The 68901-nt window shown below is 54.7% G+C and overlaps 1 protein-coding gene and 3 long non-coding RNA genes across 6 annotated transcripts in view; 2 read left to right on the top strand and 2 right to left on the bottom strand.

Moving 5' to 3' along the window:
• Positions 1 to 27614: 27614 nt before the first annotated feature.
• LOC132657583 (uncharacterized) lies at positions 27615 to 31142 on the bottom strand. The gene is made up of 3 exons (XR_009595984.1): positions 30778 to 31142; positions 29541 to 29732; positions 27615 to 28426 (listed from the first exon to the last, which is right to left on the bottom strand). It is a non-coding gene; the product is annotated as an uncharacterized LOC132657583 (long non-coding RNA).
• Positions 31143 to 35103: 3961 nt separating this feature from the next.
• On the top strand, positions 35104 to 39838 carry LOC121816249 (uncharacterized). Its single transcript, XR_006055749.1, has 2 exons — positions 35104 to 39316; positions 39608 to 39838. It is a non-coding gene; the product is annotated as an uncharacterized LOC121816249 (long non-coding RNA).
• A 5643-nt stretch (positions 39839 to 45481) lies between these two features.
• Positions 45482 to 52662, bottom strand: LOC132657582 (uncharacterized). Of its 3 annotated transcripts, XM_060397091.1 has the most exons (7): positions 52540 to 52662; positions 52301 to 52410; positions 48633 to 48695; positions 47635 to 47746; positions 47315 to 47512; positions 46067 to 46099; positions 45482 to 45719 (listed from the first exon to the last, which is right to left on the bottom strand). In XM_060397091.1, the coding sequence occupies exons 2-7, from the start codon at positions 52372 to 52374 to the stop codon at positions 45618 to 45620; spliced, it is 582 nt and encodes a 193-aa protein (XP_060253074.1). In that variant the 5' UTR covers positions 52375 to 52410; positions 52540 to 52662; the 3' UTR covers positions 45482 to 45617. The 3 variants fall into 3 exon arrangements, with proteins under 3 accessions (XP_060253074.1, XP_060253073.1, XP_060253075.1); XM_060397090.1 differs by lacking the exon at positions 52301 to 52410; XM_060397092.1 differs by lacking the exons at positions 47315 to 47512; positions 47635 to 47746.
• Positions 52663 to 57992: 5330 nt separating this feature from the next.
• Positions 57993 to 68901, top strand: part of LOC114117526 (uncharacterized) — a 12691-nt gene continuing 1782 nt past the window's right edge. The window contains exon 1 of the long non-coding RNA XR_006055750.1: positions 57993 to 68901. This exon is cut by the window's right edge and continues 504 nt beyond it. This is a non-coding gene — a long non-coding RNA (uncharacterized LOC114117526).

The following is a 68901-nucleotide window of genomic DNA, read 5'->3' on the forward strand; positions in this document are numbered from 1 at the left end:
TTCCTCCTCCAGGGCATCTTCCCGATGCAGGGATCGAAACTGCATCTCCTGCATTGGTGGGCAGACTGTTTACCACTGAGCCACCTGGGAAGCTCCTGGCACACAGTAGGTGTGCCACAAAGTTTTGCTGAATCAGGGCATGAGTGGGCAGGAAGGGCCATGTCGGCCTAGATTACACCTCAGTGAACCTCACCAGGGCCAGTGAACGTGCTTTGCCCTCTTCAGCTTGTATTTGGAGACATTTTCCTGGCCAGCCTGTCAGATGGTCCCTCGACTGCCCGACTCCCCCGAGGGCCCCCTATCCAGCTCCCTGACAGCACTCACCATGAACTTGACTTGTTTTGTTTGTGTCTATATCTACTCTCAGCCCTCCTTCCCCCAGCCTCGGAGCTCTGTGACAACAGACCCACGGCTGCCTTGGTTCTCCCGCTGCTCCCCAGTGCCCAGCAAGGAGTCTGGCACCCTGTGGGATGTGTCAGGGCCTGGCTGATCCAGATTTGTGTTACAAACCCGCCAGCAGAGCCCACTGGCCAGGAAGGAGTTAAGCGGAGACACGGTGCCCGGACCTGCAAAGTCAGGGAGAGAAGGGGGCCCGCTGGGGCCTTAATTATAACACGTCTGTCCCATAATGACACGGTGTTATAAACGGCACACAAAGTGTACTAATCTGATATTATATCTGGGCTTTTTACAATAGATACAATCAACCGACTGTAGTTTGCTAACTCATTCTCGACCTATCTCCACGCTCCACCTAGATTATTATCAGCTTCCTTAATTAAGTGGAAGGCAGAGCTCTGCAGGCAATGCCCACAGCCCCAGCACCACCAAGTCCAGCCCAGCCCTCCCATAAGCCGGGATAATAGCTACTCCCACACGGGGCGAGGCTTCCACCGCCTCCTCCATCCCAAACCCTTGTCCCAGGCTTGGGCGGGACAGGCCTGTTCAAGGCCTCCTGAACCAAGTGCTAACCACCAAGGGCTCAAGCTGGTGGCCCGTGGGCCTGCTTGGCCTCGAGGCACGTTGGGTTTGGCCCTTGCAGTGCTTTTGCTGAAAGTGAAAATGAGTTGCCAACCCTGAACATTAAGGATGTTGCACAGAAACATCCACACTTCTGGCTTCCCTTGAGAAACGAGAGGATCCAGGGGCCCCGGGTTCGTAACTGCTGTGTGTTGGAGCTGAGGAATGGCTGCCGCCAAGGGCCCTACCCGGCCACAGCCGCCCCCTACCTGTTTCACTTTTGTGTCCCTCCCTGACTCTTGTGGGCAGCTGAGTTTGCGACCCAAGCTGTAGGGTTAGAGGTCAGTTACCCATTTGGAAGACACTGAGGCTCAGAAAGAGTGCGTGACTTAACTAATATTGCACGGTGAGCCCAGAACTCAGGTCGCAATCCTTTACTAAGTCTTTCCTGAGCACCTACTGTATGCCAGGCCCAGGGACACACACAGCGCGAGTGTGGTAAATATCATCCCGCCTTCTAGATGTAACACTCTCCTGCTCTCCACGGCCATAATGCCATCTTTATTGCTGGGTAATGGTATCTGTTGGAGACAGGTCCTTTCTCATCCCCTTGAAGTAGCTGGAAGTAGATTTTTCATAGCTGCTGGACTCCATCTTGGGACAGGAAGTGGAAGCAGCCATCTTGGAAGGAAACCCTTGGAAGAGTTCCCATGACAAGGCCGCCCCTACTTTCCAGTCTGGGCTCTCAGAGCGCAGGAGGGGGTGACAGGGTCGGCTGACAGGCATGGAGGGTGGGAGTGAGGGTGTGTGGTGGGGAAGTGGGCAGAGAAGGCACAGGAGAATCAGCTAGACAGAATCGGAGGGCTTGTCCATCCTGACTGAACCAAAGGTCAATCAATCAGGCTTCTCCCACTCCCTTCCAAAAGACAAAATGTGGAAGGACAAGTCACCAGAATACCCAAGTTATGCCACTTGGCGGTCCAGGAAAAAGGCGTTTGCTCAGCCAGCTTGGGAGACATCACTCCTCCCACCCCAACACCACAGCGCCAGCCCTGGTCAGGAGGAGAAACTGCAGCCAGGAACGTCTATCCCCAGCCCCTCAGACCCTGCTCGGGTCTCACTGAGCCCAGGGCCATCAAGGTTATGGCAGACCTGCTGGCCTCCCAGGAGCCACATGTGAAGAGCGTTCAGCTGCCCGCACGCTCTGTGGAGTGGTTCCTTACTGACGCGGGGCGGGGGGGATGAATAACAGTCCCAGCCATCATGTGCGTTTGCTAAAAATAAACTTGACATACTTTTGCGTTGGGAAACAATGTGGATTCCAAACATTCTCAAAGGGCAGAGAGGGGAAAAAAGGGAAGAATGGAAATCAAGTTTTTGAGCTTAGTAATTAATTAGCCTGTAAACAAATGACTCACGCTCTTTCCTGGCTATTTTTCTTTCCGTTTTGCGTGGATTTTCGTAGGGGCAGGGGGAGGGAGGCCAAGTGAACCAAACACAGAAGCAAGACTGGACCCAGATCCGTCTCCCTGGGGTGCGGGATGGCAACTGTTGGAGAAGGAGAGGCAGAGCTTCAGGTGGAGGGGACAGCTTGCTGCTCGCGGCAGCTCTGAGAACTGAAAGAGCTTGGCACATTCCAGGAGCAGGGAGAAGCCTAGTATGGCTTGAGTGGAGTAAGCAAGGGGGTAAAATCAGAGAGGTCCCGGGGCCAGATCATTTGGACCCCTATCTGTTGCATGTGCAGCGTCTAGACTCGACCCTGAAGACGGTGGGAGCCACAGAAACGTTTTGAGCCAAGAAGGAATATCATCTCATTCATACAATGACGTCGTTTAAAAATTGGGCGATCAGAATAATAAATTCGAAATGTTCTCTGTTGTTTGGATGCTTCTTGTCTTTAGATTTCCCCAACGAATACTGATCCAGTGGTTGTATTTCCTGAGGGTTCCTAGGGTTAGTGTCTGTCTCTTCTCCATAGAACACCAGCCCCGTGATATCAGAGACTTTCTCGGTCTTGTTTACTTCTGTGCCCCTAGTGCCAAGACCAAGCCTTGGCACACAGTAGGAGCCCAGCAAATGCTTGTCAAGTGACTGAGCCCTCTCTGCAAGGTCAGCAGTCTCGTTTCATTTTGTCAAAGGAGGAGCGGAGGGTAGTGAGGGCCCCACAGCCAGCCTGGGATGGTCCTGGGAAAGGCATGTTTTATTTAGTTCAAAATAAGGAGAAGTTTTAAAGGGAAAATCACTTCTGTAAGGGACTGGGCTCCCCAGTAATGGGGGCATTCAAATAGGGTGCACACCACCAGCCCCACAGTACCTGTCTCTGATTTGAGACAGACTTTGTGCCAGCTCACAGATGTCATCCGACAATGAATGAGGTTGGGGGTGTTGCCCATTGTGCTGAGAAGTCGAGACCTAGAGAGGAGGTGTGACATGTCCAAAGCCACACAGTCACAAGCAGGGGAGCCCACACTGGAATCCAGGTATGACGACGAAGGCTTTTAACTCCTTTTCTGAGCCGTCAACATTGGTTGAGTCTCAGCTCCACCACTTAGATGCTGTGTGACCTGGGGCAAGTCACTTTACCTTTCTGATCTTCTGTGTCTTGCTACGTTAAATGGGGGTGTGGATACCTGCCTTGCAGGGCTGCTGGGTGGAGTTACGGAGGTCTGAGTGGATAACAGCCACACACGGTGCTCAGAGCTCATGGACCCCTCCTCTCTCTGCTTGGGTCCTTTTGACTTTGGCCCTCCTCCTGGGCTGTGGACCCCCTCTTCGGTCAGCCACTCCCCAGAGTCTGGTATCCAGGCACCCACCGCCCACTGGGTGTTGAATCACCCATGCCATGCGCTTCTTGCCTTCTGCCTGCATTTTCTTCTTCCTCCTTTTCTTGGTAAACCTACTGCCTTGTCTGATTGCCAAAGGTCCTCTCAGGGAGTGGCGAGCGGGGCAGGGAGACCCCTTCATCCCACGAATGTTTCCGCTGCTTCCTCATCCCTCCCACCCTCACCACGCCAGCTGAGATCACTAGGCACGAGGCTTGGACCAAGAGTGCAGGTCACAGTTTGGGGTTTCATTAATTATTATGGAGCAGGTGGGGCTCTGGCTGGCCCAAGGCCCCCTGTGCAGGGTGTGGGGGTAGGCTGGGGGGGACCTGGGGTGGAGGGGGGATATCAAGGGAAAAATTCTAGGAACGATGGCACTCACAGTCATGGCAAACAACTACAGGAAAAGCCATACTGAGTCCCAGCAGGCATGCAATGATGGGGGCAAGGGGGGGAGCGGCAACTGGGTTTGGGCGTGGAGTGATGCGGGCAAGCTGGGTGGTGGTGATGGGGGCGACTGGGTTTGGAGACACTTCGTGGAGAAGGTGTGTGTTGAGCCAGGTGTTCAGAGGGGAGATGAAGGGCTGGTTCTTGGGGTCAGCTCAGCTGGGCTTGAATCTCCTTTCTGCCCCCTTTCCCAGTAGGTGAACGTGGTCAAGTTCGCGTCTGTCTCTGAGCCTCATTTAGAAAGTGAGATAATAATCATAGCATTCCACTCATCGAGGGTGGCGAGGACTAAGTGAGATTAAGCGTCTAGAGCAGGGCCAGGCACACAGCGGAAGCACAGACTTGGTAGTGCGGATGCAGGGCTCTGCAGCCCTGGGTCTGAGTCTCCGACCTGCCTCTGTGGCTTGCTGTGGGGCTTAGGACTGGAGGTGTGAGATGTCCAGTCTGGCGCTTGGCACTTAGAAGGTGCGTGGTCAGGGGGAATGAAATTAGGATCTTTGCATGCCCGATGCCCAGTGTGAGACCATCCTGACATCCTGGGTGGGAAGTGACTTCCCTTGTGAGGTGGGATGTTCCTATTGCTCTCACAGTGAGGAAACTGAGACTCAGGGACGTAAAGTTGTTAGCCAGAGATTGGACCCTCAGGCTGCTCAGCTCTGGAGCCTATCTTTTTGTAAGCGGGGGTGTCTCTGGGAGCAGGCATTACTGGTGTATGCCCCACTGGGCCCCTTAGGGCCACCATGGCTACAGATGGAACAGCCTTCAAAAGCTAAATAAAACAGTGCAAGTAGCAACTCTTGGCCCAAGATTCTGAGATCCAGCAGTGTGTTCCCAGGGTCATTGTCTCAGGCTGGGGACCAGGAAGCAGCTTTGTGTATATGAGGGCTGGCTCAGGGTCTTGGGATGGGGACAGCTCCTACCAGGTTTAGCCTGACCTTTCGCCTCCCACCCAACAAGCCTCATGGCACTCTATTTATTTATTTTGTTACTATTGGTCATTTTGGGCCACTTTTTTCAACTGTCCAGAATCTGAATCTCCTTCTAATGTTTGGAGAATTCACGGCTCTATGAGCAGATTCTACTTTCCACAAAGGATGCTGGGAATATGAAGCTAGGTTTCCAGCCTCCCTTGCAGCTAGAGCATGGACATGTGACTGGTCTCGGCCAATCAGATGCACCATCCTGGACCCAGAGGGGGTCCATTCTGCCTCTATCCAGAGACTCTAGTTCCAGGCAGGTCAAGTCTCTCTCCTGCTCAGAATCTACCATGGCTCCCCATTGCCTTGGGATAAAAGTCACAGTTATCCCAATGTCCCACAAGAACCTCACCACTCCCGAGCCATCTCCTCCTCACTTCTCCAGTTACATGGGCCTCTCTCAGCTAAGCTCAACACTTTGAGCTCATCCCTGCTTCAGGACCGTGTGCTTCCTTTTCCTTCTTTTACACAGCTGAGGGAATGGGCTGAAGGGAACTAGGCAGGGTGGAAGGGGAGTTGGGACGGAGGTTGGCCTGGCCTCTGCCTCAGTCTTGCAGGAGTCTCAACCCTTGTCCCAGAAACTTCTACCTTCAGGAAGACAAGATGGAGCCTTTCCAAGAGCTGCAACTGTGTTCGCCTCAGCTCAGCCTAACTTAACATTCTCAAGGGCAATGGGGTGGCAGTGATGGGGATGATACTGCCCCCAAGAGGATGGAAATTGATTCTTGTGGGGTGAAAATCTCTTAATGTTTTTAAGTCTAAAGCACAGATATGCATACCAAAAACAACAACAACAACAACAACAACATCCCAGATATACAATGGTAAATTAGAAGACAGGCATCAAAACTTCACAGGGAGACAGGAAAAAAAAAAACCAACTGTCTAAAGATGCTCCTTGCATGCATGAAAGCATGCTTAAGCACTCAGTCGTGTCCAACTCTTTGAGACCCCATAGACTGTAGCCTGCCAGGCTCTTCTGTCCATAGGATTTTTCAGGCAAGAATACTGGGATGGCTTGCCATTTCCTCCTCCAGGGAATCTTCATGACCCGAAGATCGAACCCGAGTCTCCTGCATTACAGGCTGATTCTTCACCCGCTGAGCCATCTGGGAAGTCGATACACATGCTGTTAGGGGCAGCAATTAAAAAGAGTTGATTAACTTTGGTTTAACTCAATTCAGTTTAAAACTCACCTAAACTTGATTTGACTGAACTCCTCAACTCAACTCAGCAAAACTCACTGCAGTCTAAACTCACACAGTTTAATTCCTCTCATCTCAATTCATTTTGACTCAACGTACATTAGCTCTGTGCTCCTCAACTCAGGTTAAAACCCACTTGAATTAGATTTAACTCAACTCATCCTAACTTAACTCCCCTTACCTCAACTCAGTTCCGTTTCTCGCAGGTCAACTCAGTTTAATTTACTTCAGTTCACCTCAGTTTCACCCACTTCAATTCACTCAAGTCAATTCAACTCAATTTAATGCTCAACTCAGCTCAGCTTCACCTCATTTCCTCAACTCACCTTGTCGAAACTTGGTTTAACTCCCCTCAGCTCAGCTTGGCTCAGGTCACCCACCTCAGTCACCTCACTCACTCACTCCACTTGCCACGCCCCCCTTCACAGATAGCCTTCCGGCCTCGAAGAAGAGAGGGGCCCCAGACTCGGTTCTGGCTGCCAGCATCCTCCCAGTCTAGCTGATATGTCCCTCGACAGGTGCTCTGATGGGAGAGCATGGGGTGCTAAGCGAGCAGCATGTGGCAGCCCCTGGGAGCCTCAGATGCCTTCCCTTAGGAGGAAGAGTTGGTTCTGGCAGAATACTGGGAGGAAGGACATTCCAGCAAAAGGCACAGTATATGCAAAGGGCCGGAGGCAGGGCATTCAGAGAACCGGAAGTTGCTCAGGCTGGGGGCATGATGGGAAGATGAGGGTGGGCTAAGCGGTGGCACGATCTGCTTGAGGTACCCTGGCCTGGGGGCAGTGGGGAGCCACAGTGGCACCGAGGAGCTCCTCTGAGGAATGTGATTTAAAGGATCCCTCCTGTCGCTGGAAGGACACAGTCTAGAGGTGAGACTGGACGTGCTGGGCAGTGACTGAGCTAAGAAATTCAGCATCGGGAAGTTGGTGGAGGGCGAAGCGGTGGGGAGCTCACTTAAAGAAGGCCTTAAGAAATGGATAATACACAATTGTTTGCTTAGTTGTGTCCGACTCTTGGTGACACTGTGGGCTCTAGCCCCCAGGCTCCTCTGTTCATGGGAGTTTTTCAGGCGAGAATACTGGAGTGGGTTGCCATTTCCTCTTTTAGGGGATCTTCCCGACCCGGGGATTGAACCCACATCTCCGGTGTCTCCTGCACTGCAGGCGGACTCTTTACCTGCTGAGCCCAATATATGATACATATTAACTGATTTAATCCTTCCAACAACTGCTATTACTATTATTAACTTTATTTTATAGGTGAGGAAACTGAGGCTCAGAGAGGTCAAGATGTTTGTCCAAGGCACACAGCTTCTTCTTCTTTTTTAAAGGACCCCTCTTGCTTCTAATGTTTATTTTTCGTTGCACTGAGTCTTCACTGCTGTGCGCTGGCTTTCTCGGGTTGGGGTGAGTGGGGGCTGCTCTTCGCTGCAGGGCATGGCCTTGTCGTTGCAGCAGCTTCTCTTGTCATGGAGCACAGGCTTTAGGCACACGGGCTCAGTAGTTGTGGCATGGGCTTCGTTGCTCTGTGGCATGTGAGATCTTCCTGGACCAGGGAGCGAACCCATGTCCCCTTCATTGTCAGGCAGATTCCTGTCCACTGAGCCCCCAGGGAAGCTGGACACACAGCTTCTCAGGGGCACAGCTGGGATCTGAATCAGGCATTGATGCTTCAGAGCCCTCAGGAGGACTGAGTGTCCCCTTCCAAGTTCTGGCAGATCCATCCTGCAGATTCTCACTCCACATAGTAGGTGCTCAGGAAACTCATGCTGTGTCAGTGTCTGGGGATTTAGATCATCCTCTTCATGTGAGTTGGTGGGGGGGAGCGGCCCATCCCCATTTCAAAGGAAGAACCTGTTATCTTTGTTTCACAGGAAACTGAGGCCTGGGGTCGCAGAGCCAAGGAGTGGTAGAGCCAAGCTTTGACTCCCCAGTGGGAAATGGTTCTACAGACGGGCAAGATGATCATCATTGGGGTCTTCAGCCATCTGGATGCTTTCTTCACAGCACGTGTGCACTGAGCAGGCCCTGCACGTTGTGTGGTGAGCTGATCCCACTCTGTCCCTCTCCGTCTTAAACTTCTCCCGCAGCTGCCCGCTGACCTGAGGATGCAATCCAGGCTCACGCTTGCATCACGGCCTGCCTGGTCCGCTCCCCACCCTGCCCGCCCCTCTGACCTCACCTCCCACCACTCTCCCCTTCTTCCTCCCTGCTCCAGCTTCCTCCAACAGGCCAGTTTCTCACCCCAGGGCCTTTACACATGCACTGCCCTCTGCTTGGAACTCTCTTCCCGTGGCAGCTCCATCTCATTCTTTGGTTTTCAGTGCTAATGTTTCACCTCTCCAGAGAAGTCCTCCTTAAGCCCTTGAGATCAGTTGTTCTCTATCACATCAGCTTAAAAAATGCCCTGCTCCTCTGATGGATCCTTACTTGTTTATCACTCATTTCCTCTAGTAGAATGCGCTCGTGTGGGCATGACCACGTCTATCTCATTTGCTGCTGTACTGACTAACATCTGTGTGCTCGTGTGCTAAGCCGCTTCAGTTGAGTCTGACCCTGCCACCCGGGGACTCTAGCCTGCCAGGCTCCTTAGCCCAGGGGATTCTCCAGGCAAGGATACTGGAGTGGGTTGCCGTGCCCTCCTTGATAAACATTTGTGAACGAATGAATGAGTGAAGAAATGGATGGACACAGTTGAGTACTCTCGGTGCTGAGAAGAGGAACAGAAGTCTCAGGGCCCAGGCTGGGGTCTGACAGCTCCATTCCCAAGGTCCCCGTGCACTGGGAGGAGCCCTGCCGAGGCAGGAGGGCAGGCATGAGGGGCAGGCAGGACTGGGCGAGGCCTCCTCGTTCCTTACTGTTTTCATCCTCTCAGTAATTATGGGCTCAGACACTCCTCGATGCCTTTCCCAGAATAATAGCTGGGCCTGTTATCAGCAGCATCACTGGGGCCTTTTCACAAACAGTCATTAATCAGGTCTCACCGCCACCCTGCCTTCCTCTCAGTGGAAACCGAGGCCCAGAGAAGCGAGGCCACTTTCACAGCATCACACAGCTGATGCGGGGGTGGGGGGTGGGGATGGGCTATTTTGCCCCCAGCTCTCTGGTGTGGGATGGGGGCTTCTTCTCTGTTTTGCTGAGTGGGGAGCCTCCGAGTCTGCCATGGCTGGGGGGCCCTGGCCCCAGCCTTCCCCGAAGCCCTGGGGGCCTTCCAAGGTGGCCTCTTAATCACTGCCGGTTAATTAAGAAGGTTAAACAGCTCAGAGGACCCACACAGGCCTGCCTGGGGAGAAGGCGGCCTGAGCATTTTGTAGCGAGGCCGCTGATACCCAGGCCCTGGCTGGCAGGGTGCTGGGCCATCTCTGCCCTCTGGGGGCCCGGGGGTCTCTGAGGAAGGTGCCCTAGGGCTCCGTCGTGGTGTGTGCCCCCTCCCCTTCTTCAGGTGTGTGTGGGAGGCACTGGCATCACTTAATGAGGCCTCCACAGCTGCCAAGCAGAGCTGGAGGAGTTGAAACAGGTTCTGGGTGAGGTGAGTTTCGTGGGCTGGGCAGAATCTGTGGCCCTCTGCCATGTGGGCGCTCCCTGGGGCGGTGGGGGGCCGGCATGGGACCCCTGCCTCCTCTCTCTGCCCCTGTGGGGTGGGGCAGAGGATGCCCAGGAAGGGACGGCAGGAATGGCAGAGGATAGTGGTCAGGACCGGAGACTCACACCCTACCTCCCTAGCAACCCCGCGAGGAGCCTGCCTGTGGGAACCACACCAAATAGGGCCAGGGCAGCAGGGTCTGGGATTCCCAAGACATGGCTCACCTGCCTGCTGACACTGTCTCGGGCCTCGGGCCTCCAATCTGAGAAATGGGGGTGCTTGGATGTGATGACCTCAGGCTCAAAGCTTTAGGAATGATCTATCCCAGACAGAGTGACCTGACTTGCTGTGTGACTTTGGGCAAGTTGCTTCCCTCCTCTGGGCCCCTGCAGATCCAGCTGTCCCCAGTGATGGCGGGGTGGACCAAGGGATGAAGATGAGTGGTTACTCACTCCTATGAGGGGCACCCAGACCCGCTTTCTCTGGGACACACAGGGAGTTAGTTATTCAGTATGTCCCTGCTGGTCCTGGGGAGACTGAGGCCCTGCAGTCAGGCCGAGGCGGCGAGGCAGGAGGTGTCTATTTGGTGCCTGGGTGCTCCTCGAGGCCAGGCTGCAGGTCCCAGTATCTGGAGAGCCAGCCTCTGTGCATTGCTGAACCCCTGGGGTCCACAGTGGAACATGCTCAGGCCTGGCTGCCTCAAGGCAGGACCCGCTGTGTTCCCAGAGCCTGTGTGGGTTGGGGCCTGGCTGGCTGTTTGTCTTCTCCAACTTTTCTTTTTTAAAGTCACCTTTTGGGAAGTATAATTCAATGAAGGTCACTTTATTAACTTACAATAGAGGTCACTCTTTTTTTGGTGCACAGCTCTGTGAATTTCGTTGCATAACCACCGCCGTGATCAAGGCACAGATTTCCATCACTCCAGAAGGTTCCTTGGTGCGCCTTTGTGGTCAGTCTCTTTCGATACCACCATGTGTGGAAAACCAGTGATCTCTCCCAGATTTTTATTTGGAAGATTTCCAGTCTTTCTAGAAATGTGCATAAACCTTACATGGAACTGCTGTAGTGCCTTTATCCAGATGCCCCAACTGTCAGCACTCAACACTTGGCCCCATGGGCATTCTTGGTCTCTCTGTGCATGATTTTTTGCTGACATGTTTGTAGGTTGCACACATCCTGACCCTTCACCCCAAATACTTCAGCAAGCACCTCTGAAGAGCCCAGAGACACAGATTCCCAGGCCCAACCCCAACGCCATGATCACATCCAAGAAAGTTAGCATTGATCTGGTCACGTTACCTAATATCCAATCTGTGTCTAAATTACTGAGGTTGCTCCAAAGTGTCCTCGACAGCTCTGTGTGTGTGTGTTTATTTTTCTTGTCTGGACTTTAGTCAAGGATCAGTCCCTGCATTTGATAGGATCTCTTTGGGCTCCTTTTATCCAGAACATTCTCTCTGCCCTGGCTTGATATATAATATACTTAAATTTTTTTTGATTGCACGGGGTCTTCCTTCCTCCACACGGGCTTTCTCTAGTCTCAGCGAGCGGGGCTGCTCCTTGTTGCGGTGCGTGGGTTTCTCACGGTGGTGGCTTCTCTCGGGTGGAGCGCAGGCGCTCGGTGCTCGGGCCTCAGGGGGTGCAGCCTGCGGGCTCAGTAGTTGCAGCCCACAGGCTTTAGTGGTTCCGCAGTGTGTGGAATCCTCCTGGACCAGGGATTGAATCTGTGTCTCCTGCATTGGCAGGCAGACTCCCCATCCTCTGGACCACCAGTGAGTGAAAGTGAAAGTCGCTCAGTCGGGTCGGACTCTTTGTGACCCCATGGACTGTCCATGGGATTCTCCAGGCCAGAACACTGGAGTGGGTAGCCTTGCCCCTCTCCAGGGGATCTTCCAAACCCAGGGATTGAACCCTGATGTCCCACATTGCAGGTGGATTCTTTACCAGCTGAGCCACAAGGAAAGCCCAAGAACACTGGAGTGGGTAGCCTATCCCTTCTCCAGGGGATCTTCCTGACCCAGGAATCAAACTGGGGTCTCCCGCATTGCAGGCGGACTCTTTACCAACTGAGTTATCAGGGAAGCCCTAATATGACTGCCAGGGACGTCCTGAAATGTACTCTTCTTAAAAGCTGTCCCCAGGATTCTTCATACCTGGGGCTCAAAGGCAAGTCCCAGGGGTACATGAGTGCTAGGTGAGGGGGATGGCGGATGTGGGAACATGGATGTTCTGAAGGCCTTTTCTTTAAAACTTTGTTTAAAAGGAGAGGAAGGGAGGGAGGGAGAGAAAGAGAGAGATAGACAGATAAGCAGATTCATTGTGTTAGAGCCCAGCAATGCTGAAAAATTCAAAGCAAAAATTAAAAATCACCCAAGTGGAACTGAGGGGGCCCTGTGGCCCAGTGACCATGGCTCTCATCTCGCTCTGCCTGCCCTGACCGTGTGACCTTGGCCAGGAGATGACCCCTCTTGGGCCTCAGTCTCCCCACCTGTGAAATGGGGTCAACATCAGCCTATCCTCCTCCCCCCACCTTTGTGAGGATTAATGAATTAACAGAGCGCGTCAACAGCAGCGACTCTGCTTGTGAACAGTTTCCTGACGGACACCTCTCTCTGCGCCTGCATGCATGGGTATATGTGAACACTGCATTAGAAAGATTGGGTCGTCTCCTTTTTCTTCCCTCAACAGTTCATCAGAAGCATTTCCCCACATCCCCAAATGTAGCACTCTTCTTTCATTTACACTTCTTAATTTTTGTTGATCGATGATGCATTTATATGGTGCCAGATTCCAGAGGTACAAGTAGTGTACAGTAAAGCCTATCTCCCGCCTGTCCCTGTTCCCTCAGCTCTTCCCCGAGATGTCTTCTTGTTTTGGTTTCCAGAAGAGTCCTATGCATAGATAAACAAAAACATACAATTTCTTTCTTCTTGTTTTCCTTATAGATATTGGAAGACCCTACACACTGTTTCTATGTCTTGTTATTTTCACCAAACAGTAGACCTTGGAGGAGGTCCACATAGGTGCATAAAGGACTGTCCTTTTTGCTTTTTTTTTTTTCTTTTAAGCCCATGTGGTAGGCCCTTATAGAAATGAACTGTTTGGTGAACCAGTTCCTTATTCAGGGATATCAAGTTGCTTGTAGGCTTTCACCACTACAAATTGCAACAGATAGGCTTATGCAAGCCTCTGTGTGCCCATGTGCAGGCCTGGAGGATGTATTCCTAGAAGTGGAACTGTGGGTCAGGTGTCATGCATGTTTTCAGCTTTGCTCTGCCCCCGTTTTCAATGGCTGCATGAATCCCGGTGTAATTTAACAGTCCCCAACTGGTGGACATTTAGGTGGTTCCAGTTTGTCTTTCCCATAAACGACGCCACAATGGACATCTTTGTGCAGCTGTCTTTGTGTGCCGCAGCAGTTGGGTTATGGGGAATTCCCAGGCATCTGAAGGCAGAGCAACAGGAAGTCCTGAGAACAGAAGTGACCCAAAGGGGCCGAGGGAGCCCCAGGGCCTGTGGCTGGGGATGGGGATCTGAGGCTGCCGATCAGATCCTCAGGTTCACAGAGGCCTCTGCACTTGTGCTGGTCGAGTGTGATCTGGGGTCCACAGTGTCAGCCGGGCCCACCCAAGAGGCTGAAAGAAATGCTGTCTTGGGCGCTGCCCCGGCCCTGCCGAATCAGGACTCATGTCGTCTTTGGCTGGTGCAGCCGAATTTGAGAAGAGCTGCCCTAAAACAAATCTAGAAACCCCAAGACCCATTACTAGAGGAAGTGGCTCGGCCTTCGGTGTGGGGCAGACCTGAGGCTTAAAGCTGGCTTCACATTGGCTGGCTGTGTGACCGGGCGTGAGCTGGGGACCCCTCTGTGTCCCGTCTTTACAACAGGAATGAGGGTAACACTCACCTCGCGGTGAGCGAGACTCCAACACGAGTTGTCACGCGTGTAGCATGTGCTTGCAGGCGGGAAGCGTCCAGTAAACGCTGCCATAGTCGGCGAGGTGCACATCCCGCAGAGGAGATGTGGGCGGCAGGCCTCGCGCCATCTGCCTCTTGGTCTCTCCTCTCTGCCTCTCTCATCCTTCTCTCTTTCTCTGTACCTGTCTCTCCATGTCCACCTATTTCTCTTTATTCTGCCTCTGTGTCCCATCTTTCATTTCTGCCTCTTTCTCCTCATTTCTTACTGTTTCTCTCTTTTTATCTTTACCCTGTGGGGGCCATACAGGCTATATAAGCAACGATGAAAATGCTAAAAACCTGGGGAAATGGGGCTACAAGACAAAGAAGAAACCCCAAACTAAAAATTAACAATATAAGGGCAAAATCATACCATTAAACAAAGTCACAAATATCAAGAGCAAAACATACATGCTTTCAGTGGGACGTGGGGCCCTTCAGCCTGCTTGGTGGTTGGGACGGGGTCTGCCAGGATGCCTGGCCCAGAGCATCGTCACCTTTCTTTCCCGTCTCTTTGGCCCCGTATGCGGCCTTGGCCCTGGGTAGAGCCGAGTGCCGAGGAGCAGAGATTCTTGTCCTACGCGGTCACGGAGCCCCTTCTCCGTGGCATTCTCACTGTGTGATCCCGGCGGGCACCATCAGTCAGGGAGGGTGGTCTCGCCCATTCACTGAGCGCCTACTGTGCCAGACCCCGGTGAGCCGCACTGAATGACAGAAACCCTGCCTTGTGGCGCTTATATCCTAGGGGCTGTGCGTGTGGCAGATAAAACAGGAGTGAGTAAATACTCAGAGCAATTTCAGATCATGTGAGTGATGGGACTAGAATAAAATAAGGGTGGACTGCTTTGCCCCGGGGCTTCCTGGGTGGCGCTAGCAGTAAAGAACCTGCCTGCCAGTGCAGGAGACGCCAGAGACGCGGGTTCTATCCTTGGGTCGGGAAGATCCCCCAGAGAAGGGAATGTCTACCCACTCCAGTATTCTCGCCTGGAGAATTCCATGGACAGAGGAGCCTGGCGGGCTACAGTCTACAGGGTCACAAAGAGTCAGACGCGACTGAAGTGACTTAGCATGCTTGTACTTTGCCCTGGTCGGGGGGAGTGGGATCTCAAAAGGCTGCTCTGAATTCATGAACCAGAATGATGAGAAGGAGCTGGGCACAGGAAGATCTAGGGAAAGGGCATTCCAGAAGCGGGAACGGCACACGTAGAGGTCATGAGGCAGGAACAAGCTTGGAGCCAGTCACGATTACAAGCTTTCAGGGGACGCCAAGGTCTCAGGAACCAGACAGTCTTTGCTGAGTGTTTTGAACGAGTCACTTGCCCACTCTGAGCCTTTGTTTCCCCCAGCGTAAAATGAGAATGATACAGACCCAGCCCTTAGGGAAGAGTGAAGGCCAGAATTCCTCTATTGGTGTGTGGGGGTCTCCGGAAATGGGGTGTGGGAGAATTTGTCTGGAAACCGTGGCACAGCAGGACCACTCTTTGTGCTTGGGTTCTCTGGGATCGCTTTTGGGGGGTGACAATGGAGATTGTTTTGGGCTGAAAGCAGTGCTCCAAACTCCCCAGGGCTCAGCCTCTGATTTCAGGAGTTAATAGCTTAAAGCACTCAGCATAATTGGTACAGGAATGGGGAGGGCATTCCAGGTGGGAGGAAAGGCGTGGAGCTGGGAATGTTTAAGGTGTGTTAGGGGAAGAGTGCAGAGACCAGCTTGGCTGGTGGGGAGGAGTGAGAGAGGAGGCTGGAAAGACAGGTTGAGGCCCAGGATGAGACCTTGAATGGCATGCAAAATGAGGGTGGGCCTCAACCTGTAGGCAGTGGGGAACCAGCGTGCCTTCCGGAGCAGCAGACGCCTTGGAAATGGTTTTTGGTTTTGGTTTGCTTTTTCAGTGCTATATTTCAGACATTCAGAAAAACATTTAAAAGATCACATAGTCAGCTTTCATGCAGCCGTCACTCGGCTTAAGAAGAAAACAGCCCAGTAGAGACGGCGCCCCTGGCCCCTGCCTCTTCCTGGTTGCACTTCTCCTCGAAGCTACTGCGGGCCTGGCTCGGTGCTCGTGATTCCACCGATGACTTTGTCCTTCTGTTGCTTGTTTGATGGAGGTATAACGTATACACAGCACAGTGTACCAATCTCAATTGTGTAATTTGATGGCCCATGGGATCACTACCTGGATCCAGTCACGGGCCACTCCGAGCCTTTGGTTTTGCCATTCTCGAACTGCGTGCAAATGGGGGCCGTTCTGTGAGTGCTCTTCTGTATCTGGCACTTCCTCTCAACCTGGTGGGATCCACCGCGTTTCTTCGGTGGCTCATTCCTTCGCACTGCTGTGTAGTAGTCCACTGGTTAAACAGACCACAGCTCATATAATCGCTGTACTGTCCGTGGAGACGTACATTTAATTTCTGGTTTCCAGTATTTCAAATAGCGCTGTTATGAACAGTCTTAGGCATATCTTTTGGCAGACCTAAGAACACAGTTCTTTTAGTGTATGTTCAAGAGTGAGGTTATGAGGCGCATATTTAGTCCTTGTAGCTATGGCCAATTTCCCAAAGTGGTTTATACACCCGCCCCCCCTTGGAGACCTGGGGTGCTGTTTTGGTTGTGGGTGTGACTCAACAGATGGTGTCACTGGTACTTTTGCTTCGGCAACTTGCCTTTTTTCCCCACTCAGTGTTCTGTTCTCAAGATCCGCTGCCATCGGTACAGCAGCTCGGGCGCATCTATTTATTTTTGGTGTAGGATCAGACCACAGCGCTCTCCTGCAAGCTCTCCGCATGGACGTTTAGCTTGCTTCTGACTGGGATTCTCTTCCGGATTTTCATAAGCATCTGCTGTGTGTTGGGAGAGGCCAGCGGGGATGGGGGCGGAGGGGCGGCTGCATCCAATCAGGTGGGAGATGAGGAGGAGGGGCCGCTGGTGCAGATGGCTCCGAGGGACGTTTCACAGACCCAGTTGAGGTAGAGGAGGAAGGAACCCAGACCTGGATTCTGGGGGCCAGAGGCCCGGGGTTGAAGCCCCCCCTCCCACTTGCTGGCTGTGTGACCTTGGGCATGTCACATTGCTGCCCAGAGCCTCAGCGTCCTCCTCGGTAATTTGGCACAATTCACTCTGCCTGGCAGGGGATGAATGAGCAGAGACATTCAGGGGTCAGGGTTCGGATCCATCCGTTAGCTGACTGACTTTGGGTAAATTGCCTCTTCTGAGCCTCTCAGTTTCCTCATCTGTAAAATGGGGACAAGAATAATACCTGCCTCCCCGTGATTTTGCAACAGTGAAATGCAATTCTGTGCATAAAGCACGTGTTGAATGCTCGATAACTGGTAGCTACTCTTCATTATCACTGTCCCTCTTGTTGACTTCTGTCTTTCCCACCAGCTGGTAGGTGCTGGGAGGGCCAGGCTGCCATCTTTCGCCCCCATTTTTCTCTGGAGGCCAGCGGAAATATTTGGAGTCCAGCTACACGTTACCGCTGCATCCTGGGGGCCCTTGGGAGGGCTCAGCCCCATCTCAGAGCCTCTGTTTTCTCTTGTAAAGTGGAGCTCCTGGCAGTGCTGGGCGCACCAGGCAGTTTCCCACCAGGCATGTGGTCTCGAAAGGAGAAAGAGCTCTAGAGCAAGTCTGATGGAGCCCCCAGGGGTCACGATTTCCTAGCAGGGCTGTGGCTGTGGCAGTCTGGGGGGGAGCTCCCAGGGGGGCTTGTCACTTCCAGTTGAGCTCCTTCAGGATGGGGATGTGAGAGGGGCAGTGAGAGGAGAGAGGGAGGGGGTCCCGGCTCTGCCGACCCTCCGAGGGTGGGTTTGAGCAGCAGGGCTGTCTAAGCCCCGGCTGCAGGGTGGGCACCCTCCGGCCACATGACTGGGAGGCTGGCATTGCAGGCTGATGCCCGGCCTCTGACACCCGTGCACTGTGTGGCCCTGGAGGGCTGGCACACCTGCTCTGTGCCCCCATCTCCTTGGCTGTGATTGTCTCGGGGAGAGGCCTTGCTTCCTTGTCTCCTGGATTTTCCGGCCCCCTGGCCCGCGTGGAGGCTGAGGCCAGGGCTCTGGGCCAGGGCCGCGCACCTTGACAACCCGCCCACGCCGGGCACAAAGGCCCATTGTCTGGGCCCACGTCGGCGGGGAAGCGGGCGGGGAGCCGCCGCCTTTCACCCAACCCGCTTGTGGTCGCGGGGACTGAGGAGCGATTCACAGAGGTTCCCGCCTCCTGACCAGGCACCCGGCCAGGCTGCCTCCCGGGCAGGCACTCGCGCCAAGCAGGGCCAGCTCCCACCTTGAGCCAGGCCTCAGTTTCCCCCGAGATCCTCGGGGCTCTGTCCTTCCATCACCCAGCCTGCCACGCTTAAGGTGGCCGTGGGCACCAGGGCTTTAGGGTTCTAGTTCTGGGTGGTTTGGGGTGCGTCTCTTCACTTCCATTAGCCTGTTTCTCTGTCAGTAAAAGGAGCCTTGGAATCCACGACTCTCGGGGTGAAAGGTACAAGGAGATGCCACGGGCAACATCCATCTGGCCGTTCGTTTACTCAGAAGTCCACGCTGCTGTGTTAGTTGCCCAGTCTTGTCTGACTCTTTGCGACTCCATGGACCGTAGCCCGCCAGGCTCCTCTGCCCATGGAATTCTCCAGGCAAGAATGCTGGAGTGGGCTGCCATTTCCTCCTCCAGGGGATCGTCTGAACCCAGGGATCAAGCCCGGGTCTTCTGCATTGCAGGCAGACTCTTTACCCTCTTTTGCACCCACACTGGGTGTCGACTATGTACGTGACTAGTCACAGGATTTGCGGGGACGGGGAGGGAGGCCCGTGCAAAATTAAGTGCAGTGCCTCTTATTCAAAAGGAAGAATTTCAAGATGGTACCAGCAAGGGAGGGTCTGAACGTGGGACCCCGTGTGACGGGCCTGGTCGCACGCCCATGAAGCCCACCCTGACTGTGTGCCAGATACCACTCCAAGCATGGGGCACAGCTGAGGAAAGAGGAAACTTCTGCCCTCCTCGGACTGACAATCTGTGGGGGAAGACCTAGGAGTCCCTCAGGGCTGCTGGGTGCCCCTGGAGGCCTGCGCCTTCGGGGCTTGCTCACCGGGCCATGCAGGGTGACCTTGGGGTGCCCAGGCTTCCCTGAGAAGCTCCAGGGTCAGTGACCCTCACGACAGTCTGGGTACCCGCAGCAGTAATGGCAGACGTTTGCTGAGTGCCGGCTCCGTGCTGGGGCTGCTCCCGGCGCAGACGTGATGGATTCAGAGCATCTCTGTACTAGCCTCGTGAGGAGGCAGGGCAATGGGGCTCTCTCCTGTACAGAAGGAGAAACTGAGGCAGGGGTTTAAACCCAGGCCGCCTGGTGCCGGAACCTTCTCCCTATCCCACCCTCTGCCAGGGGCCAGCGTCGAGCCAGGTGCCGAGTGCCTGGGGACAGAGGCCCTGCTGGGGTTCAAGGCTGAGAAGGGTGCGGGCGTGCTGGTGGCCTGCCAGCTGCCACCTGGGCTGGCCCTGCTGTGTGGCCCTGAGTCACAGCCCTGTGCCCTGGGAAGCTGTCTGTGCCCCGGGCACCCGTGGGGCCTGAGTCACAGTAGAGCACGCCCTGCCACTCTGCCCACCTCCTGCCTGGGCCTCAGGACAGACGGGCCCTCGGAGCAGGTCCCTAAGTCAGAAAGTCACATTTCTATCCACTGTCGGGGACACGGGAGAGGCATCTATCTGCAGCCCCAGATGCACATTCCTGCCTTCTCTCCTTGAGCCCAACCTCACCCTTCCAAGCCACCCCAGGATGGATTGACTGGCTAGTGAGTTACTGAGCTCCCCATGACTGGGAGCATTCAAGGCAGGAGAGCCTGTCAGGGGTGCTGAAGAGTGTTCCTGCATCAGCTGGGGCCTGGCGCTGGAGTGTGTGTTTCCAAAGCCCAAAACTTTACTCACATGCTTATGTTTGAATAGCTCCTGTGAGTGAAAGGGACAAACTCCAGAAAGTACAAAAGAATATGGAGTGAAAAATAAGTCTCTGCTCTTCCTGATCCCCAGTCTCCAACTTTCTCCCCCAAGCAGCAGCCTCTATTTACCAAATTCCCCCCGAGCTAATTTACATAATACAAACAAATTTATAAATTGTCCTTTCCTGTGTCCCTGCTACCCACACGGATGGTAGCCAATGTCTTTCATACCTCAGTCTGCCCCTTGTTTTTATTTTTGTTTTATTTAACAGCTTATCTTGGACCCTGTTCCAGATTGGCACACACAGATCTACTCTATTCTTCTTATCTTTCCACATGGTATTTCTTATTTTTTTTTTCAAATCTATAACACATTTCATTAAAGGGCTTTTCAATCTCGAATTTACCTTTTTGGAATCTTTGCTCTCCTTTTCTCTGGAATTGGTCAGAGAAAAGTTTTTCAGTTTGCCTGGAAACTATAAGCTTTTCCCATATCTGCAGGGATTTTTTGAGTCTGTTTTGATTGAAAGTATAAAAGAAATAAGAAGAGAGGGAGAGAGAGAGTGAATGAGAGAGAGAGAGAAAGAGAGGACTCCTTCCACCCACAATCCCTGCGTGCCAGGCGATGGTGATCCCTGGTGAACCCCAGAGCATCAGCTCATCTACCCGGAGTGTGGCCAAGCTGCTGAAGGAGGCACCAAATGTGGCACCAGAGAGCCCAGAAGAGAGGACTTCCGATGCGTGTGCATGCGTTCGTGCGTGCGCGCGCGCACGTGTGTGAGTATAGGGGGTCAGGGATGGCTCCTCTGAGGAGGCAATATTTAGATGGGGCCATAGGGATGCATGGGAGTTCATATGAGACAAATGGAGAAGGGCCTCCCAGGCAGAGGGAACAACGTGAAGAGAGACGCTGGCTAGATACAGAAACAACACCTAGCTTCTATTTATTGATCACCTACTACGTGTGCTCATGAGTCATTGCTGCATATAAACTCCCCCACCTCTAGGTCGTTATCACCCCTCTCTGACTGATGGAAACGGAGGTGCAGGCACCGTGACTTGCTCATGGCCACGAAGCTCCAGGTATTGAGTCTGGATTTGAATCCAAGCAGCTTGCACCCTTGGCTATTCTGCTATTCCATAGGGTGAGAGGAACAGCTGGGAGGCCCTGAATTTTCAGCTTCGACCGTCTGACCCTCCCAGCTCAGGTCTTGCCCCTCCTCGAGGCCTCCAGTGGTTCCCCATGGCCCCAGGACTCACTGTGCCGAGCCATCCTCTGTTCTTCCGGCCAGCGTGGGTGCCGTGGGCAGCACAGGGCCTTGCTGGGTCTGGCCCGGTGTGCTGGGTTCTGCAGGAGCTGCCTAACTATCAGGAAGAAGCCACGAACGCTAATTATGGAGCAAGGGAGTCGTCAGGGGGACACGTACCCTGGCCTGTTCCCACTGGTGGAGTTGAGAGGTGGGTGGAAATGGGCCTAGACCTGAAGGTCTTAGTGGCTCCAGGCCCCAGGGCTCTGTCTCAGGGGCCACACTTGGGCACAGCCTCCCTGGGCTCCCAGGAAGAAAGACAGTGAGCAGACCCTGGCCCCAGGGAACCAGCTGGGCGCCGGGCCTGGGGCTTTGTAAATTTCACTGACCCTGCAATGTGGGGATTCACCATCCCTATTTCACAAAGGAGAAAGCAGGATCAGAGCGTGCAAGTGACTTGTCTCAGGCCACACAGCAAGTCAAAGGCAGAGCCAGGATGTGAATCCAGATACTGAGTTTGACTCTTAACCACACCACATTCCTGGCCCCGTTCAAGAGGGTTTTCTAGTCTGCCCCTTGCTAGGGGCTTAATCTCTCTATCTTACCTGGTCTTCAGGGTCAATGAACCCCTTGCCCTGGGGAGCTTGAATGCTGTGCCCAGGACCTCGGGGTGGAGGGGTATCTGTGGATGGCCTGGGTGCTCCCCCACCCCAGGATTCAGGACACAGCTCCCATGTTCCCTCTGGCTTCTCCCACAAGTGAGAGAATAATAGTCGGTTCAAATGTCAGGCCAGCTCTGCTGCCTGTGGGGAGACTGGTTGAGCAGGTCTGGGGGAGGGATGGAGGGAGGAAATTATTAATAATCGCAAAGCAACCTGCCCTGCTGCAGGCCTGGAGATGTGTCTGTGTGTGTCTGTGCAGGTGTGGGGCTGGGGTGCTAATTCTAGGGAGCCCCATCCTGGAGTGGGGGACAGTTTAGGGATCAGCTGCAGCTTCCCGGGGACCTGTGTGTGGGAGGCGAGGTGATGGGGGACACAGAGTTAGCATCCCCAGGTTGAGCGACACTGTGGCCTCCCAGCTTCCCTTCAACCCCAGTTAGGAGGAGTCTGCCAGTATCAAGAGGAGGCAGGAAAAAGCCCACTCTGGGTGTTCAGGAGGCACCTCAGTCTGCGCCAGATTTAATTCTCACCGCGTCACATGAGGAGGATGGTGTTTTTATCTGCAGCTGACGCTGTTGAAGAAACGGAGGTGCAAAGGTTTAAGTGGATTTGAACTCAGCGTGCTGGGTCGCAGCCTGACTGCCCTCGCTGTGCCCTCTGCTGGGAGTAGAGGGCTCCCCCTTCCCTGGAAGAGGCCCCTATCCACTCCCTCAACATTAGCACACCCTGGCAGATGGGAGTTGGTCTGGATTGTCTCTGGACCTCAGTCTCCTCATCTGTAGAATGGGCACCAGGGTTAGGTCCTGCAATCAGGGGAGGAGGGAAGGAGACATCCTTTCTTTCCTCTCTTCTCCAGCACCCCCTGCAAAGGCTGCCTGACAGTCACAACCACAGGCGGCTCCCCACCGGGTCTTCCTTGACCCCTCAGGTGCTTAACGGCGCTGGTTCTCTAGGTGGGCTTTGGCAAAATTACTCCGACACGTGAGTGATTGGTTTACATTTTGCAGGAACGTGGCTTGAATGGTGGAATTTGAGGCTGAGTTTTGGGGAACAGACGGGGGGTATGCTGGGAGCCCAAAGTGGGCCTCCGGACATGGGACTGGCTGACACCCGGATTGCGTGCCACCAAGCCCCGGGACAGGCCGCGTCTGCGGGGACTTCTGGGGCGTCCCCTCCCTGGTCTGCCCCGATGGGCTGATAAGACCCAGCCTCGGAGGAGGCTAATTACAGGCCTCTCTGGTGGCGGGCAGGCCAGTCATGAGGTGGGGGTGACTCAGAAGATTGCTCCATGAGCAGGGCGGGGGTGGGGGCCGCCCATCTGCCCCTCACCAGGCTGGCCCGAGGAGGCCTGAGCACCCTGGGGAGGCCCTGCAGGGCTAGTGGGTGCGGCCAGGCCAGGGTCTCACCCCTGGGCTTGTGACCCAGGCCCTTGTACCACTTGACATCCCCGGGGCTTGGCATCGTATCGGGGCTGGCTGGGTTTTCCCCTTGTTTAGTCCCAGGCATTGGCTTCTGGGAAGTGGGAATCTGGCTTCAGAGGCATCAGACGCCTTGTAGACTTCCTGAACCACAGCGGCAGGGCTCCGGGAATCCCAGGGGAGTGAGAGGTAGAGCCTCAAGCATGAGTGGACTCCAAGAAGCCGCAGATGATGGTTTCTAGAAGCAAATGTTCCCAGGTTCAGGGATTCACATGTTAGCAGGTTTGTAGAATTACAGATATGTAAGGGAATTGGTTAGAATTGGTTCCAGAGAATTCATACATTCTTTGAGCAAGAGATTTAAAAAGAAAAACCCCAAACAGCTGAAGAATTTAGGGATAAATTATCTTGGTGTCTTCAACTGGCTCCCACATGGGTCAGAAAGGAAGAATAAGACAAGAAAATAAAAGTATAAATATCCATCTTTCTTGTTTTATCTAGAGAGAGGGAAGCACACGAAGCTAAAAGTCAGTGTTGAAAGCGTTAACCACTCAGTTGTGCCCGACTCTTTGTGACCCCATGGACTGTAGCCCACCAGGCTCCTCTGTTCATGGGATTCTCCAGGCAAGGATACTGGAGTGGGTTGCCATGCCCTTCTCCAGGGGATCTTCCTGACCCAGGGATTGAACCCGTGTCTCCCACATTGTGGGTGGATTCATTACCGTCTGAGCCAGGTCAATTGACTGGTGAGATTGTAGGCTTTCACGGCCCCACGTTTTCTTTTTATTTATTTATCTATTTTCTATGCGTTTAAAATTTGTCAAAATAAAAAGGTGGGCAAAAGGTAAAATAGAGATTGAAATGTAAGCATAAACTGTAGCATATTGGGTTACACAGCTTTGGGGATCGGCAGTATTATGACTTTCTAATCTACACATCCCTGATTGTCTTAAGGCAGTGATGGTATTTTTTATTTATACACTTATGCAGAGTACCTCCTGGGGGCCTGGATTTTCTAAGGGCTCCACAAATGCGAGCTATTGAGTTCTTACAACCCCGCAGTGAGGGGTGCGCTGTCATGGAGCTCATTTCATGGGCAAGGAGAGCAAGGCACGGAGCAGGGGCCGGTGTCTGCCGCGTGCCAGCTGCTGTGCTGGACCCCTGGGCAGAGCAGCAAGCAGGACAGACGCGTCCCTGCCCTGGGGGAGTTGGCAGGGCAGACAAGTGATAAACTAACGCTTGAGATGGCCCTAAGTGCGAGGAGGAAAGGAAGCTACTTTGATGGCAGGCAGGCGGTGAGGCTCCCTCCCTTGGAGGCAGAAGGAGGCCCCCCTGAGGAGGTGGTGTTTGAGCTGAGACCTGAGCAAGGAAGGAGGCTCCCCGGGCAGAATGCCCGCTGTCTGCCCAGGCTGTGCCTTCTGCCCGGAGCGCCCTTCTCTCTACTTCTCTGCGCCAAACTCCCACTCCCTGTTCCAGGTCTGGCTGGGCAGACACCTCCTCCGGGGGTGGGAGGTGGACGGGGAGGGGGGGCTTCCTCGACCTGAGCAGGAGCCTGTCCTCCAACCCCTCAGCTGTCTTCTCTCCTCCCTGTTGCCCGAGCAGACCTTAAATACAGCGGCTCCATTAGAATCAGCTGCACCACCCGCCCTCCAGAGGTGGAGGTCCAGAGAGGTGAAGAGACCTGCCCAAGGACGCTCAGCTAGCAAGTGCTGAAGTGGGGATCCACACTGGGGATTTACAGGCTGCCTGCCAGCCTCTGTTTACCTGCCCTCCTCCGCTCAGAGCCCCAGAGGTTAGCTCCGCCCTCAGAGGAAGGCAGGTGGGACCCGAGCCTCTGGGCCCCCAGAAGCACCCTGTGCCCATTGCTGCCGTCCGAGCCCCAGGGACCCCCGGGAGCTCACCTGGGGCCAGTGGCCCGCCTTCAGTGGCCCTGGGACGGGTCCAGACTCTTTGCTCCCCTAGCTGGCTCCCAGCACTGATGGGCGTAAGGCCAGGCTGCCCGCACACCTGGCTCCCAGCTTGGTCCCCGGGGCCCCACCAGGTGGCAGGGACAGCGAGGCCCTCAGGAGGCTCGGTCTGAGACAAGGAGTGTGTGTGCAGGGCGGGGCTCTGGTCGCCTCCCCCAGCTCTCTCACCAGTGGGGAGCCAAGTGGGGGGGACGGAGCCCAGGCGCTGGAGGCCCCAGGCTGAGCTCAAGGCCAGCTCTGTCCTTTTGAAGGCCCTGAAGCCTGGGACTCCTGATCTTAACTGCAAAATGGGCAAACTGTAAAGCCACCGTCTGGGAGGATGAGACAGCAGTGTGGTGACTGGCACACAGTTCAGTTCAGTTGCTCAGTCGTGTCCAGCTCTTTGCGACCCCATGGACTGCAGCATGCCAGTCCTCCCTGTCCATCACCATCTCTGGGAGCTTGTTCAAACCCATGTCCATCAAGTTGGTGATGGCATCTAACCATCTCATCTTCCCTCGTCCCCTTCTGCTCTTGCCTTCAATCTTTCGCAGCATCAGGGTCTTTTCCAAGGAGTCAGTTCTTTGCATCAGGTGGCCAAAGTATTGGCGCTTCAGTAGACGCTCACCAAATGCCGGCTCTTTGGACTGCAGACTCCGCTGCTGACGAGTTCTATGACTTGGGTTTCATTCGCTCATGCGTTCCACCAGGATGTACTGAGACCCTACTGCGCACCAGGTCCTGGGCAGGAGGTCGAGGTCTGATCCCAGAACAAACAAAACAATCCCCGCCTTTGGACAGACAGTGCGCGAGTGAGCAAACAGCATCATTTCAGACCCTGGTGCCCATTTAGGAGAAACACTGCAGGGTGGTGTGACGGAGAGTGGCCAGGGGCTTCCTGAAGTAGGGTGGTCGGAGAGTGTCTCCCGAGAAGCAGCTGTGACCTGAAAGAGGGCTATTGATGGTGAAGGAAACCCCAGAGGCCAGGGCCCTCAGGTGGGAACAAGTTAGGGGCTCCAAGTACAGGAAGGTGCGTCAGAGCGAGGGAAAGGGAGAGGGTCGGAGAAAGAGGGAGCGGGTGGGCCCTTCAGGGCCTCGGAGGCAGGAGGACTCTGAATTTCATTCCAACGGTGATTATTATAAACAAAGGCTACAGTTATGAGTGACTACAGTGTACAAAGTGCAAACTCATGGTGATTCACTTCCAGCCCGGAGCCTGGGCCCTCTGGAACTGGCACCTTAAAAAACGCACCTGCCCACCCCTCCCTGAGCGTTTCTGTTTTCGAGAAATACAAAGGGGACAGGCCATCGCAGTCTGTTAGATGGGAATGTGAGTTTGTCAGCTGGGAATGTCTCTGGACTTCGGCGCTTATTGGGAGAGTCCGGAGGAGGGGTGCTGGGAAGGGGAATGGTATCACCTGCCCCAATTTCAACAGCGCCTGTCAAATGGGGAAGGCTCGGCAGACCAGCTGGTCCACCCCCTGACTCCCCGATGAGGAACCTGAGGTCCAGACGAGGGGAAGTGAGTGGCCAAAGGTGACGCTATGAGTCAGAGGCAGACGCTGGACTTGAACCCAGGCCCCCTGACTTCCAACCCAGAACTTCTGAGAAATGGGTGTCTTGCCAGGGGCTTCCCCTTTGCTCTTTCCTCCCAGACAGTGTCAGCTGCCCTCGGGGCCAGGGGGTCGCTGGGAGCAGGGGAGGGGGATGCTGGGAGCAGAGGTCCAGAGGGGTCGGGGGTCGGAGGTCTGGGGTCGGGGCTCAGGGCCCACCCTTACTCGATCACAGAGCTTCTCATCCGCAGCACCACTGGCATTTGAAGCAGGTCATTCTGCTTCACCCATTCTCTGTCGTGGGGAACGTTCCGAGTGGAGACTTCAGACCACTTCTCAGCTGGACACAGGGTCCTGGGAGGGCCTCACAAGGTCATAGAGACTGGAAGGAGGGAGGAGAGAAAGCAGTTTAACTCGGAGTTAGTGATGACTCCTGAGGGTTCAGCCCACAGCGGCATTTGCAGAGCATTCAGGTTAAACAACAGACATAAACAGGATGAATTAACCAAAGAACTTCTCCGGGGTCAGGAGGACAGGTCCTTTGGTTTCAGGCACAATTTCCAGACAGAAAGGGTGTCACGTGGAGACGAACAGGCCGTGTTCTGGAAACATGAGTTCTGAAGCTCACAGGTTAGATAGTAAAATAGAAAAATAAAGCTTCTGGTATAGAAGACGCGTCAGTTGGGTTTGGACAAAGTCATTCCATGACCTAGACGAGTGTATAAGGGACTTCCCTGGTGGTCCAGTGGTTAAGACTCTATGATCTCAATTCAGGGGCCTGGGTTCGATCCCTGGTCGGGGTAACTACGATTGCACACACGGCAGCTAAAGATCCTGCCTGCCCCGGCTAAGATGTGGCCCAGCCAAATAAATAAACAAATATTTTTAAAAAGAATGTATAAGACAGCATATTGGAAAAAGATGCTAGTTTTTAAGGATGACTTTATTTTTTTACAACCGTTGTAGATTGAAAGAAAAATGAAAAAGATAGCACCCTGCACCTAGCCTCTCCAATGATGAACGCTTTAACATCCGTCTACCTACTAGTAACATTTGTTACAGTGAAAGTCTGCAATTCATTCAGGTTTGTAAAATCTTTTTACCCAGTGTCTTTTTTTTCCCCTCTGTTTGAGAATCCCATTTAGCAGTCCACATCACATTTTGTTGTGACGTCCTTTAGGCTCCTCACGGCTGTGACGGTTTCTCAGACGTGCTTTCTTTTCGGTGAAGTGACAGTTCTGAGGGATGGCTGTGACGTTTTTTCTGTAGGCTGCTCCGTTATTGGCAGAACTGGCCGGCTGTTTTTGTTGCAGCTAGGTGGGGGTGATGGGTTTTGAGGAGGAAGCTCTCAGCAGTAAAGTGCCATTTTTATCATATCACATCAAGAGTGCACTCTGTCAACAGGATCTTTCGCTGCTGATGTTGACCTTGATCACCGGGCTCAGGCAGTGCTCGCCAGGTTTCTCCGCTGTGATGCCACGCTTCTCCCCGCCCTGCCCTCCTCGACATCGTGCTCTTGGAGAGGAAGTAGTCCTGCTTGCTCTCAGCCAAGTCCAACTCTTTGGCCACCCCAGGGACTGTAGCCCGCCGGGCTCCGCTGTCCATGGGATTTTCCCAGGCAAGAATGCTGGAGTGGGTTACCATTTCCTCCTCCAGGGGATCTCCCCGACCCAGGGACTGCACCCGTGTTTCAGCGTCTCCGGCATTGGCAGGTGGATTCTTTAACCGCTGAGCCACCTGGGAAGAAAGGGAAGAAGGAAGTCACTCTGTTAGCCTCCACCCAAGGAGTAGGCAGTTACTCTCTGCTGTACAAGTGACTCAGAGTTCTTCTGCCCACATCTGTCTATTCTCTTTTACATATCGGTTTATTCAGTCATTTCAGCATGGACTCCTGGCTATTTATTTCATTTATACTTTGAGTTATAATTCAATACGAATTAATTTTATTATTCAAATTGTTGCAGCTTTGGCCAGTGGGAGTTCTTTGGGTTGGTTCCCTTGCTCATTGCTGTACCCCCCTCAGTGTAGGTTTTTTTTCCTTCTCTTTCTTTCTTTCTTTGAGCATTTGCTGACTTCCAGTGCCACAAATGTGCGAGGCTCGTTTTGTGTATTTCTTGCTCCAAACTTAGACTCAGTCATTTCTCCGTGGAGCCCTTGTTCCTCTCTGGAGTGTGGTGTTAGAAACTAAGATGCCACCAGGGAAGTCCCATCTGGGTGCCGTGCATGCCCGCTGCTAGTGGGTGGCATTTTTTTAGGCCTTCTCAAAAGTAACAGGAAAAAAAAAAGTATTGAGTTGGCCAAAAAGTTCGTTTGGGTTTTTCATACCAGCTTACAGGAAAATACAAATGAACTTTTTGACCAACTCAATATACGTGTGAATATGTGTCTATTTACTAATTCATGTATATGATTTTATCTACAAATATTTCTATGTGTGACCAGCTGTATCTATATTTCAGTAGACATGAGTTCATACTGATATCTCCAGAATCCAGTGTGGTTTACAATGTGATTTGAAATAGTGATGAGTCACTATATTGATAACGATAATAATCAGTGCCATTTACTTTGTGCTTTCTATGTGCGACTTACTTTCTAAGTGTTTAATGAGCATTATCTCCTTTAAGCTACTTGTCAGCCCCAGGCCCTAGTTATTCCCCTCAACCTCATTTAACCAGCGAGATATTAGAGGCACAGACAAGTCAGGATCTTGCTGAAAGTCTCCCACGTAGTAAGTGACGGACTTGGTGTCAAACCCTGGTTCAGTCGCGTCAGACATAAAGGCCATCCACATCTTCCGTTAAAGAGGGTTTATATAAAGCCAAAAAGAAAGGAAGAGACATTGTCTTACCCTTTTGACTGGTTGATATAGTATTATATTTCAAAGACATTTCACGTCAATATCATGACTTCCTTTGAAGCCAATACAGTGTTTTGGGTCTCAGACTTTTTCTGCATGAAGCTCTGCTGTCTCAGGCACATTCACCCAGTCGCCCTGCTGGGCCGTCCTCAGGGTCTTCCTCCAGCCGGCCTCATGCGAAATCTGCAAGGACACAGAGTCTTCAGGGAAGCATGTGCTAGGCGGCTCAGATCCCAGAGGGCCCAAGGAAGGTGGAGAGGGGGCGTGGTGTTCTGACCCCTAGGTGTTCCTGGTGTCAGTCTGGTCTGACCTGCTGGGCATCTTCAGAGGGGAGTCTGGGACAGGAGACTGCCCTGACCCCCAGCGTGGCCTGAGGGCAGCCCAAGCCCCTCCTGCCTCTCCGTAGGCAGGCTTCCTTCTCTCAGGGGCCCCACCCTCCTCCAGCCCAGGGCCAGGCTGATGCTGCCTTCCCTGGGAAGCCTTCTCTGCCTACTTCACCGTCAATGATGTCCCTGTTCTTGGAGATTCCGGGCCCAGACTTGGGGTCTCCAGTGAGGGGCCCTCAGACACGCTTTCTTTTGCCTGTGCAGTGCTTTTCAACATTTTGATTTGGTAGCTAGCGTTGAAGGGCAAAAGGTTTCACGGGAAAACGTGGACACCCAGGCTCTCTTACAAGGGTTGAGAGCCTGGCAGCCCTGAGCTCGCATCCCCGAGCTGGTTCAGCCCAGTGCCTGGCACAGAGCAGGTGCTCTGCCACCCCTGGAAGCATGAACGGGCCAAATGCATTTGGCTTGGAACCCTGGCTTTAGAGGCAGACGGGATTGACTTTCAGCCCATCCTTCCTGGCTATGGAACCTGGGGAAAAAAAGGTTTCTTCTCCCTCAGCCTCAGTTTTTCCTCATCTGGAGAATGGGCTTAAAATAAACCTCATAGGATGGTTGTGGTGTTGAAGTGAACTAACATATGGGGTGGGCTTAGGACGGGGTAGGCTCTCAGGGAGCCTGGATAAATACTTCCTGTTCTTCCTTCTTCCCATTTCCCAATGACTCCATGCACCACCTGTTCAATCCACAAATGCCTACTGGGTGCTGGACGCACAAACTCTGGTTGCTGCCCTCAGAGAGCTCCTCTTCCTGGCCTAGCCGAAGAGAGAGCTGTTTCATTCATGTGCACATCCATTTACTAATTCATCCACCTGTACCGCAAATGCTGTTTATTGAACACCTACAGTGTGCCAGGAGTTATTCAGAAGAGAGAGGACGCAGCAGCGAACAAAACAGAAAAAGTCCCTGCTGGCGTGGTGCTGGCATTCTGGTGGTCGCTCAGGGACCGTGAAGCAATACGGGGTCAGGCAGCAACGAGTTCTGTGAAGAATGGTAGGCACGATGGAGGCGCTGCTGTGGGCAGGGAGGTTGAGAGCCGTGTGCCTGGCTCTCTGACTCAAGAGCATTCCAGACAGAGAGAACAGCAAGTGCGAAGGCCCCGGGGCAGGCACAGGCCTGGGGTGCTTGCAGGGCAGTGAGAAGGCCAGTGTGACTAGAGGACAGAGAGGTACATATTTATGTGATATGCAAATTCCTCCTCTCTTCCTCCTTTCCTTCCCTTCCTCCTCTCTCATTTTTTTTTAAATAGTGAGTCTCTCAGTTTTGTAATCCAAATACACAATAATTTATAAAAATAGAAGTAGTATCTGGGAAGCCAATGCAGGAACAGTGACTGCTATTATTATCATGTCTTCTTCTCATTTCTGGTAGGAATGAATCACTTACTCCTGAAGTTTCCTAAAGAGGCAATGGACCCTGGAGCCCTTGTCCTGCTCTGGCATGCCTTTCTTCTTCTTTTCTCTTTCCAGCTTCATTGCGGTGTCATTGACCCATAACACCGGGTAAATTTAAGGTGAACCACGTGTCAATTCACGTGTTGATTCACCAGAGGAGCCTGGAGGGCCACAGTCCTGGGGTCGCCAAGAGTCGGACACGACTGAGTGACTTTCATGTGTTGATTGGATATACTTAGAGATCTCAAAATGGTTGCCACCAGAGGCTCAGCTCACACCTCCGGTGGAGGCCTTTCTTCTGCCTCATCATTCTTTCTGGTTGCTGTTTTCCCCTCTTCGGTTGCTTGGAGTGGCATACGGGATCTTAGTTCCCCAGGGATCAAATCCACACCTTCTGTGACGGAAGCGTGGAGTCTTAGCCACTGGACCGCCAGGCAAGTCCCTTCCCCATCATTCTTAGGGATTCTGGAAGGTGTGTGGGGTGGGCGTCCATGGGTCTGTGGTGAGGGCAGGTGCCGCTTCCTTCTCTTCCCCGCCCCCCTAACCACCCCGCTTCTTTCCATCTGCAGACTCTTCAGAAGAAGGAAGCACCCAGATTCCAAAGGTCTTGTTTCAGGGACACTGAGAAAGCGTGAGTCCTCTGGTGTGTGTGATACGGGAGGAGCAGCTCATTGCATCAGAAAAAGGGGGTTCTCAGGGCGCTTGAGGCCGAGCCCTTAAACAGCCTCCCGGTCCCCACTGCAGTCCCTCCTGCGTCACCAGGGCAGGACTACCAGGCTCCTTCCCGTCTCCTTACCTCCACAGACTCACATCCCCTCCTCTCCTGCCCTGACTGTGGTGATCGCCCCTTCCCTGGGTGCCTTGCTTCCACCCTGGGCCCCTTGGTTGGTTCTCTACCTGCAGCCAGAGGTGCCCCTTGCAACCGAGGCAGTCCGTGTCCCTGCCCTACTCAGCGCTCTCCCAGGACCCCACCTCGCTAGGAGGCTCCACCAGGTCACCTGAGGCCTGGTGTGACGGGGTCGCTTTGCCACTCTGAGCAGGCCTCCCCCACTGCCATCCCCACCTCGCCTCCTTGGGGCTCCGGGAAGAACTCCTGCTCCAGCTCTCTGACCTCTTCACCCTCCCCAAACACAGGGCTGGTTCTTGCCCTCTCTCTGGGGGCCAGCTGGCCCCCAGCCGCCTGCCCTGCCCACGGCTCCCTGTCTCCACCCTCCAAGCCCTGTATCTCAGTTTGGAGAAACACAGCCACGGATCTGCCTGTATCCCCTCAGGGTGTCCGCTCCAGGAGGGGAGCTGGGCCTGGGGGCTGTACCCCAGTGCCTGGCACGGTTTTTGGCACTCAGCATACAGTAGGGGCTCAGTGGGTGTTTGGCGAATGAGTGAGCGTTAGTGCTGCAAAATCGGACCATGCGGTCTTTGCAAGGTTCTTAAAATCTCTCCCGCAGTGGAGAGCTGGAGACCCAGAGGCACGGAGACGCAGGGGCTCTGGAGTGCACCTGCCCCCTTCCCCGAGCCTGGCTCAGTGGGCCCCTCTCTGTCTCCCTCCGCCCCTGGGTCTTCCTCTTTGTCGCTTGTCTCAGTGTCTGCCTGCCTCTGTCTCATTCCCCTCCCTCCCGCCGCCTCTCTCCTCCTCTCGGTCTCTCCCTGGTCTCATCGCCCCCTCTCTCTGTCTCTCTCTGCCCTCTGCCTCCTCTTTCCTCTCCTCCCCTCCGCTCCCTCTCTCCCGTCTTCTCTCTGTCTGTTCTGTCTCTGCCCTCTGTCTCTCTCTCGGTATCTCTGTCTGTCCTCTCTGAAGCTCCCCCTCCTCGGGCAGCAAGCCAGCTCCTGCTGCAGGTTGCTTCCCCGCTTTTCCAGCTGCCATCTGCCCCACCAAGGGCCCCCCACCCCCCGCCCCACAAGGGTGACAAGGCTGGTCTGTCCCACGGTCCTGCGAGGCGCATAGGGGAGTCAGGAAGGCTGGTGCCGGGCGGGGAAGCTCGCAGCAACCTTCTCACCAAGTGACTCGTCAAAGGCGACAACCTGGCTCTTCCCTGGGCCCTGTTCTTGTCTCTCCGAAGAGAACAATTTCAGGGACTTCTTTTACGGGTCTTCCCATCTTCTTATTTTATTGGCTTGCGGTGATGCTCAGAGAAGTTTATGGCGGGCAGATCTTTACCCGCATGGTTTCCACAGCAGAAGGAGCACTCCTTTGCCGGGAGCTGACCACATGTGGCACCAGGTTGGGTATGTTCCCTGGCTTACGCCGCTGTCTGTCCTGGGCTCAGCACGAAGGGCTGTTTCTGCCCCGCCAGGCCTCGTTTCAGGAACATGAACTCACTAGGCTGCCTCCAGTCTCTTAGCAGTTTCATCTGTTTGGGATGCTTTTCCTTCTATCCTTGGCCTAGTTAAACTACTACCTCTTCTGATTCTTTCCCAGACAACTGCCTCCTCTAGGAAGTCCTCCCTGATGACACCTCCCCCCCCACAAGCCAGGTCACCCTGTTAACCCTGTCACTTAGCACAGTTGTAATTATTTATTTGCTTTCAGCCCCCACAAGGCTCCCCACCCCACCATCTGCACTTAGATTCCTCCGTCCATCCTTCCCCATGGGAAGTTGGGAGGCCCCTGCCCATGAGTCAGCAAAATTCTTCCTCTCTTGGCACTTTCTCTGGGGAGATAGGGAGCTGGCTTCCTCCAAGGGGGGATTAAGTTCAAGGATGCATAAGTAGAGGGGAGGTGGACAGAGCCTCTCCCCAGCTGCTGGACCAGTCACTCAGCCCCAGACAGCTTTTCTCCACCATCATCTCCACGACTGGAGAAGGAAATGGCAACCCACTCCAGTGTTCTTGCCTAGAGAATCCCAGGGACAGGGAAGCCTGGTGGGCTGCCGTCTATGGGGTCGCACAGAGTCGGACACGACTGAAGTGACTTAGCAGCAGCAGCAGCAGCAACATCTCCATGACAACCCCTCCCTGCCTGAGCCACTGTTGACATGCTCTCCTGGTCTTCCTGCTCCCCCCAGAGAGGCCAGAGGGAGCTTTTCACAAGCCAGATTTAACCTCCAATCTGTCTTGCTATGAAATCTTCCATGACTCCCAGAATAAAGTCCAGCCTCCTCAGTGGGTCTACAAGCCCTCTGTGGCCTGACCTTGCTTCTTTCCCTTCACGCACCAGCAATACCCAGCCCCTTGTTGCTCCCTGTCTCCAGATCTTTGCACTTGCTGTTCCCTGCAGTTTGAACACTGTTCCCCTAAATGGATGAGAGCTGCAAGGCTCGCTCTCTCTCTGACCTGCTTCAGGCCTTTGCCCAGATGTATCTTCCCAGCGAGGCCTTTCCTGACTGCACTGTTCCCTTCCCCCTGTCCCTCCCTTTTTTCCTCCTATAATCTTGACACCTGGGACAGGGCACATAGGTCGCCAGTCCGTCTTATTTCTCATCTCTCTCCCTTGTTAGAGTGAGGGAGCTGCCAGCTCTCAGCAGGCAGGTCCTTGGTCAGTATTGTTCCCTGTTGTAACCCCAGCAAGCAGTGGGCCCAGGGCTATGTGGCTTTGGAGCCAGACAGTCCTGGTTTCAAGTTCTGGCTCAGTCACTTCTTGACTTTCTTCTTTCTGGGTCTTGGTTTTCTCACCTGAGGAATGGGAACAAAAGCTTAGAATTGGAGTGAGGGTGAAATAAAATCCTGTGTGTGAGGGGGAAAAAAAGGAGGAAAAAAAAAGAATGAAAATGAAAACTCATTGTTCATCATTTTGGAGAAATGGGTGAGACCACTCACTCATGGTCTGGCTACACCGTGGACTATTACGCAGCCGTTAAAAAGAACGACTCATGGTTTTCCCAGGTGCCTTGTGTGCTTAATCTTTTCTGTTGGTTTTTAAACATTCTTAGTTACACAGGCATTTCCCCCGCTAGGGTTTATTTTTTAACTGAAAATTTTCAAGGAAAAATACAGTGTATCCAGTATTCTTGTCATTGCTTAATCACTCAGTTGTATCCAACTTTTTGTGGCCCCGTGGACTGTAGCCTGCTAGGGTCCTCTGTCCATGGGATTCTTCAGGTAAGAATACTGGAGTGAGTTGCCAATTCCTTCTCCAGGGGGTCTTCTAGGCCCAGGGATGGAACCCACGACTCCTGCATTGGCAGGCGGATTTTTACCCCTACCTTTGTTCTCAAGAGGAGGAATATAGACATTCATAGTTTTTATAGTTAAAAAAATTACAATGAAATTCACAAAACATAAGTCATTTGGTGGTTTAGTCACTAAGTCATGTCCAGCTCTTGTGACCCCATGAACTGACTTATGAATCCCGCCATGAACCCCACCAGGCTCCTCTCCATGAGATTTTCCAGGCAAGAACACTGGAGTGGGTTGCCATTTCCTTCTCCAGGTCATTTTGCTGCTGCTGCTGCTAAGTCACTTCAGTCGTGTCCGCCTTTGTGCGGCCCCATAGACGGCAGCCCACCAGGCTCCCCCGTCCCTGGGATTCTCCTGGCAAGAACACTGGAGTGGGTTGCCATTTCCTCCTCCAGTGCATGAAAGTGAAAAGTGAAAGTGAAGTCGCTCCGTCGTGTAATCATTAGCTAACGATTTTGAGTGTGCAATGCAGTGGCGTCTCGTACCTTCACCGTGTTGAGCAACATCTTCTGTATGTAGTTGCAAGACACTTTCATCGCCCCCCAAAAGAGAGACCCTACCCGTTCAGCAGGTCACTCCTCATCCCAGCCTGCTCCCAGCCCTGGCGACCTCCGCTCTGCTTTCTGTCTCTATGGCTTAATCTATTCTGGATAATTCATACAAACGAAGTCATACAATACATGACTTTTCGTGTCTGGCTTTTCAATCAGTGTAATCTTTCTGAGGCTCCTGTAACATGCATCAGTTCTTCATGCCTTTTCGTGGCCGAATAATGCTCTGTTGTGTGGACGTACCACGGTATGTCTACCCATCCGTCTGCTGATGGACATTTAGGTGCTTTCACCTTTTGGCGATCATGAATAACACTGCTAAGAACACCCGAGTGCGAGTCCTTGTTTTGTGTCTTCCTGAATGAGAAAAGCAATAGGCCGACAAACAACGTGATCCCCATTTGTTAAAAAAAAAAAAAAAAAAAAGGACAGATAAAGAAATCCTTTGTCCGGCCGGAGCCTGCATAGGATTTTGATGCTCAGAGAAGAATACGCAGGATCCAGTTCTCAACTGTCAACATGGTGAGAGAGAGGGCTTCTGCAGAAAAGGAAAAGCAAAGCAAAAAAAAAAAAAAAAAAACGCGGCTAGATGCCAAACCAAAACAGTATACACAAAATAATTCCATTTAGGCATGTGTGACAAGTTACCCACTGAGTCATTGTGTGTGTTAGTATTAAAAACACACACAAAATAAAACACCAACCCCGCACCCCTCCAAGGATTCTGTGCAAAAAGGGTTGGACAGGGGCCTGGGAAGATGAGGAACCAAAGAGGAGGGAGTACCTCCAGGAGCCTGCTCTCCGGAGGGTGTCCCCCATTTCCCCTGCCCACCCCCGTATTGTGAGGACCCATTGGAGCCAGATTCCCTCAGTGCAGCCTGCTCTCTGACTGGGGGGTCCCAGAGGGGTCCCAGAGGCACACAGCAGTCCTGCTTGGGGGTCCCTCTGCAGTGATCCCCCATGCAGTCCCCACTTCCTGCAGGGAGGTTCAAGCCAAAGAGAAAGAGGGAAGGAGCCCAGAAGGAGTGAGCAGTGAGTGTGGACCCTCTGACCTCCGCTGACCTCAGGGTGCGCCCTCAGGACCCCGGATGGGCTGGGCTTCCTGCCTGCTGAGTTTGCTTTCTCTCTGGTGTCTCATTTTTTCTTTAGAAAATATATATCAACTGCCCAGAACTTCGTAAGAGATAGTCTAATGAGCCCCAGGCCCCGGTCACCTGGCTTCCTCACATCTCAGCACTGGGCCATGTTTATTTCATGTCTGTAACACTCAGGGGCTGGCAGGAAACAGACCCTTCTGGAATGGAGCACCCTAGGGAGGGCTTACAAAGAGACTTTTCAGGCAGGATTAAGGGAATTCGTGAGGAAAGGTGCGGTGTGGGACTGGCCGCAATGGCGAGCTGATGCTTGCTGCACTGAAAGGGTACCGGCAGGAGTGAGACCTTCCAGAAGGACAGCCTGCATGGAGGGGAGCTGTCTCCACACCGCCCTTGCCCTCCCCGCTGGGTCTCTGATGGTTCCTGCATTCTGGGAACCCCCCAGGAAGCTGAGAGTGGGGTTGGTGGCATTCACGTGCTTTCCAGACACGTATTGAGATGGGAAAGGCGCCCATCAGAAGGAATGAAAGAAGACATGTGCTGAATGCCTGGCGACACAGCGGTTAGGGCTCCATGCTTCCACTGCAGGGGGCACGGGTTTGATCCCTGTTCAGGGAACTAGGATCCTACGCGCCACGCAGCATGGCCAAAAAAATAAAAGAGGCGTGTGCATCACTTTACACCCCCACCCCCATCTGCACTAGCCCCTGCTGTTGCTCTGATTTCAGTTCTGGCCCCTGGGATGTGATGGGTGTTGTGGCTGAGGGGGCAGTCCTTACACTTAATTCCCTTTTTGCAGCTGCTACGTGCCTGCTGGTAACCTTTGTCATTTTCAAACTCTGGTTTTTTAAGCACCTGGTAGTTGAGCACTTAACCTGCTGAGGAGAGTTTTACACAGCTGATAACCTGAATCGTCTCCTCACCAAGGTGTGGAGAACAGCAGGGTTTTGTGTAAGGCCGGGCCGGAGCTGGACTTGAACTTGGAGCAGTTGTTGGGGAAATCCTAGCCCTTAGCCATGACATCCTCTGCCCCACGGTTGAGGCTTCTTCCTTCTCTACTCTGTGAGGTTCCCAGGAGAACCTCCTGCTCACAGGATGTGATGCCTGGCTCCAGCTGAGGGTCCAGGGTACCCTGCCCGCCTCCTGGGAAAGGCTCTGCCACTTTCCCCTGTGTCAACTTGGGGGACGATTTGATGCTCCAGGACTCAGTTTCTCCACCTGGAAAATGGGTGTAGTGTGAGCCTCTCCGTACAGGGAAGTTGTGAAGGTTTGGTGAAGTGACGTGCAGGAAGCCCAGGGCTCGGCACACACAGGAGGCAGCCCAGTGGGCCCTGCTGGGTTTCTGATTTCCCCAGAGACGCCTCCTGGGGGCCGGATCTCCAGGTGGAGGAAGGACGAGGCCAGGCCCTGCGAGCCTGGGGGGCCTGGTCCCAGGACAACGCAGAGCACTGAGTTCATGCCAGCCCAGGTTTGGGGTTAGAAAAATAGGAGCGTGATCTGGCCAGGACTCAGACAAAGGCCTGGGGGCTGGTCGACTAGGGGCGTCAGGTTACCCCTGCCACACAGTCGGCTCCCCTAGTAGCTCGTGGGGGTGTGTGCTTTCCCCCAAAGATTATAATTAAATGAGTGATCAGGGCCCCTGGCTGAGGCCTTGGCAGGAGGGTTTCATTACAGGAAGGACTGCAGGTCCAGGACTTCCAGGCTTGGGGGGGGCGTGTCCCTGTGACAGTAATAACATGAGCAGAGTGATCACACCAGCCTGTGGAGTGCTTCCTGCCGGCCAGGCCCCAGGTGAACAAGGCCGCGTGCCTCGTTTCTCTTGCAGCCCTGAGAGGCAGGTCCCAGGTCCCAAATAGGCAAACAGGGACTCGGAGACGCTTCGGAGCCCCCAGCTCGCCTGGGGGTCACTCCCCTCACCCCTCAGCAACGTCGGGGTGAGGGGGTGCAGAGTTGCCTCTGTGTTCTCTTCTAGAAAATGCGAATCACCTGACCTCATCGAGTTGTTGTGAAATTGATTGGCCACGCAGGGAGGGTGCAGAAGATGCCCCTTCTCTTCCTTCCTTTTTACCAGAATGAAGGAGGGCCAGACTTTCGGGAGTTCATCCCAGGAACGCCCTGTTCCTCACCCGCCACCTCTTTCCGTGTGTGTCAAGGCCAACAGACGGCATGCAGAGAGTGAGGGGAGGCTTCAGAGGAGGCTGCACTGGGGCAATTTTTGCCAGGGAGGAGATGGTGAGAGTCTGGTCTGGGCAGAAGCAGCAGCCAGATCCGAGAGACAGTCTAGAGAGCGCCGCAGGGACTAAGTTAGACCGCGGAACTTGAATTTCAGCTCCTTTGCATCTTTGCTGTGTGACTTCTGGCAGGTCACTGGACCTCTCAGGTGTCAGTCTCTTACCCGTAGAATAGGTGTGTGAGGAGGAAAACCTTGCTCAGAGGGCTAAAGAGAACAGGGCCCAGCTGTTGAGCACTATGTGCCACATAAGGTAATTCTTAATAGATGCTATTTTTTTTCACTTCCTCCAGGAAGCCCACCCTGACCTCCTCTGGCTCTTGAGGTGACCTGGACTTCCTCTGTTGAAGAATGTTGCCTCTTTCACATGCTAATCTCTCATCCCAAGCTGGACCCCCTGACTGGGACCCAAAAGAGGGCTATATCTCCAGAGGCCGGCAAGAACCCAGCACAGGGCGGCCATGGGGGCCAGGTGTTGGGTGAATGACATCACCGAGCACCTGTTGCGTGCCGAACCCTTCACACACGAGTCCGGCTTTTAACATCTTTCTTCCGGAATGCTGGCTTTGCCAAGACTGGTGCATAGTAAGCGCTCCAGGATTATGTGATGGAAGTGCTGAGATGAACTGTCACTCAGAGGAAAGAAGACTTCCTGAGGATGGGGCCTTAGCAGATTGAGCTCATGAGACGATCAAAATAAGAAGAAAATAATAATTGTAATTTATTATTATCCAGGATCATTATTTATTATCATTACTTATTATGATCCCAGATCATAATAAATGTTCATCTTCCCAGGGGCTTGGTACTGCTCTTGTGCTCATCTCATAGACGGGGGAACTGAGGCACAGAGAGGTGAAGGTGGAAACCCCAAGTCACACAGTCAGTGAGTGGCAGAGCCAGGATTAGACCAACGCTGTTTGCCTGAGGAGACCGTCCTGAGCTTATTACAACACACCTTCCACTATTAAAAAGAGAAGTGCTGATGGCTGTACCCATTTTGCAGATGAGGAAACAGAGGTTCTGAGAAGCCAAAGGGCTGGCCCGTGTCTGGAAGCAGAGATGGTGGCTCAGCTGGAGGCGCGCAAGGGAACGCCCCAGCCTCCAGGGTTAGTACTCTAAAGGAGGGGGAAGCTGTCCCCTGCCTGTTCATGTGTCTGGCCAATACCCCAGCCTCTGTTTACCCAGCCCAACACCCAAAAGCTGCCTCTTCCGCCTGCCCTGGAGTCTCGGGTGCCTTCACAATAGGATTCTCTGTCTGTGCAGCTGGTTTTCATTCAAGCCCTTTGTGCTGAAAATAAAAAAATGAAAAGAAAACTTGGCTCCTCCCCACTGCTTTGCTTCCCAGGGAGAGAGGATCTCAGCCTTTTCTTTCCCGCATTCTGGGGCCCAGAGATGTCCATCGACTGTCCAAGATCACACAGCAGGGTTGGAGCCAGGACCTGGCCGTGGGCTCCTCATCCAGTGCTCTGCTCACAGTCCCCAGCCTCCAGCTTCAGGGCCGGTCACCCCCTCCCGGCCCCTGCATCTGCTTCTTCCTGACTCCGTCTTCCAGGTCTGCGGAGAGCAGAGGAAGTGGGGCTGGTGCTTCCTGAGGCTCTGGACGTGCCAGGCGCCCTGCCACCCGCGGATCACAGGCCGTTCACTGCAGTGCAGTGAGGTCTTGTCACCCCTCTCTGAACAGAGGAGGAAACCGAGGCTGCGAGAGGCAGAGGGCCCGAGGCCCTGCAGCTGGGGAGCAGCGGAGCTGGGGTTTGAGCTCGTGCCCCCACGGCTGAGTTGCTGCCGCACCTGGCACCTCATCTGGGGCGCTTGATGGAGGTCTCGGCCCTGGGGATGGTGGAGGATCCGGGAGGGAAGTGGGAGCCTCGGCAGGCCCAGGGCCCCGGAGTTGAGTCAGAAGGGAACGATGGGGGTGGCCCTGGGTCAGGCGGGAGCTGGAGCCGGGGTCCCCCCCCCCCCGCGGGGCACGGCGGGGGGCGGGCCTGGGAAACTCAGCACCTCCCTTCCCTTCCTCCAGCTCCTGGGTCAGGACAGGGGTCACTCCAGGCCCCTTGGCACCCACACCTGGACAGACCCAGGGCTCCAGCAGGAGGCAGGATACGAGAGGCTGGGCGGGCCCCGTGCAGCGGGGATGGCTGATGCCCACACACTCGTGTTGACTGAGCGCTAGCTGCAGGCCAGGCGCTGTGCCGAGGGCCGTCCTGGGGCTCCCTACCAGCCAGGGGCTGTGACTGGGATTCACGCCCTTCCATGGGTGTGGAAGCTGAGGCCCAGAGTGGCCCTCGATGCTTGCCTGGGGCCACCCAGGGACCAAGAACTTTGGAAAGTGGGGTCCTCAGGAGTGAGCTGCCTGCCCCAGGAGGCATGCAAACAGGGGCGAAGGGAACTCAGTGGGGGTCAGTGAGGACTTGGAGGGGAGTACGTGGGGCCAGGGAAGCTCTAAGCTGGGGAGCGAATGAAGCCTCTCGAGCTGTTTGTTGTGGGGGATGAAGCAAATTCCCGGGTGCTCTGGATTAGAAACGTGCCTGGTATGCAGGAGGTGCTCGGTGGATGGGCGCGTCCTTCATAGACCACCTGCTGCTTGAGGAAACAGTTGCTCACGCTCACGGAGCCTGCCACGGACCAGGCCCTGTGTCCTGGCATTGCTGAGCGCTCCCTGTATCTCAGCCACTGTGCTGATGCTCATGGATGCTGGAGACTCGACACGTCAGAGGGACACCTGCTGTATTTTCTTTTTAATATTTGTCTGTGTGGCTGGGTCCAGTCTTCGTTGTGGTACGCGGGATCGTGCATCATGTGGGATCCTTCGTTTTTTGCCTTAACCCCACACCCAATCCATGGAGGCTCTCTAGTTACGGCTCGCAGGCTCCAGACCGTGGGGGCTCAGTAGTTGTGACATGCGGGCTTACTTGCCTCATGTGTGGGATCTTAGTTCCCTGATCGGGGATGGAACCTGCATCTCCTGTGTGGCAAAGTGGATTTTTTTACCACCGGGCCACCAGGGAAGTCCTGATATCTGCTGCTGTTACCCCTGTTGGCGGATGAGGACATGGGAGGCAGGCAGCGTGGCTAGGTGCAGGAGCTGGTGTTTCTCTGCTGTGTGGCCGCGGGCAGCTGCTAAGTTCCCTGGGCCTCGGTTCCCCAATCTGTACCATTAGATATGTCTACCCATGTCATCCTGGACTTCTAGAATGAAGTTTTAAGTGTCATCCTAGGTGAAGGTTTAAGTATCTGTGAGGCTGGCTTTTTTCTCTCCCAGGGACCAGAGAAAAATGCTGCCCTAAATGAAATCCTCTAAAAGACTCTTTTAAGGCCTTCTCACATCTCCTCCCTATTTTCTCCCATCTCAGGGGTCCTTCTCATTTTCCTCTTATCCCGGTGAGACCTTCCATGCCTGGAAAAGTAAAGACATTTAGCTAAACATTATAACAAGAGTCTGGGCTCTAGCTTAATTTCTCTTCCCTTCTTTTTTTCCTCATGGGCCCTTGTGGCTGCTGTGGCACCAAACATCACATCCCACATGACCACATCCTCACCATGAAGGGAAGGGGGCTGGGCGGGAAAGAGATCTTTCTCATCTAGAATTTCACTCTTTTATCAAACAGGAGAATATTGTCTAAATGTCCCAGAAGACTTCCCCTAGTGTCCCATGTTACAGTGGAGCCACATGTTTGCCTTTAAGCCAGGAAAGAATGCCTGTGGCTGGCTTTAAACCAATCAGAACACAGTCTTTCCATCTGCCCCAGAGAAATCTGGGCTCTAAAGGTGATGGGGGCTCATCTGGGCTGGCCGCCAATTCCAGTCTCACAGACATCCCACATCAAGGCTGCATAGATGGGCTGGGTTTGCCGGGACGTCTCTTACTTGTCCCTTAAGTCACTCCGTGCCCCTTGGCATCATCTTCCCAGGGCTGCAGAGGCTGGTCTCTCTGGTTCTCTTCTGTCCTCCCCGCCTGTTCTTTCTCAGGCCTCATAAATGGCCCTTGAGGTGGCTCGGAACTCTCTCCTGCCTTCACCTGACCCCATGCCTCGAGCTTAGCGCACAGGGCCCCTCGTCCTTGACCAGGTCTCCCCAGTCCCTGTCCGCATGTCCATCGGTGGCTCAGGCCACTCGGTCTGCCTGAGACCAGCTTCTTCTTCCTCCCGGGTCTCTGTCTTGCTCAGTTTCCCAAATCAGAGACGCGGATGTCATTTAACTCCCTGCATCTTCCCCGGCTCAGAAAACGGCACTGCCCCTAACCCAGGAGGGGATCAGCTCTCAGACCCTGGATTCACTCTCAGCTCGCTCTCACCCTACATCCACTCCATCAGAAATCCCACCGGCTCTGCCTCCTGGCTGGACCCAGACTCCGGCCGTCTCTCCCTTCCTCGGCCAGCACCTGGCCCCTCCTCATCCCCGCCTCCCTGCTGCCACCTTCCAGAAGGACCCAGTCAGAACTTCCATCAGCTCACCGCTGCCTCTCACAGCCCTCCCAGGCCCCCGCCTCCCTCCCTGCCCCGAAGACCTTGCCTCCTGCCGCCTCCCCTCTGGCCACAGGGACTTTCGCATGCACCTCCTTAAACACACCAAGCTTTCCCCAGCCAGGCCCTGCCTTTGCCCTTGCTGCAGGTCACTCTGGGACACTGTCCTTCTGGACCTTTCTGTGACCTGCTGCCCTCCTCACTCAGGCCTGTGCTCCCACGAGGGTCCTCCCAGTTCACCCGCCGCGGCAGCCCCCCCACCCTGCTCTGTCCCTGACTCTGATTCATTTTTCTGGTGAGCTTGCCATCCTCTCTCTCTCAGCTGGTCATTTGCTCAGTGTTTTCTGCCCACCCTGAACTCACTCTGAAGGTGAGCTCTAGCAAGTGGGAATGCTGTCTTATTCACATGGAGCCTGGCACACAGTAGGTGCACAAAACACTGGTTTTTTTTTTTTTTAATTTTTGTTTTAATTTTATTATTATTAAAAAAACATTTAACCATACCATACGGCAAGTGAGCTCTTAGTTCCCTGACCAGGGATTGAAGCCGCAGCCCCTGCATTGGCAGTGCAGAGGCTTAACCCCTGGGCCACCAGGGAAGTCCCAGAATACTGTGCTTATCAACAGTCCTGGCAGCTCCTCAGTGATGCAGCTTGTGGGGTCCCTGGGGCCAAGGTAACTGCCGGCTGAGAGCTGATGGGTCCCTCTCAACCCAGGGGCACTGCCTAGACCTGTCAGGGTTGGGGGGGCAGGGAGGGAGGGGTCCAAGAGGTGGGGCAAGCACCCCTGAGCCTCCCTTCTGCCCAAAGCAAAGGGCAACAGAACCCAGAACTTATCATAGCCTGGGCCATGACACTCGGCAGGAATGGAATTTAGGAATGTTCCGTTCACCCTCCGGGCTCCCTTTGGGAACATCTTGTTCGATGGTTTCCTTTTCTTTTCCTTTTTTTCTGAGCCATGGTACCCACTGTTCGAAAGAAGATCCCATGGCGGTGGCCCGCATCGCCCATGGACGGGCTCAAACTCTGGCCCGTAAGGTGGAAATCGGCCACGGCCAAGTTCCCCTTGGGGATTCCACAGGAAGGACACAACCCTCCCCAACCGAGGCGGATGTACGCACTCCATGCCATCTTCCCAGCACTAGGTCCCCCCCGGGGGAGGCCGGGCTGGTGTTTGGGGGCTGCAGTGGGGGAGCAGGGCCACGTCTGAGCAGACTCAGACCCTGGCGGCACTGCTAACCCACGTCTCCCCGTCCTGGCACGCCTACTGGGTGATCAGCTCCTCTCGCTCTGAGGCTTGATTTTTCTGCTGAGCATGTATGGTTGAATTCCTGTTAAAGTGCCTAAGTTGGGACTGCCCTGAATAGAACATGAGTAAAAGGGGGAGGTCTGTTCTGCTTGAAGTCAGGGATGGGAGACCTCCCGGCCTTGACCTCTGTTGGAGGCTGGCTCCAAGGCTCGGCCCTAGAATATCAGGCTCAGGGGAAGCCAGTCTGAAAGCCCATGACTGAGGTCCATCCCTTTGGTTTCTGTCCAGGAAAGGAAGTCTCTCTCTCTGCTGACAGCTGAGGGAGGGGACAGGTGGGAGTGGGGGCTGAAGCAGCCTTCCTGGGAGAGGGGCTCTGGGCAGGGCAGCGGTGGGGCTGGGCCCACAGCCAGAGCGGGAGGCAGGAGAGGGCGTCTGGAGGGCACGCTTGTCTGTTGCTCCATTCATTCTGCATTTGCCATTTATTTATTCATTTGTTCAACAGACATAAAGGCCTACTCTGTGCCAGGCGTCGGGGAGACAATGAGCACTGCCCACAGGGAGCTCACAGCCCAGTATGGGAGCTGGATGCTCATCAGATCATCGTCGGAAATGTCCGTTTATGACTGGCAAGCCTGAGGTGACTTGAGGGCCTGTAATGCGGCTTCCCTGGTGGCTCAGCTGGTAAAGACTCCACCTGCAATGCAGGACACCAGGGTTCGATTCCTGGGTCAGGAAGATCCCCTGGAGAAGGGACAGGCTACCCATTCGATTATTCTTGGGCTTCCCTGGTGGCTCAGATGGTAAAAAAATATCCGCCTGCAATGTGGGAGCCCTGGGTTGGGGAGATCCTCTGGAGGAGGGCATGGCAACCCACCCCAGTAATTCTTGCCTGGAGAATCCCCATGGACAGAGGAGCCTGGAAGGCTACAGTCCATGGGGGTCACAAAGAGTCGCTCATGACTGAGCAGCTAAGCACACAGTGGGGCAGGAGGGTTGAAATATGACTGGGGAGGGAGGTCAGGAACCTTGAAAAGAACTGACCTGGGAACTGGAGCTTGAGCAGGGGCCAAGGACCTGAGGAAGGGAGGAACACATGCTTCAGCAGTGGGCCCAGCATGTGCAAAGGCCCTGTGGTGAGGCAAAGCAGACTGAATAAGGGAGTCTAAAAAGACCATGTAGGGGCTTTCCTGGTGGTCCAGTGGTTAAGAATCCGCCTTCCAATGCGGGTGATGGAGAGGCTGTTCTTAGGGTAAGAGGGGGATGAGGTCCAGAGGCCCTTCTGCCCACTTCTGCCCTCCTGCTTGACCGCCTTTCACAGCCTGGCCTGTTATCTTTCACGAATTTTCTTAAATCACCACAGACCAACTCCTGGAGGTGTCCGGGGTTGAGCCCACTTGCCAGATGAGGAAACTGAGTCTCTGCATTATCTCATGGCCCCACCCACTTCCTCCCGTCCAGAGAAAAGAGGAACAGGGAACAGACACCCCCGTGGTCAGCTGGAAAGAGTCTGAGCTGGGAATGGAGAGGGTGGGGCCCTTGGAGGTCCACACCCGGGATGGGCAGGGGCCCTGCTTCCGTTTAACCACAGCCGTGTGACATGCCTCAAAAGGGAAGCAGAGGCCGCCTCTCTGCACCCCCTGTGCCCGAGGGAGGGGGCTAGGGATGCCCTGGGGGAGGGCAGGAGCCTGGGTGAGGTCTCCGTTCCCCCCCGACCAACCCCGGGCCGGGCTGCAAGACTAAGTTCTGGGAGAACTTTGGGGTCAAGCAAACCCAGCCGGGTGACCTCAGTCAGATCTTGTCATCTTGGCTTCCTCCTCTGTAAACAGAGGATCGGAGTCTCTCCCAAGACTGTTCTCAGGGTTAGCACACCTTGGGGACTGGCTGAACGTCTGGCCAACAGTTGTTAGTTAGAAGAGCTAGCAGTGTTTTTCTATCTGAAAAAAGTAGCCAGTTAGACAAAGTACCCATGTATTTGAACTTCCACGATGTTTCTTGAGCAGGGGGTTGTCCTGGGTGTTGTGGAGATAGCATTGAGCAGACCAGACACAGACGCATGCAGACGCCCCACTGTGCCTGCTCTGTGGCACACATCACTAACCCATCACCTTCCCAGTGAAATCAGAATTTCACCCAGCCATGTACACCCTCTGGTGGATGGCACTTAAGGGACCACCTTGTCATCGCCAGGGACGGACCGTGAGTGGGGGCTCGGAAGATCCCAGTGAGAATTCCCCTAGGCAATTTATGCTATTTCCTCTCAATTTCAAGAAATATCTATTAAACACCTACCGTGTGCTGGGTGCTGGGGACACAGTGACCAGGGTGGGCACAGTGCTTGTCTGCTGGCATGCTGGTGAGGCAGGCAGACAAGGACACCAGTAAGTAGACAGTTTCGGGGCTTCCCAGGTGGCCCAGGGGTAAAGAACTTGCCTGCCCGTGCAGAAGACGCAGGAGATGTGGGCTTAGTCCCTGGGTCGGGAAGATCCCCTGGAGGAGGAAATGGCAACCCACTCCAGTATGCTTGCCTGGAGAATTTCATGGATGGAGGAGCCTGGTGGGCTACACTCCACAGGGTCGCAAAGAGTCAGACACGGTTGAGTTACACAAACCTCCAGGCCTGGGGCGGTGCTCCAATGATATGACCGGAGGAACACAGTCAGAGGAGATGGCAAGGGCGGCCTGGAGAGGTGGGGGGCGGCGGCATTTCCGGAGACCTGATTCCTGAGATGCACCCACCAAGCAGAGATAAGGAGGAACTGTGTTACAGGTGGAGGGACCCGAGGGAACAAAGGCCTGAGGTGGAATCAGCTTGGGTTCTTAAGGAGTAGCAAGTTTTCCTGGGGGTTCCTGGGCAGTGTCAGAGATGGGGAAAGAAGCAGGAGATAGTGTTGAAAAGAGGAAGGGACCAGGCACCTGGGGCTTGGAGGCCAGGATCTGGCATCTGGATTTTATCCTAAATGTGAAGGGCAGTCACTGGGGGGTTGAAGCAGGGGTGTGGCTTGCTCGGGGTTTTATTTCTGATCCCTCCAGCTGCCATGTGGGAAGGTTGTGTAGGGGACAAAGGTGAAGCAAGGAGAGCAGGTTGGAAACAACCGCAGATGTCCAGGCGAGTGTTGATGGCGGCTTGGACCAGCGTGATGGCAGTGAACACAGGGCTAGATGGCCAGGGCTGGCCGGAGGCCCAGGGCTCTGCATTCGGCTTCATTTTTCCTTCTTACACGATCCTCCCTAGGGCTGTGGGTCACTGGACTTTCCCGAGCGTGGCTGAGAGTCCACAGCATGCTGGCGATCTGGCCTTCTCTTCCTCCTGGCCCCCTCCTTGCCCAGCCCTGGACCCCAAACCCTCCTCTCCAAGGGCAAGCCCTGACCCAGTTACTATGTTAACGTCTCCCTCAAAGCCCAGACTTTGCCAGTGGTCCCCTCAATATGCCGCTCTAGGAAGAGCCCTCAGAATCTGGGCTGATAGGTATAGATATATTCCAGGGTCCCTGATCGCAGAGAAATACCCAAAGACAGCTTGCCAGAGGGAAGCCTCTTTCTTGAGAAAGTTTTCCTCCGATCCAGACTGTTGCTGAGTTGGGGGAGCAGACTTTCTTTCCCTACTTACTCAGGCCTTAGGGGCTTGGATTGGCAGTGGCTGAAGAGCTGTACTGAGGCTGCATCTGGGCTCCTAGGAGGGAGAATCATAATTGATTAGTAATGCCTATCGATGCTGGAAAAAACCTCTTGAGAGTCCTGGACAGCATGCAGATCAAACCAGTCAGTCCCAAAGGAGATCTACCCTGGATTTTCATTGGAAGAACCGATGCTGACGCTCCAATACTTTGGCCACCTGATGCAAAGAGCCAACTCATTAGAAAAGACCCTGATGCTGGGAAAGATTGAGGGCAGGAAGAGACGGGGACGACAGAGGATGAGATGGCTGGATGGCATCACTGACTCAATGGACATGAATTTGATCAAACTCCAGGAGATGGTGATGGACAGGGAGGCCTGGCGTGCTGCAGTTCACGGGGTCACAAAGAGTTGGACACGACTTAGCCACTGAATAACAACAACAGTGCCGTGTGGATTAAGGATGGAGTCTAGGGGTCTTATTGGCCTTGTCTTTGTGTCGCCAGCATGCAGTAGGTCTTCAGGCTTACCCTCTCCCATCATGCCCCTAAATATCCAAGTATATTGATGCTGCTTGAAAAAACCTCATGGACTTGCTCTCCTCATCTGTGAAATGGGGATGGTGACAATACCCTCGAGGTGGGAGGCTTAGAGGAGAAGCGTCTCTGCTCCCCAGCAATGACGGGAAACAGAGGTGCTGAGCGCTGCCTTGTCCAGAGTCATGCAGCTGGGAGATGGCCGGGCTGAGATTTGAACTCAGGGCCCCTGAGTCAGGGAGGGCAGGCGGAACAGTTGGGCCAGGGTGGGGGAAGATGCTGCCTGGATCTCCCTGTGACCCTGGGCCTCACTTCTCCTTTCTGCCCAGTGTGCTCAGCACACAGGAAGCCTGGCGGGGGCCTCCCTTGCCCATCCCGTCTGCAGCCGGGTGGACACGGGGTCCTGGCGTCACCGGCTGCCCCCCGCCCCGGGCCTCCCACTTCCTGTCTTGTGTAAGACGAGGCGTCCCGGGCGTGAAAGGGGCAGGCGGCTCTGGCGGAGGGGTGGACGGGCGAGGACGGGCCTCTCGGGCAGGGTCAGTGTCCGCGGTTACCGCCAGCCAGCCTGGCCAAGCTCCCACCCCTTCCTCCTCCTCCTCTGTTTCCCCAAAGTTCAGGCAGCCTTGAGCAAGAGGCTGGGGGACCCAGGAGGTCTGACCCAGCCATATCTCGTCTCAACAGAAGAGGCCTGGGCGTGGGTCCTCAGGGAGAGGGTCCCCAACCACCACGACAAGGACAATAATAGTGGCTTCCGTCTACTGAACGCCAGAGACACAGGCCTCTCTCAGAGAAATGCACATGTTTATAGAAGCGCCTCCTGCTTCTTGCAGGTGCTGTATTAAGCCCTTTATATCTTTCTGTCCCCTTGAATCCCTGCAGAAAATCCTGCGAGTTGGCCTTTTTATTTTAAAGATGCCCTTCTTCAGATGAGGAAACGGAGGCTCTGAGAGGTGGAGGGACTTGCCGGTGGTCATGTAACTCAGCTGCATTCCACTGCACGTCACCGTCTGCATCCCGGTGCCAGCCGCGTTCCAGAAGTCGGGAGACCCACAAGGGAGGGGCATTCAGCCGCTCCCCCCTGAGCAGTCTGAGGCGTGCGGGGAGTCTCTGTCAGCCTCCGTTTTCCCACTGGTACCAGCTCTGGTCTCTTGGGCTTATGTTTGTGGGTCAGAAGGGCTGCAGCAGGGCCAGAGTGGGCAGCGTGGGGAAGAGGGAGGACCTGAAGACCCCTCTGGGGGGGCACAGACCCAGGTCCTCGCAGTGCCCACCTGGGAGTTCAGGTGTGGTCACTGTCCTCACTCTTTCTGCCTGAGGGCTTCCCGGGGCTGTGGAGTGCCGGGCAGAAGGGTGAAACCCTCACCCACAGAGGTGGGAACAGTTGTGTGAGTACCGGGTCCATAAATGCGCTTTCTCCTCCAGCTTCCCAGGGGCTGAGCTCACAGAAAACCCGCTCACCCTTTCCTTATCCCACTTCCGCACTCCCTACTGGTGTTTCTGGGGTCATCCTCCCAAATACGCAGCTTGCACCCTAGTCTTCGTCTTGTGTAGATTTTGCCCAGCTGAGCAACCAGCTGTACCACTCTGAGGTTGAGAGATCAGGAATCAAGACCTGAGTTTGAATCCTAGCACTGCTGACCTTGCCTGTGACCTTGGGAACTGGCCCCCCTCTCTCAGAACCTCAGTTCTTCCATCAGTGAAATGGGAACTTAGTACTGCAGACGAGTTATGACGAGATGGAGTGTGAGGTGATGGGAGCTAGAGCCAAGTTCCCAGCTGCAGGGCCCACAGATGATGCTGGGCATCATCTCTGAAGGCTTCGGGGTTGGGATGAGTAGGGGCCGGCGGTGGTGTGGGCAGGGAAAGAGGGGAAGGGGACCAGGCTGGACAGAGGTGTGGGGAAAGAGCTGGCCGTGAGTTCTCAGCCCTGTTTGGCTGGCAGGGGAGGCGGGTGGAGGGGACCGTGGAGGATGGAGACAGCCTGCTCCATCCCATCTCTGCTGCCTCCTGGGATTCCAGGGAGCCCAGTGGGATGCTTGGGCACAGCAAAGAGCAGTGAATTCACTTATTATGGGGTGAGAGATCGGTGGGTCAAGGGTGCACTGTATCTGCATGGCTCTCACCAGGGAGAGCATCTCCTCTCTGGGGTCTCAGATGCCAGGGCTATCTGTCCATGGGGTCTCTTCACTGAGTCTGCTTGAGGCAGGGCTGTGGTGGACCTTGCTCAGTGGCTAAGTTGTGTTCAACTCTGCAACCCCATGGACTGTAGCCCACCAGGCTCCTCTGTCCATGGAATCTCCCAGGCACGAATACTGGAGTGGGTTGTCATTTCCTACCCCAGGGGATCTTTCCAACCCAGGGATCAAAGTGTGTCTCCTGCATTGCCAGGCAGATTCTTTACCATGAGCCTCCTGGGAAGTCCTAGGTACCTCCTTTTACTCTGGGTGGTTCCTCATGCCCAGAAGGGCCCCCATCCTCTAGCAAAGACCTGGGGTATTCCCCACTGTGGTAACGGCACCCCAGCACCTGGCTGCCCAGGCTCCAGACCTGAGTTTCACCCTGGCTAGTCCACCAGTGAGCTTGCCCGAATGTCTGAGGGTCCATCTCCACTGCCCACCTTGTCCAGCACTGCCTTCTCCCACTGGGACTTTTGCAGCTGCCTCCTCAGGGGTCTTCCTGCCTCTACTCTTGCCTCCTAAGCCAGAGGGATCCCCTTGGAACCCAAGACAGGTCCTGGCCCTCCTCTGCTCAGAACACTCCAAGGCTCCCGCTGCTCTTAGAGCAGAGGCCAAAGTCCTCACAGTCCCCCACAAGGCTTGGGGGGGGGGTCACTCCACCCTGTCACCTCCTAGCCCCCTCTAACATCCCTCCCTTCCCCCATCCCAGCCCACGTGCTCTCTCCCATTTTCTGCTCAACTGTAGCCACGCTGACCTCCTCCTTGTGCCACAAACTGCTGCTGCCTCAGGGCCTTTGCACTTGCTGTTTCCTCTGGAATAGAGAACTCTCCTCCATCAGCCGTCCCCAGGCCTCAGCTCAGAGGGGCCCTCCTTGCTCAGCCCCTCATTTCTGTCACCTCAGGCTCTTTTATTTTCTTCCTAGGACTTAGAGCTTATCCTAGAAGATTACCTTGCTTGTTCATAACCCTCGTCTGTCTTCTTCCACTGGAACATCACCATCGTCAAGGGGAGAGTGTTGTCCATTGCTCCTGGCTCTGCCTCCAGCCCCCAGCACAGTGCCTGTGCAGAGCAGGTGCCCAGTAAAGCCTTGTGAATGAATGAATGACTAGCTCCTTGACACAGCAGGGGGCTAAAGCCCAGAGAAAGCCCCATGGGGTTCAAAGTCCCGTGCTCCTTCTCTGGACTCACCTTGATCTCTGCAGCACTTTGTTCCTAGTGGAGCCACAAAGAAGGAAGGCCAAATTTGGGGTCCTCGGTGTGCGCCTCAGCTCCTTCTTGTCTTGTTTCATCCTGTGAGACTGTGGGCAACTTAACTTCCTTGTCTGAAAGTCGGGTCATGTGAAGGTCCCAGGGGCACAGGGTTGAGGTGCTGGCGGGCTGAGCTGGTGTGTGGTGAGGGTTCCGTACATAACAGGTGATCAGCAAACAGGAGTGGGGCTGGCTGTTGGGGAGGCTCCGGTCTACAGTCCCCGTCCCTCTGCTCCAGGCCCTGTAATTACCACTCACTCCACTCAGTGGGCTTGAGAGTTTCCACGCGTGGGCAGGCCTGTGGCCAGTGTACCCGCCTAGCCTCCCGGCAGGTCCCACGGGCACTGTCTGGCCCAGGCCTCATGGCAGACACTCCAGGCACACTCAGCACGGGCTGGGGGTGGGGGTCGCAGGCTCCAGGCTGGACAAACCAGTCAGCCTCCCAGGCTGGGCCTCCGGCTGGCCAACTTCCTGCTGGGTTTCCTGAGGCCCAGAGGGGTCTCCACATCCTTCCTTCTGCCTCCTCCTCTGCTGTCACCTCTCACCTGCGCTGGTACAGAAGTCTGCATCCCGTCCCTCCAGGACGTCCCTCTCCACCCTCAGCCAGACGGTGCTGTACAACTGAGCATCAGCCCGCCTTGCTCTCCCGCTGAGCCACATCCCCAGCGCTCCAAGGAGGATCGAGCCTGAGCTCGTCCTTTGGCTCACAAGGCCCGTATCAGAGGGACCTCCCCCCCCCCCGCCCCCTCCCCTCTCACCCTTCCAGATGCCTTGGCTGCCCTGTGTCTCTGAAATGACCCAAGTTCATGCTGCCCCAGGGCCTTTGCACTGGCTGCTCCCCCGGTCTGAAACACTTTTCCCCAACTGTCCACAGGCCCCCCCTCCACCTCCCCTCCTCACCTAATATTCCATGTCCCTGTCCCTGCTTCATGTTTCCCTGAGAGTGTCACCTTCTGACTCTTTCCAACCCCATGGACTATGGTCCATCAGGCTCCTCTGTGCATGGAATTCCCCAGGTGAGAAAACCGGAGAAGGTTGCCAAGACCTCCTCCAGGGGATCTTCCCGACCCACGGGATCAAACCCACGTCTCCTCTGGCTCCTGCATTGTCAGGCAAGTTCTTTACCACTGGGGCCTCCTATTCTTGCTCGAAGAATCCAGTGGACAGAGGCACCTGGTGGGCTAGAGTCCACGGGGTCGCACAGAGTCCCACCGGGCCTAATACACCATTGTTTCTGTTGTTTAGTCAAGTCTGACTCTTTCGTGACCCCATGGATTGGATTCTCCAGGCAAGCATACTGGACTGGGTTGCCATTTTCTTCCCCAGGGGATCTTCCCAACCCAGGGATTGAACCCAGGTCTCCTGCCTATGTTTCCTGAATGGCAGGCAGATTCACTACCTCTGAGCCGGTGGGGAAGCCCTTCCGACACACTGTGGACTTGACTTATCCACAGAGGCAATGCTTTTTATTTCTTTTGTTCTCTGTTGGGTCTCCAGTGCTCAGCACAGGGCCGGGAACGCGACAGGTGCTTGCCAGCTGAAGAATGACTGAATGAGCAACTCTGTGAGCTGTTGGGAGATAAAGACCCTAAGTCACCCAAACGGTGCAGTGGTGAAGAGCTCGCCTGCCATGCAGGAGACGTAGGAAACCTGGGTTCTAGTCTCTGGGTCGGGAAGATCCCCTGGAGAAGGAAATGGCACCCCCCTCCAGTATTCCTGCCTGGAAAATTCCACAGACGTAGGAGCCCGGTGGGCTCCAGCCCATGGCGCCGCAAAGACATGACTAAGTGACTAAACAGTAAGAACACCAAGGACACTCAGGTCCCTCTGGGTAGGTGACCGGCCCAAGGCCACAAGGCTAGGCCCAGCTGAAGCCCAGACAGGGGCCCAGGCTCATCAGACCCTGGAGCCAGCCTCCTGGAACCTGCTTTGAGAGGATAGCAGCTGGGATGGAGGCCCTGGCGGGAGATGCTGTTGATTCTGCCGCCCCAGCAGCCCGGGCAGTGCTCGGGCCGGGCCAGGAGTCCCGGCCGGCCTGCCTGCCGGGCATTCCAGGCTCCATCCCAGGTTCTGAGCTTTCTATTTTGAGCCTCCTAGTCCCAAGGACTGTGTGTTCCCAGCAGGCGGCGCGGGCCAGAGGCTGAGCCTGGGTGTGGCCGTCACCCTATCTGGGGCCTGGTGGTGGCAAGAGCCGGAGCTGGAGCTGGAGCACTGCCAGGGAGCCCGGGGACCCGGATTCCTAGGGGCTTAACCTATTGGCTGCTGAGGCCTCTGACGCAAGTCTTGTTCTCCGCCTGACTGTCCCCCATTCAAGCTCCTGCTCTGCTAACTTGCAAAGCAAGTACCGACTGCCACCGACTCATCCCACCTTGGATTAAACCCCTCCGACTGGCCCCAGGACTCCAGGGCCTGTTTGCATTGTTCTGCTGTGGGAACTTGGACAGGTCACTCATCCTCTGAGCCCATTTCCTTATCTGAGAATTGCGGCCTATGAGAGCACCTATCTCTTGGGCTTGCTGAGGAGATTCAGTGGGATTAAAGTCAATGGAAGTGCCTTGCACTCAGGAAACTACTCAGTAATTAGCCACCCACCCCTGGAGGCATTTTCCACCCCCATGTCCCTGAGTTATTTCTCCCCTTGCCCTCCTCACCACCTGGTACTTTGTGTCCACGGGCATGCTGGTTTCTCAGCTGCCTTCCCACCTAGGACATCAGTCCCTCCAGGGCAGGGAATTTTATTGGCCTTCTTCACCGCTGCATCCCTGTAGACCAGCACAGGATCTGGCAGACAGCAGGTGCTCAATCAGTGTGGAAAGACTGAATAAGTAAATAGTGACCCCTTGGGGATACAAGCCCTGAGCTCTGAAAGTGTCCTTAGCCTCCTTCCCTAGCCCAGGGAGGGGGTGGGGTACCTTGGGTGCGTGTTGGTATCAGTCAACCATGACCACATGCTCCACCTGGTCCAGCAGGCGGTGAGAGGTCCAAGTCAGCATCGTCTTCATTTCACAGACGGAGAGAACGAGGGTCAGAGACGGGGAGTCCCTTGTTTAACGTCACACAGCAGCTATCTTCTGAGCCAGGATTCCAACCCAGGACTGTGTGGGGCATGGATCGACTTTTCCATGGAAAGAGTTGGTGATGGAGAGCATGGCGGGGCCGTTGAGGGGGCCCTAGGGCGGGAAGGAGGGATGGGAGGCATCCCCCGCCTTGAGTTCCACCTCTCTTTGCGCCTCTGTCTCTCTTTCCGTCTCCCAGGACCCACCGTCTCGATCTTTGCCTGTGCCTCTGTCTCTGTGTCTCCCTCCCTTGTGCTTGTGACCCACTGCTCTGGAGGGAGTATGGGCAGCAGACCCCTGGCTGTCGGGGGGAAGAAGCTGAGGATCTAGAGCCAGACCCCACTGCAGACCCAGTGTGGGCCCCAGGGTCTCAGTCTCAGCCTCCAGACTTCAGAGTAGAGAGAGCCCCAGGCCCAGGTTCAGAAGATCCGGGTTGGAATCCCAACTTCGTCCTCTCCCTGTTCTATGGCCTTGTTCACTTAGCCTCGCTTTCTGTAAAACGGGACTATCGAATCTCTGTCTCATCAGGTTTTTGGTGATTATTATTGTCACCATTCCTACCTTTCTGAAGCCTCAAGTAATAAGGATTTTTGGCCATGACCCAAATGGGATCTTCGCTCCCCAACAAGGGACTGAACTCACACCCTCTGCGCTGGAAGGCAAAGTCCTAACCACTGGACCAGCGGAGAGTGTTAGCTGCTCAGTTTATCCAACTCTTTTAGACCCCATGGACTGCAGCCCCTCTGTCCGTGGGATTCTCCAGGCCAGAATACCGGAGAGGGTAGCCATGCCCTTTTCCAGGGGATCTTCCCAACCCAGGGATCAAACCTGGGTCTTCCACATTTCAGGGAGATTCTTTACCATCTGAGCCACCAGGGAAGTCCCTGTAATTATTTTTTCTTAAGAAGTGAAAAAAGTGAAATTCAGACTCCTTTCACTCATTCATCAAATACTATTGAGTGCCTACTCTGTGCCAGGTGTTCTGGTTTGCATGCATTATCCCAAGGGTTGGCAAACCATGGTCCATGGGCTAAATCTGGCCTACAGCTTGTTTTTGTAAATAAAGTTTTATTGGCACACAGCATGCCCATTCATTTACTATTATCTCTAAAGCTTGCACCCTCAACCACATGTTGAGTAGTTGTGAGAGAGAACATATGATCCTCAAAAGTAAAAGTATTTACTATCTGGTTCTTTACAGAATAAGTTTTCCAAGCCCTAGATTAACCTATCACAGCCCTGGGAGGAAAAAGGGATCACAACTCTGATTTTACATATTAGAAACTTTGTCCAGTGGCTCTCACAAGGTTGGATCTCAACAAACCCTATCTGAGTCTTATTCTTCTTCTCCTGACCTTTAGGAGATGTTGAGCGGACAAATCGAACCCCACAGTGCAAATACTGATTCACACACATACAGTATACAAATAACAGACATGGTCCCACACACAGAAGGACAAACCGGAATGGCCCACCCCGAAACGACACGCAGAAAAACACCCCTGCCTCAGCCTTTCTCCTGGCTCCATCCAGCGGGTTGCTATGGCTGCTGTGAATGATGAGCGTGAGGCGGCTGATGAAGAATGCTTGTGGGCTCCTTAGAAGTGGTGGGGGTCTCACTGATGCCGAAGTCTGCCCTAAAGTCTCAGAGTTCCTCACCTGGCTTGAGGCTTCAGTCTGGTCCTTGACTGTAGCTCCCTCATCTCCTCTGAGCTGCTTTCCCAGTCTCCCTTCTGCTAGCCTTGGGGAACTCTAGGTTTGCCCTCCACCTTTTTCCAGGGGACCTAGAGTCACCAAGAGGCCATCCTTCCCACTGCCTGGAGGAGGTTACTCAGGAACCTCCAGCTTCCCCAGGCCCAGGGCCAGGCGTCACGGTGAGACTCTGCTGAGAACAGCTGCAACTCCCCTGATGACCGCGACTGCTGCTAGCTGTACCCTTGACTTGAGCAGTCTCCTAGGATGAATTAATCCAGAAATTTATTTTCTCAGCGCTAGCTGACACCTTGGGCAAAATTCCTTCACCCTCGGCTCTGCAAGCGGGCTGTGGTGGTACCCACCCCGTCAGAAGTTGTGAGAATGAAATAGGTCAGTGGGAAGAAGTTCTTGGCATGGCCCCGACCGTGGTGGGCACTCAGGACACGTGCTCTGGGGTTTATTCAAGGGTCTCTTGGATGCTTCGTAAAGGCCCGCTAAGGCACTGGGGCAAGGGAAACAGAGGTGCCAGAGTCACAGCTCTTGTCCTCACCTAAACGCTAGTGATCTCCAGCCCGGATGCTTGCGCTGACACAATTGTCCACTCACTCCTCCCAGTTGTCACTGAGGTGACTGACAGGAGCCCCAGACTCAGCCAAGCTCTGTGAGTGGGCCGGTCTCCGGGTCTACCTGCAACCGCCCCACCGCAGCAAACCGCGCCCCTGTGCTCCAGGAGCTCCCCAAACGCAGGGGCTGTCCTCTCTGCCTTGTTCTCACCCTGACGGCTGACGGCTTGCCGCCTCCTCTCAGCTTCACCTCTGCGTCTGGAAGCACCTGCCTCTGCCCGGCTCCACTCCTCCCTCCGCGGCCCATGGCAGCAGCGTCACCCGCTGGGGACCTCCCGCTCTACCGTCTGACCTCCGCACACAGCCAGAGGGAAGCCCTTAGGACTTAAGGCAGAGCCGGTCCCCCCTGCCCCCCGCTGCTCAGAGACCTCTCAAGGCTCCCACCTCACTCAGAGTCAAAGTCAAAGTCCTCCCCAGGGCCCACCATGCCCTGTGTGGCCTCCGACCCCAGCAAACCCTATCCCTCTTGATGACCTTGTCTCCTCCACTTTCCTCCTGGCTTACTCCCTTCTGGACAGATGGCTTCCTTGCTGTTCCTCTAACAATCCATGGATCATTCTACCTCTGGGCCTTTGCATGTGCTCTTCCTTCTCTGGAACCCTCATGGACCCTGTATTCCCATGTCTCCCTCCCTCAGTCGCTTCAGGTCACAGCTCAGATGTCACCCCTCCGAGGAGCCTTCTCTGAGTGCTCGCCCTCACCAGCTGAAACACCCTCCACCTCCTGACCTCTCTCTCTGTACTCTGACCCTGCTTTATTTTCCCTTTACGAGAGGAGGAGAAGGCCCAGGGGAAGGAAGAGAGAGAAACTCCCAAGAAGAGGAGTGTTCGGGAGGGCAGCCCCACTCGAGTCTCTCCTGATCGTTATTATGTTCCCGGCCCCCAACACGTGCCAAGGCCCGGAAGCATGAACAGGGTGAGGGGTGCAGGGTGCTGGCTGAAGGGGAGAAGGGTGAAGACATCAGGGCAGGGTGAGCGGCTCAGGCGGCTGAGATCCAGGGTGAAGCCTCATCCAGGGAGGAGGAAGACGTGCTCTGGGCCAGCCGCCAGGCTCCCAGTTCACCCCGGCTCTGCCACTCCCTGGCTGTGTGACCTCAAGACGCCATGCCTCTCTCTGGACCCGAGAATCCACAACTGCCATCGTTGTTGTTGTTTAGTCGCTCACTCGTGTCCGAGTCACTTGTGACCCCATGAACGGTAACCCGCCAGCCTCCTCTGTCCGTGGGATTTCCCAGGCAAGAACACTGGAGTGGCTTGCCATTTCCTTCTCCAGGGGGATCTTCCCCACCCGGGGATCAAACCCACATCTCCCGCACTGCAGATGGATTCTCTACTGCTGAGCCACCACGGAAGCGCTACACCGCTGCTACTGGAGACCACCGAAGTGGACCCATTATTTGACACACGGGGAAACTGAGGCTGCAAAGCTGCTTCAGTCCTCAGGGACAGGGATAAGCCAGGAGCTCCTCGCAGTCACTCATTGCTTCGCCCCAACGAGCTCCCAGGATTCTCGGCCACCTGATGCCCCTTCGACCCAGGGGGCCTGGGAGGCAGGGTGAAGGCAGGCTGGGGCCCCTGCACCGGAATCTTGCATGATCACAGCGTCCGTGGCTGTCACCAAGGCAGGAGGCGCATGCACTCTGGGGGTCGCCCTCGGGCCCTGCAGCCTGGGGCTCACGCTCCCGCCTCCCCACACAGCCCGACTTGTGCTCTCTCTGCCATTTCCTGACTCTGTGCCTCTGGGCAAGTCACTTCCCGCCTCTGAGCCTCAATTTCCTCTTCCGTAAGAGGAGATGACAGCAGTACCCGCCCTCCTGCCTGTTGGGAGGATTTTCTCTGCCCCGGCCCCACGGGCCCTCTGGCTGGTCCTCACACACACCAGGTGTGTGCGTACCCCAGGGCCTTCGCACTGGCTGTTCCCTCTGCCTGGAACGCCATTCCTGAGGGCGGCCTGCTCTTGCTCCTTCAGGTCCCTGCTTAATCGTCACAATTCAGCCAGGCCGCCGCTAATGCCTGACGCCCTCTTCCCAGCTTCATTTGTCTCTGGAGCTCCTACCACGTTCCGATACAGCCTGGTTTCTCCTTGTCTGTCTGCAGTGTTCAGGATGGCAGCTCCACTTGTGACTCTCTTGATCATCGTGAGGTTCCCAGCCCCCAACATGGCACCTGGCCCAAGAAGACGCCCGAGAGAGACTTACAGAGTGGATGAATGAGTGAATGTAAGGTGCTTGGCATTGTGCCCTGCCCACAGTAAGCACTCCACACCCCATGTCCTAGCCTGGTGAGCGGTGTTATTTTTAGCTTTCCAGGGCCCCTTCCCCCAGCCCCCTCAGGCCCCGTGCTCGCCTCCCGGTGCTCCTGAGCTCTCTGCCCAGCTCGGCTCCCCGGCCCAGCTCTCGGCCACCCGCACGGCCTGGTTCCTGGGTCAGGGCGACCTCGGGGAATCGCAGGCCTGCGGGGCGGGCGCCCTCGGGCTCTGCCTCTGGCTCCGCTCTCATCCCCCTGGGGGCAGAGGCTTCTGGGAAGCGGGCAGGGCATCGCTTTGAAGCTCCCTCGGGTCAGACCCACCAAGCTCCTGGGCCTGCCTCTGTCATCGCCCGGGGTGACCCCGTGATTGCGTAAACGGAGACGGGGAGGCTGGAGAGGGGCCCATCACGTCAGGGGGCTGCTTCCGAAACGTCCAGGGAAGCTTCCAGAACCCTGGAACAGGGCTGGGGCTCAAGAGCCTGTTTTCCAGATGGCAAGACTGAACCTCAGATGGGCTTTGGGGCCAGGCTTGGCTCTCAGCCTCCCGCCTCCTGGCTGTATGACCTGAGGCTGGTCACTTGGCCCTTCTGAGCCTCAGTTTCCTCGTCTGTAGAAGGAAGCACATGAGTGGCACCCAGCGCACAGGGACATTTGGGAAGACAAGACCAGCCACCCCACCGGAATCTAGGATCTGATCCCTTCCATGGGCGCCCCCGGCTCCTGCGCCCCCGGGGCCCTCGCCCCATTCAGGGGCCTGGCATCGTTACCTCTTTGTTGGGGTAACTGATGGCCCCGGAGGCTGTTAATGCTTTATTTTTTCCCTTCTCTGGCTTCTCCCCTCCTCGGCCCGGCCTCCCTCCTCCAGAACCAGCTTGTTTTTGTTTTCTGTTTTTACGGCTCCATAAATGAGTCACGGGCCCGATTTGATTTAATTTTCGTTGTAATTGTTATCTTTTCAAGCTTGTTTTTTTCCACTCAGTTACTCACGAGACCACAAAACCTAAACAGGACAGGGCCTTCCCCGGCCCGGCCTCCTGGTTCTCCGGGGGCCCAGGGCCAGGGTTAGCGGCTCCTGGAGGACTGAGGTGGGGGTCCGTGGGGCTCCGAGGAGGAGGTGGTTCGTGTCCCGAGTCCTCAGGCTGTAGCCCTGTTTTGCGTGCTGTGTGACTTTGGGAGAGTGGCTTAAGCTCTCTGGGCCTGATTCCCAGCATCCTCCCTGGCAACCTTTAAAACAGGGAGTCAAAAAACTCAGATAGCTTGGCGATGTGAAGAGAGGGGTGGGCTGGGTGGTGGCTGCCCGTGGACTGGAGAGAACAAGCCCTTCTCAGCTGCTTCTTAGCCGGCACGAGACCCAGGTCTTTCCATTTATCAAGAGAAGCCAGAAACCTGAGGTTGTCTGTGAAAAGTCTGGAGTTTCAAATGCTGGACCAAAAAATCACATTAAAAACAACAGACAGAACGCAAGTTGGTGGACACCTCTGGTTTGGAAGGTTCTAGAAGCTGTGGCTGGCGTTCTTCCTCCTGCCACGATTTTGCCTGAGCAGCGCCTTCTTCCTGGGGCACTCTGTCCCCTTCTCAGCTCACCACCCCTTCACGTGGGCGTGTCCCTGTCGTTCCCCTGCTCCCTAGGTGCCCCTGGTCCCTGCGGGGTTCGGACCAGCCTCTTAGTCATTTTTCCCACAGACAGTGAGCTCAGGAGGAAGCAGCCTTCGTCCACTTTTGTATCCCTGGCATCTGGTGCCTAGTGGATACCCAAGCTACTTTCATTTTTATGGTGTTACCATTTTCTCCATGGAGCGTTTGTCTTGTTTATTTGAGACCATCTTTGTAATGGGAAAATTAGCTCCTTCACTGTTAAAAATTGTAAAAATATGTTTTCCTGGTTTCCCATTTGTTCCTGAAGTGGGACACAATAATCCTTTAGTTATTCAAAAACTGCAGGTGCTGGACTCGTCCCTCTTGGGATGTGGAACGGGCTGCAGGAGCCAGTGAGGGTCTGAGGGATAGGGACTTTGGAGGGAAGGAAGGCAGGACCCCAGTGGGGCTGCTCCCCGGAGGTGTGGTCACAGCCACGTGGCCAGCACCCGCCAATCAGGTGCATCTGGGCCCGTCTTCTGGATCAAAACTGCAGGTGGTGGGAGTGGTACACGGGAGTCCATCCCGGGTGAGCAGGGCCTCAGCATCCTCCAGGTTTCCAGAGTCTGCAGTGGGCTGGCCAGCTATGGGAGCAGGGACCAGGGGCCCCGGGGGTGGCCACAGAGCAGACTGAATAACTCTCTCCATGATTATGTCTGGTTGGTCACATGCAACGAAAAAGATATGTGCTGTCATGCCATTTTATTTTATTTTGTTTATATTTATTTAAATATATCAACATTCCCTTCACTTTGATTATCCTAAGAATTTGTATAATTATGTTATCATGGTAGGTCAAGGAGAAAAACCAATTTATTTTCACTTTTTTTTTTTTTTTTAGTTTGCAAGACAGATTCTAGGCAAATTTCTCTATTTATCTTTTTTTCTAAGATTTTGGCCTGGTTTTCAGTGAATTCACATTACATGGCTTTTCCTTAGAACAAATTGTCCACCTTTCTCTTCTGAGCTCCTGCCCGGGGTCTCCAGGAGTGCCCTCCTCCACACTCCCAGGTGGAGCTCTTGTTCTGTGAGGGGGACCAGGGTCTCCAGGGGCTGGGCAGCCCGGGGACCCCTCCTAGGCTGGGGCCTATCTCATATTACCACCACCTGTGGCTTCAGCCTCCTCGCCTGGCCCAGCCTTTGCCTCCCTTTCTCTATTACCTTTCCGTCTTTCTCTAAGCTAGGACCTAGGTGTCTCTTTGGTGGTGCTCTGGCCTGGAATGGAAGCCTGATGGATGCTTAAGACCATGGAGTCCATGTCTGTAGAACTGTTCCAGTCAGGACAAAGGTGTCACCAGCTCACCGGCTCTCAATGGATGGAAAGTAAGAAAGCGTTAGTTGATCAGCTATGTCCACTCTTTGCGACCCCATGGGCCATAGCCTACCAAGCTCCTCTGCCCATGGGATTCTCCAGGCAAGCATACTGGAGTGGGTGACCCATTCTCTTCTCCAGGGGATCTTCCCAACCCATGGATCGAACCCAGGTCTCCTGCATTGCAGGTGGATTCTTTACCATCTGAGCCACCAGGGAAGGCCCTCAATTGACTAAGCCTCTGCAATTCTAGAATTCTAACACACTGGGGGCCTGGTATACCGAGTCATATGTTCGCTCAGTAAGCATTTATTGAACATCTATTATGCGCTAAGGGCTTCTCAAGTGGCTCGGGGGTAAAGAATCTGCCTGCCAGGCAGGAGATGCAGCTTTGATCTCTGGGTCAGAAGGATCCCCTGGAGTAGGGAAATGGCAACCTGCTCCAGGATTCTTGCCTGGAGAACCCCTTGGACAGAGGAGACTGGCAGGCTACAGTCCATAGTGTTGCAAAAGAGTTGGAGATGACTTGGAGACTAAACAGAAACAACATTTTGGGCTAAGCACTGGGGGGACGACAGCGGACAAAACGGACTAAACGATGGGTGAGCTCTTTGCTTCCCTGGCGCTTATACTTGAGCCCGGGAGATAGTCAGGAAACAAACAAGATGGAGTGTGTCAGACAGCGAAACAACGGGCGAGTGCGGGGTGGGGGCGGGAGTAGGGGGCTGTGGTGTCACTCAGGCCACCACTGACAGGCCAGGAGGCTGGAGGGAAGTGAGGGGCCGGCTCTGCAGATGTCTGGGGCAGAGGGTTCAGATGCTGGGAAAGGCAGATGCAAGAGCCCTCAGGGAGAAAATTCTCGCATGGTGGGGGCAAGATAAGGAGAGTGACCTGGCTGAGTGAGCCAGTGGGAGGTTTGGGGGGAGATGAGAAGCTGTCAGGGTCGGGATCACCCAGGGCCCTGTGGGCGACAGGAGGAGGCGGAGGCTGACTGCAAGTGAAGTGGGATTCCCCGGAGGGTTCTGAGCGAGCGCAGGGCCCGACTCAGGTTGGATCACAGGTTTCTGACGCTGGGCCTGTCAATACTCAGGCCAACGACCCTCTGTTGTGGAGCTGTCCTGTGCATCACAGGGCTCAGAGCAGCGCCTCTGGCCTCCCCATCCTGGATGTCAGGGGCACCCCCTCTCCCACCCAGTCCTGAGAGCTAAAAAATATCTCCAGACATTGTCAAATGCACCCTGGGGCCCCCAAAATCAGCCCTGAATTGAGAACTACTGGTCTAACAGGATCCCTCTGGCTGGGCAGGGATTCCGGGATGGGGGAGGGAGGGGGGCTGGAGGAGCGGTTGGATTCTGGATTTAATTTTTAAAAATATTTATTTATTTTTATTTGTTTATTTGACCGCACTGGGCTTAGTTGTGCCGCATGCAGGATCTTTAGTTGCAGCATACGGGATCCAGTTCCTGACCAGGGACCAGACCCAGCCCCACCCACCCCACCCCTCCCCACACTGGGAGCGGGGAGTCTTAACCCCTGGGCCCCTGGAGAAGTCCCTCTGGTTCTGTTCTGAAGGCGAACTCAGGAGGATTTGTTGGCCCAAGCAAGGGTCAGTAAAGGTGCGTCTTGCTGAGCGGGGGCCTGATTTTAGGGGGGCTGCATCAGGAAGTTTCTCTTCTCGGGTGCCAGTTCAGTAGGTCCGAGATGGGTCCCAACCTGGCCCGAAGTGATGCTGAGGTTTCCAAACTCTGCTTCAAAGAACTGAAGTGTCCAGAGGACGCACCTGGATGGCAGGCATGGGGGTGTCTCTTCCGGGAGTGAGGACACGGTCAAGTGGGCAGGGGGTCCCTCATTTCAACCAGATCTGGAGATTCTACCAAAGATGTTTCAGGAAGGGGCGCTGAGACTGAAGGAAGCCACAGGACTTCCACTCCAGGGTAAGGGTTACAAACTCAGGTACCTCCAGGGCCAGGAAAATAGCACAGGCGGAGAACTGGCTGGTGAGAGGGACAGGCTTATCTGAAGAATGGGCGCCACTCAGTTTCAGCCCAATGTCTCCAAGGTGAGGGCTTTCAGTTTCTCATGGAAACTGTACGTCTGGACTGATTATTCAATATTGGAGCCAATCTATAAATGTACAGGCCAGACTTGGCCTGAGGGCCATGAGTTTGGTGCCTCTCTTCCCCTCTGTGTGCTTGGGTGTCAGTCGTATCCGACTCTTGGAGACCGATTGGGCTGTAGCCTGCCAGGCTCCTCCGTCCACGGGATTTTTCAGGCAAGAATACTGGAGTGGGTTGCCATTTGTTTCTCCAGGGAATCTTCCCGACCCAGGGATTGAACCCGCCTCTCCTGTATCTCCTGCATGGCAGACAGATTCTTCACCTGCTGAGCCATCCCCTCTCTTTTGCCGATGGGGAGTCACAAGTGTAGGTGTGCTCCAGCGAGGGGGTTAGGGTGAGGCAGGGCACCGGGCGGGAGGGAGGAGGAGCTTGGACTCGGCTCTGAAAAAGGGTCAGATTCTAGCAAAAAAAAAAAAAAAGAGGAGAGGGCATTCCAGGAGGTGGAGGAGTGTGAGCAAGGGCATGGAGGTGTTGGGGGTGGTATGCAGACTGTTTTTGAGGGTGAGGGAGGTAAGGAGAGGTGGAACCAGGGAATCAGGGAAGGGGGTATGATTATGGGGGGGAGGTGCTGGGAAATACAGGAAGGAGCCAGGCCAAAAGCCTGGCTGGAAAAATCACCAAAGGATTTTAATGATATTAATAATTTCACTTCCGAAATTGTTTGGCAATGAGCAGCTCATTTTTTCACCATGGGCTCTGGGTTCTTGGCAATCCCCATGTACACCAGGGAGTGTTTGCCCAACAAGGAACATTCTCGTTCGCAGATTATTTTCAAACGCCATAAAAATTTTCATTAAGTACTAAATTAGAAATTTAATAATGAATTGTGAAGTTAGAGTAGATTCATGAAAGGACTTATTAATTTCTATTTAGCAAGTTTCTTCAAGTGTTTTAGAGGCAAGACAATTTTTCCCCCCAATCTCCCTTGCAAATTTTCCACCTCGCAGCAGCCAAAATCTGAGGTGGCATGTGCGAAAATAGCTGATGTGCAATGATAGAAAGGGGTAAGTAAGGTTTAGAGAGAGTCCAGGAGAGTTTGCTTTCGAGGGGTGGATCAGAGCGGGCTCCCTGGAGGAGGCGGTTTTGACTCTGAGTGGCAGAGGATGGGGGGAATGTAGACCAGGCCCTTGGGTTAGGGGAGTGGGAGCCTGCCTGGCGGGGGGCCCCAACTGTGCAGACGTGTGAAGGTGGGGATAATGAGAGGAGAGTTTGGAGGAAAGGGTTGGGGGCTGGGCTAGTGATGGTGGACAACAGCGTGAGAACCAAAGAACAGAGGCCAGGGGCACAGCCAGGGCTGAGAAAATAGCATGTGAAGAGGAACGGGGAGCTGACCTCCTCTGTGCAAATCACCTGCGGGTACAGAAGGGTGCTTGTGAGTGTCCTGTCCTGCCCACTACCTGCTGCCTTTTCCCCTCATCCCAGAAGAGTCATCTTAGGTGAGATGCAAGAACGAGTCACTTGTGTTGGTGCCTGTGGAACGCCCAGCACTGCGTGGAGGGCTGCTGGGGTGTCAGCTCACTCGTCCCTGCTGTCAGGGGTATGAGGGAGGTGTTTCCACAATCCCCATCGTACAGAGGACGTGGAGGCCCAGAGAGGTTAAACATCACACCGAAGGTCACACAGCTAGGAAGCAGCAGAGCGGAACTGGGGCCCAGAGCAGTCCAAGCCCACAGTCCTTGTCCTCCCTCGCTTCTTACGTGCTCGCGCCAGGTCTGGCTCTGAGTGATTTGAATACAATCATCACGTTTGTCAGAGGGGTAAACTGAGGCTCTGAGAGATGGAGGCACTTGCATGAGGTCGTGCAGTCGGAAGGGGCAAAGTCAAGGTTTGAATTCTTGGATCCAGTTGAGCCTGGAGCCCACTTTCCTTCCACCAAGTAATATAGCTGCTTGTCTTTCTGGGCCTCTATGAGGATAATGTCCACCTCATGGGGTCCACATGAGGATCAGCTCAGTGCCTAGTGGATAGTAGGTGCTTTAAAGATGATGGCTGTGATTATTGTGCAAACGTGGCTGCACATTAAATGAGTGAATTCACAGCAGGCACTTAGAGTGGAGCCCAAGTACCACTTCGTGTCTAACGGTGCGTTGCATGTGCTCACAAACTGCTAGAATATGTATTATCACTTTTAGAGGACCCACCATGGGGACAGCCTCACAGCCAGCCAAACCTGCTCCCTTCCCAACCTGCCTTCTCCCACGAGCTTGTCTCTTCATCCGACCAACTGGCCAGAGTCCGGGGCAGGATCTGGAGGCGAAGAGGATGCAGAGTTTCCTGCCTGTTAGTCAGAGGGGCACTGAGAGCCCTAGACAGTGAGTCCAGAATCCTGAGCCGGAGCCCTGGCCCTGCTGTGCGGCCTCTGGCAAGTGCCTTGCCTTTTCTGAGCCTCAGGTTGGCCTTGCGTTGGCAGAGCCTGGGCCACGCTGCCCTGGGAGGTGCCAGCCTTGCACAGGGATCAGGGCGGCTCCTGGGCCCCCTTTGGCCACCAGTCCCCACCTCCTGCCTCCCGAGCTGCAGGCCCGCCCGGCTCAGCCGTGACGACCAACCAGCCAATCTGTTTACTGAACTGGCTGACCCCTTCCGGGAACTCGGCCCAAGCTTCCCAGAACTCGGGTATTAATGACCCGGAGCCACATGACAGAGCATGACACAGCACTTTTGGGCGCAAGGCAGGGCCCAGAGGGGTGCGTGGGGGGCCACAGCCCAGCCCCCTGGAGGCCAGCTGGCCGGTGAGTCACTGCAGCCTCCGGCGGCTTCCCGATCCCGCCACCCTGCCGCCCTCCCCCAGCCCCAGGTCCCCCTCCCCTGCCAGGGCCACTTTAGGACCCCTGGACCTTTGCCCCAGTGACCTAGAAGAAGTCTTGGGTGATCAGGACTGCCCTCTGGAGTTACAGACAGGGAAAGTGAGCCCCAGAGGCCTGGAGTAAATAACAGCAAGCACTTATGAGGCGCTTAGTGTGTGCGAGGCATTGGGCAAATATTTTATTCTACCCTCGCCACAACCCAACGTGCTAGATGGGGAAACTGAGGCCCAGAGGGTGTGCAGCAGGGTGGGGCAGCAAGGAATCTGAGCAGCTCTGTTGGACCCTGCAGGATCTCCTTTCATTTCCTCAACACCCTGGCGAGGGAGAGACGGTGGCGTCTATTTCCCAGTGGGGAAACCGAGGCACAGAGGGGCTGGGTCCCCTGCCCGAGGGCTCAGTGCTCTGCCTCCAGGATCCTTGCTTGGAGCCGGATGCATCGGGCGCATCGCTAGGGCGCACTTCATGTCTGTGCACTGACCAGCCCAGGTGGGCGCTCATGCGGGCATCCCCTGGAGCTCACGCGGGCATCCGTTGGAGCTCACGCAGGCATCCGTTGGAGCTCACGCAGGCATCCCTTGGAGCTGTGTTCGAATGCCTACTGTGCCTTTCTCTGGCGACACCATGGCCTGGGCCCGGCACATGGCTGCACTGCGCTCGGCAGCCTCCCTGGTGGAGGGTGATTGTGGTGGTCCTGACCTGGCAGGGCAGCCCTTGAGGCTGTGCCGTGGAGCTGAAGTGACACCTGGCCGCCCGGCTCCATGGATGCCAACTTGGGCATCTATATCTTCTCCGGAGCTGGGTTAGGGTCAGCCTC

Source organism: Ovis aries, chromosome 13 (assembly GCF_016772045.2).
Source record: "Ovis aries strain OAR_USU_Benz2616 breed Rambouillet chromosome 13, ARS-UI_Ramb_v3.0, whole genome shotgun sequence".
Classification (NCBI taxonomy): Eukaryota; Metazoa; Chordata; class Mammalia; order Artiodactyla; family Bovidae; genus Ovis; species Ovis aries.

Bases quoted from the DNA above. Each gene is read 5' to 3' on its own strand.
- LOC132657582 (XM_060397090.1), bottom strand. From the start codon at position 52,640: ATGAAACAAGACAAGAAGGAGCTGAGGCGCACACCGAGGACCCCAAAT. The intron at 46,100-47,314 runs GTAGGTGTTTAA...TCCCTTCCTCAG, and splicing joins TCCCCAGCACCCAGCACACG to GTCCTTGGCCCCTGCTCAAG. The intron at 45,720-46,066 runs GTCAGTTCTTTT...CCTGCATTGCAG, and splicing joins GCTCAAGCTCCAGTTCCCAG to GTGGAGTCTTTACCAGCTGA.